We start from the raw sequence: 72,089 nt of genomic DNA on the forward strand, positions 1-72,089 counted from the left end.
TGCTAGTAACTATGGGCCTATATCTTTGTTGAGTATGCTAAGTAAAGTTCTCGAAAGTATCATTAACAAACATGCGTTCAACCTTAATACCCAACACTATGTTATAACCTGTTCGCAATATGGATTTGTATAAGATTCGTCTGTCAATCAGCTGTCTTGTGTTTAACATTCATTCTGTCAAGTGCTAAACAAAGGCAATAACATCATGGCTCATTTTGTGACATGTCCAAAGCCTTTTGACAGAGTCCAGCACCATGGCCTGCTATTCAAATTAATAAAATATGGTATTTCAGGTGGCCTACATGGTTAGATAATTATTTATCTGACCGACCACAGTGTGTGATGCAAAACATTCATTCTCCAAACTCTTGAATACGCAAATATAGTATGGATAATATTTCGGTTGTAGAGCGGGAACGGATTCAGTTGAAATCAGCGTGTATCATATCTGGAGCAAGTCGGCTTTTATCATTTGATAGCAGTTCTTTGGGTTTACCTATAAGATAAATATTATTTGTTTTATTGTTATGTTTCCTCAAGTTATTGCATACTTTGATAATATTTACCTTCTTTTTTATCTAGGATTGTTGGAATAAGAGTGAGGTTTGCTATTTTTCTATGAGCTTGTCTCTGTAGCTTTTTGCAACAATATTGTGCACTTTAACTGGTTAAAATTCCCAGTAAATTTACATTTTACTGACCGTTACAAGGCGGTACCTAAAAATCCTCGATAGACATACCTAGTTTTTAATATATAGTATGTATGCAATGTGCTGTTTGTGGAGTTTTGCGCTGTTCTTCCATGGTTCTTGTTTGTGATTTTAGCGTTTACCCAGTTCCATTAAACCGGTTTTATTTGATGCTGATGTAGCATCTTGTTCAATTTATTAAGATATAATAATTGAATTGAAAAAAGGTGTTCTTTACCTTTGATATGCATTTCAAATAAATATTCCAAGCAAGTTTTAAACTACCAAATAAAGGATGCTCTTATTTTTCTCCTTTTACAAAGAGAACAGTTTTGTTCTTATTTCATAACTAAGTATATTAGTTTTATTTGATTTTACAAGGGATTTTATACAATATTTATGCAAAAAGACACAGAAACAAGCTCAGCAGCAAAAAGTTTAAACATTAACCCGGTTTAGTGGCACTGGGCAAACTCCAAAGACATAGAACACAAAATCACAAACAAGAAACACAGAACAGCACAAAACTCTACAAACAGCACAGTGCATACATACAATACGATATATATATATATATTATATATAAATAATTGGTATGTTTATCAAGAATTGTTAGGTAACGCCTTGGAACGGTCAGTAAAATGTAAATTTACTGGGGGTTTAAACCAGTTTATGTGCACAAACCTCACTCTTATCCCAACAATCCTTAATAAATGTTAAAACGCAAAAGGTAAATCTTATCAAAGTATGCATTAAAACTATCCGGCAATTTAATGGTAAAGATTCATCTAGGGCAGATACAATTTCTTTTATACTCTTTATTGAAGATGCACTAATACTCTAAAATAAGATTTACCACAAATAATATGATTATTAAAATATACCAAAAAGGATAAATACCTGTCCAAAACTAGGGTTCTTATGAAAGATAAAGAGTTTAATTTAAAAGAAATAAGCACAGTATTTTACCTTATGAGACTATAGTACATCACAGTAAATCTTTTAGCATTCACAAATTATTTTTTCAGCTCTTAATCTGGACTCTCACAGATAAATCATTTTTACAAATTGTAAAAACGTTATGTCTGTGAGAGTGTAGCTTTATATATACTACTGCAATCTTGTTATATTTAATAAGTGATTTCCATAAATGCATACAAGTAAGTTATTAAAGGTTTATCAATCAGAAGTTATGTTTGTTATACGCGTGTATTCATTGATTTTGAATAAGAGTGTCCCTTAAAAGTTTTGAACAATCTCACAATTCCAGAATATATTATTCTAGGTTTTCTCTTCAGACAAACAGAATTTACATAATCTATCATTAACAATAAACATCTGAACTAAAGTTAGTTTGAAACTAAATCCTATGTTTATTTATTGTTTGAAGCCATTATATATGTGTTCTTTTGTAATTCTATATACCATTCAATATAGCTTTTTCCAACTTACATCCTGCAAACAGTGTTCCATTTAGCCTGACAAGTTGGAGTATTGTTATTTTTATTAAATCATTATAAACGTTTTTACTTTCTTTGATTTCAAGCCAAGTATTCTTACCACAACATGACATTGATGGGTTTTGAGTTTTATCATTAATACAAAAAGTAATTTAACATGTTGTTTAAGTATTTCTTAATAACTCCTATTAAACCTTCAAACAATATGAAAAATATATTTGTCTCTTTATAGCTCTCTAAGTATCTGTTGGTTACAAATGTGTCTGCATCGCATTTAATGAACAATTAATGACAAATTTTCTGGTTCCTATTTTATGGTTCATAGGCGCCTAAAATATGGCAAGAAAAGGAAGGTCTCTTTCACGTGAGTACCGTAGGCAAACTGCACGCCCATCGTAGCTATTGTCTGTTAGGTTTAATTTGATACAGTGTCAGGTAGAAAAGTTTACACACTTTTTTCTCTTTTAGGGGAATTTTGTCATCAATATGTAGTACTGTCGAACCACGTTGGCTCGAACTCGCTTGGCTCAAACTACATGTAAAGGTCCGGTAACTTTAACCTCAATGTAAGCATTTCCGCTTGGCTCGAATTGCTTGAGGATCGAGGTATTCTGGCCTGTCCCTGTGAGTTGAGCCAACGAGGTTCAACTGTATATATCTATAAGATAAAATATTTCTGCTGTAACTGTTTTTTTGCAGCGACAAGTATAATGTTTCCCTATAACATCGGATCGGATGTAAGTTGATATGTTTAGAAATGGTAATGTGATAGTACTATGCTATATTTTATGTGCATGGATATTCTTGTCATTTTAAAAGCGTTTATAATGACAGTGTGCGGATGTTACACTCGGTATAAAAATAATATAATGTTAGTATTATGGAAATAAATAACGTATTTTGCCCAGATTATTGCCGCAGCATAGATATTTTTGGTTTGTTGTTTATTTTATCTTTCTTTATTTTTAATGTTTATTTAAAGTTATATTCGTTGAGTTTCTTAGTCAGTTAAATTCTGAATCAGCAAAGCATATTAGGTTATAACCTAAACTAATAAAACACACAAGCAAATATTTTACTGGTTTATCACCACAAGGACACAAATCATGTATAAGTATTACTGTCCATTATCTTAATATTGATTACCAAAACATTACAAGCGCATGTGTTGCCATTTCAAAAGTGGCACATATATTTTCTTTCTTTGAAATGTTACTCAAAATTTCAAATATAACAAACGACAACTTGCTTTATCTTTAGAGGCCACATTTCTAGCTAATAGTGTTGAACGATGGTCAAATTTATCTTTATAAACTGGTCGGATTTCAAATTACATTTTATATCAGGACACTACGAAATATATACCAATTGTATTTTGGATGAAAACTAACAATGATTAAGGTCGTTATGCCCAGTAGGCAAACAATAAATAATAAACCTGTTTAAAGGCACAATTCAAGGACCTATACGACAATGAAGTAGAGACACAAACATGTACATACGAAATATATTCGTCAAAATAGCTTTATCGAAAAAGATTGGATTACCGCAACCAAATGGTCAGGGAACAGGGTTTTCTTGTTAACGAGACTATCGGGGGCTACGGACATGTTTTCGACGTGGAAAAATAGCGACAAATAGTGAAAATGAATAACGCGGCGTCAGGAAGTTATAATACAGCTGAAACAAAACGATTAGTCAAGGAGTTTTACACTATAAACGATGTGGCAGCACGTTTGTCTACAAGTTGCATAGACTAATTACGGAAGAATAAACCGGGTCAGCCTTCCACCATAGGGGCTAGAAAAAAGAAAAAAAGATTAACAGCGATATAACAACGTTATTAAAACCATTTGAATTCTAGTTACAGCTAAAGATTCATCTTCAAATTTTCAGTAAATGATGTGAAGATGGGACATTTTTTTTCAATTATTTTATTTTTCCAAGTTTGTTGCTAGTATATTGTTCAAGTATGTTTCATTGATAACATAATGATATTTTTACCTGAGTCAGATACACATAACTGTGTTGTCAGAAATATAGATGTAGCGTTTAATAATTCATGGGGAGTTTCCAGAGTAGAGTGCATTCCATTTTATATTTGAATATATTTTATATGAACTTTAGATAACATGAAGCAAACATTCATAAGGATAATGAATAACGATGTTTGATTTTATTGTATTAAGTTTTATTTTTGATAATGTAAACATCAATTAAAAAGGGTAATAAAATTCTAGCTTATCCTTCGATAGTTTTATACATAAAACAATGGAACATACATGGACAAGCCAAATAGGCATACATTCATAAATAAACCCTGTTTAGGAACACATTGCAAGGGCTTAAACGACAATGAGCTATGTTCCCTAACATACAAACACCAAACCTACTTGTTTAAATAAATTAAATAAATACGCTCGTCCTTTTATAGATTTTAGAGTTTATTTAAGAATACAATAGGCAATGTGCCCATGCGTACACAATCAATAAAATAAATACGTTAATTTTTATAGCATAGTCAACGGTCATTCAATCTTCCAATCATAAGTTACAAATTGGTTTAACAATCTCAGTGCCAAAGAACAACATAAACACAGCGAGAGGAATAACTAAATATTATCCGTATTAACTATAGTATGCATTTCTCAACTCGAAAGCTTTTATAACAAACATGGATAATTTCTATATATAGTATTTTGAGAAGTGAATAATTATATGACTTAAAGCATATTAGGTCTTGCATAATAATATTTATCAATGTAAGCTTTTCTTATACCAGTATACAATTTACATTCAACAACAAAATGATATTCACCCAGTGAATCACATAAATGACATTTTCTTTCTGAATAAGATATAGCAGGTGGTTAATGCCATCTACCAGCCTCTACCTATAATCTGTGTCCAGACATCCTTAATCTTGACAATGCAAGTTTATACTTATAAAAGTTAACATCCTTTTAAACTGTTGTTATTTTGAAGTCTGCAAATAGCACATAGGTTGTAGCTCTGGTAGACTATGATAATTCTGAGCTCCAACTTTGAATAAAAATATCAGTAACTCTTTACCTAAAACCTTCAAAAATAAAGATATATCTCCAACTCCTTTGTTTAACCATACATCATTGAATCCAAGCCTCTGTAATAATTCTCTTAACATAGAAATCCAATCTACTTCTAAATACATTTTATCATATACAATTTTAACATATTTGATGGTTTGAATATTTATTTTAAGCCAATGTCTAATCACATTTACAAAACGTTTACTAAACAATGAAGTCCTACTTAGTTCACCATAAACTAAACTATGTTCGGTTTGTTTTCTAACTCCTAATATTTCTTAACAAAAAAATAAATGTAACATTTCTATTTGTTGACAATTAAAAAGACCCCACACTTCAGAGCCGTAACTTAAAACTGGATACATAAGTTTATCGAAAATATCTCATCTATGTTTCACAGATCCAAGATTTACAATTCCAAGATATGTAAACTTGTCAACAATTTCTAATTCCTGGCCTTTAAACCAACTTTAAATTCCTCCTTTAATATACCGCCTTTCCTAATTATCATGACCTTTGTCTTTTGTGAGTTATCACTTCCACCTATCACAAAATCTCTCTAGTAATAAAAGACCTTCTTGTAAACCAATCTCTGAGTCTGACAAAAAACAATATCATCAGCATAAATAATATAAATAGTTTAAACACATCTAAATCTATACCCTGATGGTTAATTAGTCATGAAATACTCTTCTTTATCATTTAGATACATGGAAAATAAAAATGGAGATAAGGATTCTCCTTGACGAACACCTAACAAACATGAAACTATCACTTAAAACATTGTCATATTTTACTTAAGACTTAACATTCCTGTACATTGAACGTTTAATATCTAACATTTTACCTCTTACACCAAGTTAATAAGTTTGTACCATATATTATTCCGTACAACATAATCGAATGCCTTGGTAAAGTCCACAAATGCAGTAAATAACTTCTTATTTGTATTTGTGAAAAAAGTTTATAATACCATATCAAACAAAAACATTATCGATAGTTCCCGTATTTTCTCTAAAGCCAGCCTGAGCCTCAATATAAACTTGATTTTCAGCCCAATCAGTAAGTACATCGTTCAAAACTTTAGTAAATATCTTTCCAAGGGTACTGAATTATGTAATACCTCTATAATTACTTGCAACATTAACATCTCCTTTTTAATAAAGGCATGATGAACCCTTCAGACCACTTTTCAGAGAAATAACCAGTGTCAAATAATTTGTTAAACAATCTACATAAAGCTGTACTAAATGCATCATTGTTTGATCCAAACTTGAAAAATTCATTAATAAAACAGTCAGGGCCACCTGATTTACCATTATTTAATTTAGTAAAGCCTTACTGATAGCCTCAATAGTAAAAGGTACAGTAAGTACCTCAAACATAACATTTAATTCTCCTTTAAATATCTTTCATTGAAACACAATATGTCTTCATCAGGTTGAAAAAAACACTGATTCAGGATTATTTATAGATCTGAAATATTCTAAAACATCACCAGATGTAAGGGAACATGAGTTGTTTACAATATATCCTTTAAGCAACTTTCAATACCATTTTGCATTATTCATTTTAGCATTTTATAGTTTACATGTGTGTGACTTGTCAAATACAAACTTCTTTTTTCTAACCTCATTCTAATATTGACGAGCGATTTCATATTGGAATTCAATCGATTTGAGACCGATTCCAGTGTTATTGCAGATACCTACCGAAGACATCCTTACAGCTAGAACACATTATCCTATAACAGGACTTGATTGCACAGCTGATATCTCGTGTGTGACATACCAGGAATGAAGAGAAAATTATGCGTTTGGTAAGCTTGATGTGTTTTTTTTCTCAGTATGTATTTTATCACTTGTTTTGTTTTGTGACAATTTAATAGTACAAAACAAACGTCGAAGACAATATATATGCAAAAAGCTACAGAAACATGCTCAGTAGCAAAAGTTTAAACATAAACCCGGTTTAGTGGCAATAGGCAACGCCAAAGACAACACAAATTCACAAACAAGTTTGATCAATGTTGAGGTATCGTCTTGGAACGGTCAATGAACGCACACATACTTTCACTTCAATATTAAACTAGTTGTATGTCCAAAACCTCATACTTGTCCTAACATTAATCAATATTTTTAAATAATAATATATTACACCTTTTTCCTACACATACACTCGGACAAATTTAATCAGAAACACCTCTTACGTCAAAGCTGAGTCATATCGCTAATCTGCCTTTTTGTTTTGGGAAAAAGAATGAAAACTAAAGGCAATATAAATTCCTATTTTTTACTTTTAACCGCAAGATATTTGACCCTTAAATTTTGCTACCTACATTAACAATTTCATTCATTTCAAAGTCGATACAAATCTTTTGTTTTCATTTGTACTTAGTATATTATCATGCTCCGTTAAACGTGAGGTTATATTTACCGACCTTTTTAAAAATAATTGTGACGACAATCAAAACCATTCTTAAAATTGTTCTTATGCTTTCGTTATTTAGACTCGCGGTTCTTCGTATTCAAATGACCACTTTCCTTAAGAATCACAAAAATAGTTGCCTAGCAATTCGCAAACCATAACTCAAAAATAACTGACACATTCCAGAAGTGAAATTATTTGATTATTTCTTTGACACATTGCTTTGAACTAAAATATTATCGACACTAACACTACCAATTCCGTGTATAAAGGCACGCATAGTAATGACCCTCTCATGTGTTTGTTTCAGGTGTCTGGTTGTCGCAGTGATTGTATCTATTTACATGTTGGCACAGCAGGTTAATATAACCATGAGCACTGCGATATATTTTTCCAGTCAGCTTGAAGAGGTTCGGCACATAGGTTTCCTAAAGGTACACAAAGCTGCTAGTTCCACAATGCAAAACATTTTTTTTCGGTTCGGCTTAAAGCGTAACTTAACGTTTGTGTTTACAAATCATCCGAATTATTTCTCGAGAACGGTGTCACAGCACCTTCCTCTGAAAATGCCAAGGTTCAGGCGACCATGACATCCTGTGTACACATGGCATTTTTAACATACAGACCTATGGAAGCGTACTTCCGAAGGATGCGACGTACATTGCAATTGTGCGAGAACCGCTCGAACAATTTGTGTCTTCTATCAACTATTATTCTCAGCCATCCTCGCAGCTCCCATACATATCGGCAATCCCTGGAAATAAACTAACTGCACTCATACGTAATCCAAAATTCGACAAAGGATTTTTTTCATACACTAAAACAGTATGGCAAGAGACTTTGGAATATCTATTTCAACCAATCAGGAAACAATTGCTGCAAAGTTGACAGAGCTTAATAGCATTTTCAAATTGGTTTTGTTGGTTGAATATTTTGAAGAATCTTTGATACTTTTGAAACGGTATTTTAAATGGAAGCATGTGGATATATTGTTTATATCAAACAATGTTCACAGCAAGGAAGGCTGGTCAAAAAAAGACCTTACTCCAGATGATATTGCGAAATTTAAGCATCGAAATTGGCTTGACTATTATGTGTATGACCATTTTTATGAAGAATTTTGGCGCAAGTTCCGGTTTGAGTTACTCGATATTCATATGGAGGTGCTCTATTTCAAGCGCGTCCTGGAACGTCTTGCGTCCTTCTGTCGTGCGGGGAACGAAAGCGTTGAGAGAAGTCTAGAGGTCGAAACAAGTACCTGGGACGCGGGCTTTAGGGTGAACCGTGAAGAATGCGACCTGATGTTAAAAAATGAGCTTGATTTTATATCAGTATTGCGACAAAAACAGGGAAGTGAGCTCTAAGAAGTTGAAAATTGCCATGTAATTAATTGTAAGATAATAGGTCCATACGTATATTATATAAGAGGGACTGAATAATAAACAGTTCATCTTTGTATTATTTTTCAAAATTATATTTTACAGGTTTTCATTAATATTTTACATTGTCATGGTGTCGCAAAATATTATGACAATCTGTAAAAAGAGACGTTCAACATTGTTGTGTTTGAACAATAATGGAAGGAATGTCAGTGGGAACCAGTAGAGTGATTGTTACAAAATACTCCGTGCTTTTACATTACAAGCTGATACTTACGCGCAAGAATTAGATTCAGTGTGTGTTTTCATGCCTGCGCATGGGTGTGCTTATGTAATAGTATATGTGTGTGCGTGAGCATAATTGTTTAGTATGGATATTTATCCTAACAAAATAAATAGAACTGAATTTCTAAGATAAGAATTTAGAACTGTGTGCTAATACAGATTATATGTGAAAAAATAAATGAGATAAAAAAAACATTTGACTACAGAATGTAATTCCACTGTCGTTGACGTATGCACTTGAATTTGAACAATGTAATAAATATTTTATTTTTGTCTTGGTCACGACAAAAAAATTAACACCTATTCGTGAAACATCAAAAATGTCACGAAATTTGATTTTACATCTTCTAGGTCACACACTACCAAATATAGCATTGGTTTAATATGCTAAGTTGACAATCAAAGTTTTGAAAAAAATATAAAATATGTTGTTCATAGGTTAAGAATAAACGGTATGTACAACCACGAACATGGAAGATGAAATATACAAACATATTACAATAGTAAAGAAATGTCACAAAATTGGATTGATTTTGTTTCCAGGTAGACAGCAATTGTCATCCCGTGTGTACAAAGTTAAATTGGCAAATCATAGTTAAAGTGTAAAGCCATCATAAGAACTGATGAATAAACAATATAATAATATAATATAGTAAAAATGTTTCAAAGCAATACATACTTAAATATACAGGATATTTTACTGGCCAAGGTAAAGTACATACGTGAATGTTTATTAATTGGAATGTGCAAAAATTATTTGTTAACTTCCAAATATTTAGCTTAAAATTGTGAAGAAAATTAATCAGGTCTTTTTTAACATCAAGAATCAAAACATGTTACAAAATTACTTATTGTTCGTGCAAGATAAAAACATGACTTATTTTTTATATCAAATAATATTATAAATCTTGTGAGGAAATGTGAAACAGATATTTGTTACAAATCAGATCATTCAATAATTGCTTTAGAATTATGTTTTTCTTTAACCAAACATGGTAAAGGACTATGGAAATTTATTAACTCACTTTTATTAGACATTGAATATTTAGAATGTATAAAAAAAGATTGATGATGTTATTTTACAATATTGTAATCCTGTATACGATAGTGAGTTTGTGGTAGAAATGGATAGATCAGAAATACAGTTTGTAATTAATGATGAATTATTTTAGAAACTTTGCTCATGGAAATTAGAGGTAAAACTATATCTTTTGCCAGTTACAAGTCTAAAAAAGAAATAAACAAGACGAAATATTGCTAAATGATATTTTAAAATTGCAAAGTAATATAACAGAAGATACAGTTAATAATTTTAGAGACTGAGTTAAATGAATTAAGAAGCAGTAAGCTTAAAGCCTTTGTTATTATATCTAGAGCAGACTGGAAAGAAAATGGTGAGAAGGCTACCTCATATTTTTGCAACTTAGAAAAGAAAACTATTGCTGATAAACATTTACCATTTATTGAAAGAGACGATGGCACTTTTATATATGAACAAGATGAAATTTTGAAAATCTTACAAATTCTATCAACATCTTTACAGTGAAAGGGAATCTGTTGATTTTGATCTACAAGAAGAACTAGATAATTGTGTTTATAATGTATTAAACAAACATCAGATAAGCTCCCTACAGGGCCTTCTAACATATGATGAAGTATCATGTACGTTAAAACATATGGGAAATGATCAATGTCCAGGATGTGATAGATTCACAGTAAATTTCTACAAATGTTTTGGAAAAATATTGGCAATTTTGTTGTTTAAATAAATCATGCCTTTAAGTGTAATTCGTTTTCTAGAAATATAAAATTGGGTAAGATTATATGTATACCAAAGGAGAATAAACCTAAACAATTCTTGAAAAATTGGAGACCTATTACTTTGCTAAACGTCATTTACAAGATAGCTTCAGGTAGCATAGCGAATAGATTGAAAAGTGTATTAGATGTTTTAGTTTCTAAAGACCAAACTGGAAATTTTGAAAAGGCGTTTAATTCTATATGTTACACAATGGCCCTCGCCAATCTGCTAAGGTCATTACTCGTTTCCTTAGCTACTAAGTGGTCAAAATGCCATAGCGTTATTTTCATTTGAGCTTCATTACCGTTACCGGCAGGTGTCAATTAGGTATCCTAAGAATATATGGAACGGTTAATCTCTTTATCATTTGTTAATAACGACCCTAAGGCTTGATTAATAATTATCAAATGATCTGCTTTCTGATAAACTCATATATTACTTGGTACCATCGAAGATCAATCAGCAAGGGCCAAGGTCAACCGCTAATGGCTAATTTAAATACTGTCCAGAGATGAGCTTAATTACCTTGTTTACTAAAATCCTATCAAAGGGGTTTGGTCTAGTCCATTTTGACGTCACCAGATATATTGATTGACAGGCTCCTTTTTGTTGCGATAGCCAGTAAGATACTTTGAGTATGGTCACGTGAGGTCAAATGTACCACCTGATATCGTTAAACTATGAAGGAAAATTAGGAAACACTTCTGAATGGTCATCTGCAATTTAGGTCAATTGAGAAATATAAAAACACTTATCCGGAGCTTAAGGGATAGTTTTTGGAGTTTGGAGTCTGCTTCTCGTTAGGATAGTCGAGAATGTAACTGGGTTTAAATCTTCAGGTCTAAGGACCGAGATCAGGCAGTCTGCCAGCTTAAGATCTCAGAGTCAGCTTTGCTCTTCTTTAATAGATCAAATTAATTGGAACTAAGAAACAAATAATTGCTAACAATAAAACGTGTATCATCGGACGTGGTTGTTTTGACTTTATAACTATACGATAGAACGGCTTAGTGTAAAGGACGCGGTTTAATCATGAGGGTGCTACATATATCGTTTAATTTTATTGAGAAAACCTTAGCATTATTTAAGTTTGGTGATACATTTAAAGGTAGATCAGAATATTTTTATATAATACTGAGGTAGCTGTTCAATTAAATGGATACTTGTCAGATTTTTTTTAAGATAGGTAGAGGATGAAGACAGGGAGATCCAATTTCTCCATACTTATTTCTTTTATGTGCAGAAATCCTTCCTATTAAAAAAAGACATTGTAAAGATATAAAAGGTGTATGTGTCGATGGGGAGGAATATAGGATTTCACAATTTGTGGATGATACATCTGTATTACTAGATGGTACAGAGAACACAGTAAAAACTGTCATAGAGCAGTTATATAGATTTTCACAATTATCAGGTTTAAAGGTACATTTTGATAAAACGAAGTCAGTTTGGATTGGAACACTAAAATATTCTTGCCAGATCGATTAAAACAAAATTCAAATTGTCATGGGGTGATACTAGATTTAAACTATTTGGTGTACATTTTGATGTAGATCTTTATAAAATGTGTGAAATAAACTTTGATGAGAAACTGTTGAAAGTGAAGAATAGCATTCGGTATTGGAAAAGAATAAAATTAACACCTATAGGCAAACTACTGTCGTAAAGTCAATTGTATTACCACTGTTTTTTTATCAGCTTACCTTATCCATCAAATGATTTTATGAAACAACTCAACGATTTATTCTCTGAGTTTGTATGGGATGAACCTAAAATGCAAAGCACAGTGTTTGTGAAAGATTTTACAGAAGGTGGTATAAATATAATAGATGTTGTGAGTTATATGTATAGCTTGAAAATAAAATGGCTTAAAAACTATATAGTACATACTGAAAGTAAATGTTTTAAAGTAATGGCTAGTTTATTTGATGTGGTAAAGATGTTTAATTGTGGTAAAATGTTTTTTTTAAATATTTGCCAAAAATTGTCAAATAATTTTTGGAAATATGTAATAAAGCATAAATGCTTTATATAGATAAAATATGTATGGGCAAAGTAAAGCAGTTTTTGCATATTCCTTTATTCTATAACCATAACTTTAAAAAGGGAAATTATGTTTTTATACCTGCCTTATATAATAAGGGGTTACACTATTTAAAAGACTTATTCGATTTAATTGGTAAAATGTATAATCTTAGTGCTTAAGAATGGATTGTTGGCAAACAAATAAACTTATTACATTACAATGGGCTTAAATCTGCAATATATCATATATAAAACAAAAGAACATTGTGTTAGGAGACATTGATATTGCTCTTTGTATTAACCCATGATTTAATTGTTATTTATAACATGACCTAAATAGATTTCTTTACAACACGTTTATTAAAACAATGATATACCAACTAGTCAACAAAAGTGGGTGTTGTTATATTAAAATATCAATATAAAATGGAAAGTTACATATAGCTATGTATTCTATTGCTCAAGAGACACATATATACAATGGTTACAGACAACAATAATTCACAGAATACTACCAACAAAATCGTTGCTTTATAAAATGAAATTAGTCGATGATAAGCTATGTTCTTTTGTGAACGCTGTGAAGAAACTCTTTTTCATCTTTTTTGGATTGTAATAAGATACAGCCTTTGCTACAACACATTTTACAAAAAGTGTTTTCCATTGACCCAAATACTGTCATACATAGCATGTTTGTTTTGTTAAGGTCTGGAAATAATAATTTCAGGTTTGACTTATTGTTCCTAGAATTTAAGAAATTCACATTTTTATGTAAAAGAAAAAAATAGTTCCAACAATGCCAGGGTTTATAAATAGCCTAAGACTGGCTCTGAATATTTATAATAGCACAAATTATCGGAAAGGAAAAAAAAGTTTAGACAGTTGAAGAACGTTTTCTATTATAACTTCTTTTTCAATAAAATTATACTAAAATAACAGTTAAATATAAAGCATTGACGTTGACATACGTTGACAATATCTGATATACTTGCATGTTTATTTATTTCCTTGGTTTTTTATCTTTCCGTTTTTTCCCTTATTTTATTGTTGTACAATGTTATTTATAATGAAACAGTACAATACGTGTGTATGAATGTTACTTTTCATGGTCTGTGTATGTTGTTGTATCTACTGTTTGAATAAAAGAAACTATCCCTGATAAAAACAGGATTTTTTTTTTCGTTCTAAAATGGTTATGCTGTCTGGCATTCCCAAAAAATATTATAATTTGTCTCAGTATTTGACAAAATGCGCACAATAATGCGAATAATTGTGTGGTGATAGATGTGTTTTATTGTATGGGGAATGCTGTATATTTTAAACAAAACTAGTAATATTTATTTACATGTTAGATTGCCATAACTATTTAAATAAAGCAATAATAGCTACATATCCAGTATTCCTTTAACACTTAACAGAACCTCAATATTTCGTATACCATGACACTAAACAGTCAAAACAAATCTTAATATCAAATTCTTTCGTGTCTTGGTCAAGATTATCAGTCCATCGTACGTTAGAAGTTAAGTTTCCACATCAAAAAAGTGAAAATATGACACTTAATCGATATTTGCTTTTAATAGGTCAAAACAAATGTTTTCGTTCATATGTCAAGAATACAAATGGTAAAACGTGCGCAGTAAGTACATTTGCTACTCATGGTGTGTTAAACCATAAACTTACTTGGCATTTTACTGAATGGCGTGATGTGTTACAAGAAATCAAAGAATGTCGAGAAAATGGATGATTTTGTTTCTACGTCTAAAACAATGATCACGTGTGTCCTACGTCAAATTTACATAATACAGGAAATGTGTAAAACCATCTACATCAACGATGACTAATCTACATACCTATATAGTATTAACGAAAGCGCTGCCTTTCTTGTTAGTGATTTTTTTTTTATTATGTTCTATGTCTTTGGCGTTTACCCTGTGCCATAAAACGGGGATTATTTTTAAACTTTTCGCTACTGAGCTTGTTTCTGTAGTTCTCATATTAATATTGAAGGATCTTTTGCGGATGTTTAGTTATAGTTTATTAATAAGATCAAGGGTGACGTACAAGGAGTGAAGGCAAACATTTGTCGTTATGCAAATTATGGAAGTTTTTACCTTATTTAATTTAAAAGCTGTTCTGCTGCACTAGATAGTTTATTTAATATTTGAACAAACATGTACATTAATATTGTATACGTCAATATATATATATATATATATATATATATATATATATATATATATATATATATATATATATATATATATATATATATATATATATATATATATGACTCAATTATGCACAAGGTTTACATACTACTATATTTGAATGTAACATACAGGACGCAGCTGGCTTACGATTGTTTTTTTACGACCTTGAGCATTCTAGATATCGATACCAATCATCTGCTGAGATTGAAAGTTTATAAAAATAACTGCATTCGTCTTGTTCTGTACAGTCTTAAGTTTATGAAAGCGACCTCACTCCCTGTTTCTTAAATTTTATTTTTGGTTTCAGGAATGGATTACATTCAACCCCACCTACCAATAGATCTTTGTATTGTCTGTCAGAATTACACAGACCGTAATTACACATTTATTTCCTCCATAATGATAGAGCAAATCTAGTAGTTTATAAATAAACACCAAACACGTTACATCATGACAGGATGCAAGTAAACAACATTCACATTTATATAATTAAATTTCGATAACACATATTGAAATAACATGTTTAACTAAGCCAGACCTGTGTATATTTCATAGTGCTTCAATAATAGTTATCAAAGTATATGAGTACACATAAAGAACACTTTAAAGAACAGTACAACATACACATACAAATGCTTGAAGACATTACTCACATTGCATGCGTTTCCTAGAAACGAAAACAAAATATCTAGATACATTTGCTTCATTGCTAAAATATTTGTGTTACAGATTTACAGAAAGCAATTATATAAAAACTTGTTAGTGTTAAACATGTTATTGCAATGCACGGCATTTAAATAAAGACTTTCGATGGAAAGAAGCATTCCCGTCCAACGCGGAAAATGTGGAAAATCGCAAACAAATAATATAATACACACTATTTCATTTTTATCGTATCTGTAGAAGGACGAAATTGGTCCACACATGAAGTATGTTAATTCGGCAGTCAGTGCGTAAAACCACATACGTAACACTCTTACACAGTCTGTATTTATGTGCAAAATATATTTAAAATAATCACAACAATTGTTGTATATAACAATAGGAAAATATTATGTCACATTTAAAGAGTCAACTACAAGAATCTTTAATGAAGCGTCTAACACGTGTTAACATATCACAAAAAGGTTCCAAAGACAAAAGACAAAGAGTTTACACGTACCTAGAAAGTTTTATTTGTACACATATAATGTGTAACATCACATCATTCGATGACAAATGGCCAATGTCCTTTTGCCTTCTTTGTGTTCATGTATAAGGAAAGATTTAAAGTTGACTCTGGTGTACTAAGTTAATTCATCGTATGTAAAAACCAAGAAAGAGGTCTTAATTGTTGCTCAAACATTGTAAAACGCAAACACAAACAAGTCGAGTTAAGTTGGTTAGCAATATATCGTATGCAAAAATCTAGAAAGGCATTTTTTGCAGAAGCTTAAAGTTTGCAAAGGGTTTCGACAAAAAAGGAAATATCAGGACATAATTCGTTGAAAAGGGGTATTTTAGAACATCAGAAACATATCGAATTCTGTCAACAACATAGATGTTATATGTTTGTTAAAAAAGTCATCATTTGTAAAAAAAAGTTTACTGGGCAAGTATATCTTGCAATGCGACAATATTCGGTGACGAAAGGGTTTTTATTGCAGCAGCTTATAATGTGAAAACAATAACAAATATAATGAAATTGTAACAATAATCTGCTAGAGGACCTTAAAGTTCAAAGAGCTTCTCTAATAAAATTTAAAATAAATAAGTATAAACGTGTTAACATATCACAAAAAGGTTCCAAAGACAAAAGACAAAGAGTTTACACGTACCTAGTAAGTTTTATTTGTACACATATAATGTGTAACATCACATCATTCGATGACAAATGGCCAATGTCCTTTTGCTTTCTTTGTGTTCATGTATAAGGAAAGATTTAAAGTTGACTCTGGTGTACTAAGTTAATTCATAGTATGTAAAAACCAAGAAAGAGGTCTTAATAGTTGCTCGAACATTGTGAAACGCAATCACAAACAAGTCGAGTTAAGTTGGTTAGCAATATATCGTATGCAAAAATCAAGAAAGGCATTTTTGCAGAAGCTTAAAGTTTGCAAAGGGTTTCGACAAAAAAGGAAATATCAGGACATAATTCGTTGAAAAGGGGTATTTTAGAACATCAGAAACATATCAAATTCTGTCAACAACATAGATGTTATATGTTTGTTAAAAAAGTCATCATTTGTAAAAAAAAGTTTACTGGGCAAGTATATCTTGCAATGCAACAATATTCGGTGACGAAAGGGTTTTTATTGCAGCAGCTTATAATGTGAAAACAATAACAAATATAATGAAATTGTAACAATAATCTGCTAGAGGACCTTAAAGTTCAAAGAGCTTCTCTAATAAAATTTAAAATAAATAAGTATAAACGGCCAGCTAAATTCATCTTTTGTATATATAAAAAATTAGACGGTAGAGTATTTGCACTGCGGAAAATGGTTGAATATACGGGAAAGAACGGTCCCGTACATCTTGAATATACGGGCGTGTTCGGACCCCTGCACCCAACGTGTACGGGACCCGTACATGAATACGTATACGGAACACCACGTGTACGGACTTTCGTATAACCATCCACATACCCGTAGATATACGAAAGTTATAAAAGTATAAGCAATTTTTTTATTTCTTTCACGTATTTTTGAAGAAATACATATTTTTAGCATATCATTTTTTTGGCAAAAATATATGTATGAATGTACGGAGCCCATACACTCGCATGTACGGGATGGATATACGGACCCCGTACGTGCAACGTGTACATGATGAATATACGGACCCCGTATATGCAACGTATACGGGATGAATTAACAGACCCCGTACATGCAACTTGTACGGAATGAATATACGTACCCTGTACACGCAACGTGTACGTGATGAATATACGGAGCCCGTACACGCAACGTGTACGGGATGAATATATGGACCCCGTACATGCAACGTGTACGGGATGAATATACGGACTCCGTACACGCAACATGTACGGGATGGATATAGGACTACGTACACGCATCGTGTACGGGATGGATATACGGACTCGTACACGCAACATGTACGGGATAAATATACGGAGCTCGTACACGCCACGTGTACGGGATGGATATACAAACACCGTACACGTAACGTGCACGGGATGGATATACGGACCAGTACACGCAACATGTACGGGATTGGAATATGGACACCGTACACGGATGAATGTACGGTCCTCATACGGTATGGACCTAGGTAAGGTTTGACCGTGTTAGACACGGATGATAAGAAAAAAACAAATACATGCTGTTTTATAAAAAAACATTATTTATAGACATAGACAAAACTACTATTTATATAAATTCACAAGATTTAAAAATAGCATAGTTGAATAATCAAGTTTAAATGTCATTCTAGATCTGCCTTAACATAATCATTTTATTGTGGCATTTGCTCAAACAAAATGTGGTATGATTAAAATTCCACTGTCTTGTCAACAACAATTTATACAGGCTGTTAAAACAAACATCAAGAAATCATTACACAACTAATATAAGTTCTATTTCGCGATTTCTTAGCTTCAGGCATTAGGTCAAATTGCGCACGGACATCAGGTCATTAAAAAAAGAAATAATACAGACATAACAAGCTTATGGCGTACAGACATTTGAACCCCATGATAGAAAAACTATTAGAATATGTGACACAACCTATAAATGTCTAGACTTGCTAAAGATGCACTCTCAAAGCATTGAAAACTGTAATCTTTGGCAGTTTTCAGCAATTTACTGTAATCTTTGTGCTTGAATTGAAGGAATTTATACACAAGTTACCTAAATCTGAGACAAAAATATTTTATGTCAAAACGGTCAATCTGAGAGAGTGCAGCTCTAAACAATTCAACCAGTCCATTCCGAGATGTGATGATAATACATAAACATAAATTGTGCTGTACATGATATTCCTATGAAATATTGTCGATGTATGCCAACTAATATTTAATCAAAGTAATTTCAATACATAGCTTGTATTAATTCATAAAGGCATACATATGTATTATTTTGTTTCTCCTCAAAATTGTACCAGCGAGCCAAAAATTGTCTAATGTCAAAATGTCAAACCTTTTAGATTGCCATCTTTTTTTCTGATGTGCACTTATTCTATTTAAACATTATTTAAAGCTCGCAATGTTGTACCTTAATTAAAATGGCAAACCCAGATTTCATAAGAATTAAAGTTTATCCGGTTGTTCAATGGTTCACGTTCAAATTTTTAATTCCAATGCACGGTTCACAGACATAATAACTAACTAATAATCGAAGTCCCATCAAAAAAAAAATAACAATTAGTCGACTATCGTAAATTGAAATTATTATAGTCGCATAAATATGCATAGCAAAAACGAAAAATTGATGTTGTATGGCTGAAAGCGTTAAGATAAATAGCATTTTCGGCAGATTTCCAAATAGTTGAGATCATTATTGTGAGTTATCTTAATGACTGAAGTGAAGACTTTAATGCCAAATTTAGCTGAATCTGAGACAAAACTTAAATAAGTAAAAAGTGTAAAACTTAAGAGAGTGCAACTTTAAAGATTGTGTATCTTTATTGCCACTCCCTCATACCAATGGATGGGTTAGGGTCAACTATCAATGAAAATAAAGTTAATAATGGGTAACAAACTATGAAAAGTAAGCTAACAATTAGAGCCGTTTAAGATAAATTAAGGAATAGAAAAAAATCTGGTTTGCTGCTTCTTAAATGTTTATCTAATTGCTAAACTGTTGTTTTTTAACCACGAAGATAAACAATAAGTTTCAATTCAGAACTTTCAATATCATGCAAACTTAAAATTAATATTTATTGTTCTTGATTTTAATAAGTTTTCAGTCTAATTTCTTTAAAACAGATGCCTCTTATTTCAGAGCGGATTTTATCAGCATTCTTCAAAACAGTTGTCACAATTGTTTAAATATAATAGTTAGTGAGATAAGGAAGCTGGTTATTTATATATGTACTTATTTTTCATTATTTCAATTTATATTTAATTCGGTCATAAAATTTCCCACAGTCTGTCGAATTAATTGATAAGTTTTTGAATATGTGTTTTAGTTGTAATTCGTATAGTTTTATGACCCACTTGCCATGTGGTTTTTCAAAGCAAATGATCATGTCACTAATTGACATAACACGGGCTGTCAGTCAAACTTGCCGGCCAATACCCGACTGACCAATCAGCGTCCAAATAAGGTATGGCTTATCAGTTGCCCTTTGCTATCCGCCATGACCTCCGACAATCTGCACTTCAGTAGTATAAAACGTTTTCTTCTATATATTTATTACAAGTGTGTTCTTTATGATTGAGATCAAGGTTAAACGAATAAGGAGAGCCAAAACACTGACATTAACAAAATTACGTTGAGGTTGATTTCCTCTGCATTTCTTTAACATACATAATAATAACTGTGTATTAAAACTACACTCACAGATTGACCGTATTGACAACGTTTTTGTCTTGGAATGAACCAATTTTGCGTAAATATCTGGATTTCAGTGATATAAGACTGCTGACAAATGATCAGTTCTTCATATTTAGGTTTGAAAATTGATGTTTAATGGCTGAAAGCTTTACAATAACACTAAGTCTTTAAAAATTCTAAATATTTCGGCAGTTTTCAAAATAGTTACGATCTGTTATACTGTAAGTTATCTTTTATGATTGAATGAAATGAAGGCATTGATGCCAAATTCAGCATATGAGACAAAACTTAAAAAATGTTAAAATTGTCAATCTTTGAAATGCATCTTTAAAGAGCATTTTTATTTCAACTCCCTCATACCAATAGGAGGATTAGGGTAAACTGCTTTCAATGAAAAGGAGGTTCATAATAGGAATCAAACTTTGAAGAAAGTAAGCTAACAATAAGAGCCATTTTCAATAAAATCAAGATAAAAACAAATTTGGTGTCTTCAAAATTAGAACTTTTAAAAAACTTGAAATTAATAAATATTTTTGTTGTGTTTATTTAGTAATCGGTCTCTTTTGACGCCTTATCTTAGATATGATCTTATTTTATCAGCATTTAAAAAGCAGATGTCACAGATAATATAAAACTGTTTGAATACCATTATGACTGGATAAACATGCTGGATATTTATTTACATTTTTATTCATTTTATTCATTTATTAATATTTATCTATCATTATTTAATTCATGCATAATATGATAATATTATTTTCAGCAGTTTGTCGATGAAATTTATTAATAATTTTAATAATTTGTGTTTTGTAGATTTGTGACCCACTGGCCATGTGACCCACTGGCCATGTGGTTATGAAAACAAATGATCGCAGTAATTGGAAGGGCCATAAAAGTACCCGAGAAAAAGACAGTGATGACACTTCTTAAATATATTAGGTGTCAACTTTCAATATAAAAACAAAATATATTAGTTATGCATCCCACTTTTTCGGCACCCATAAATTGAAACAGTCGTCTGTGGACTTATCTGAAAAATGTATTAGTTAATTCCTACGATTTACTAAAAGCGATATAGATTTATGTGTTTAAGTCCTAACGTTAAGGAGTGAACCCCTCCCCTCATAACCTATATGCCCCATTGGTATATTAATCATATACGGGGAAACTGAACATTCCCAAACACTAAGCGTGTACGGGAAACACATCATGTCCGTGTTACAATTTTGTACGGGTAATGTTACTTATATATTTCCGAACATTTATAATATACGGGATTTGTACCCGCCAGTATATTCATCATGTAAGGGAAACTAAACATTCCCGGGCCCTAGCCGTGAATTTATCTTCCCGGCATTGACGAATTCAATTATTTTGTATCATATAGATGTCATTATAATTTTTCAACGGCTGTTAAAACACATAAAAGCGTAAATATTTCTATAAAACGCGACTCCTGTTACTCTGCGGAACACGGAATAACGAATAATTCAATGGTATATGTAATAAATGTTGATCATATCATATATGCTGTCAAAAGTAACACCAATCAGCATTGTCAAATTTTATTTTTCATAATTTATTCTATCATTAAGATGTCGCTTTATTTTCATCAAAGACTGTTACATTTTGCTACAAAACGTGACTCTTACTTGCGGCTTGGTAAGAGGGCTGACCTAGCCTACTGCACCCTCTGCATCGACAGAAACGCCGTGAGGGCATAGGGACACGACGGCGGCGAGGTTTCCATCCTGTCATGGAAAATCAATGGTTGAACTGATTGCAAAAAGAGCATTACTGATATAGCTGATTTGAAACCACATAACTAAGAACATATGTCGACGTCAAAAAATGCTTTTGATGAAAATTTTCAATGTAACCGATGTAACCAGTTGTATTGGTACCGATAACCCGATATTTGAGATAGAAAAAAAGCAACCTTTTTTAAAACTTTTCGAAAACTTTGCTGTAACTCATTTTAACTATTGTAACCAAATAACTAAGGTCAGGTGTCCACCTGAAAACTCGTTTTTTGATGAAATTTTCGATGTAACCGGTTGTAACCAATAACCGCGAAACCCAATATTTCAGATAGAAAAAAACAACACTTTTTCAAACTTTTCAAAAACTTTGTTGTAACTCATCGATGTAATTGCGTAACCCGATATTTGGGATAGAAAACACAAACAATTTTTCCAATTTTTCAAACACTTTGCTTTAACTCACTGTAACTGATGTAACCGCATAACTCTGATAAGATATCGACCTGAAAACTCGATTTTTGATGAAAATTTTCGATTTAACCGATGTTGTAACCACTGTAACCGATAACGCGATATTTGAGATAGAAAAAACACTTTCTCAAACTTTTCTAAAACTTTGATGTAACACATTGTAACTATTGTAACCGCATAACTTTGATAATATGTCGACCTGAAAACTCGATATTTGATGTTGAACTTTGAATGTGTTCGATGTAACGGATGTAAGCAGTTGTAGCCAATGTAACCGCGTAACCGGCTATTTGAGATAGAAAAAAAAACTTTTACAAACTTTTCAAAAACTTTGCTGTAACTCATTGTACCTATTGTAACCGAATAACTCTGATCATATGTCGATCTGAAAACTCAATTTTTGATGTTGAACTTTAAATTTGTTCGATGTAACCGATGTAACCGCGTAACCCGCTATTTGAGATAGAAAAAAAAAACACTTTCTCAAACTTTTCTAAAACTTTGCTGTAAACCATTGTAGCTATTGTAACCGCATAAATCTGATCATATGTCGACCTGAAAACTAGTTTTTCTGTTGTTGAACTTTGACTTTGTTTTCATTGTATATACTATGTTCTGTTTATTTGCCTATAGCCAATGTTTAATAATAACTTGCAAAGGGTTACAAAATTCGCAGCTCTCATTTTATGGGCCGATTTATGGCGCTAATAGGATTACTGACCTTGATTTCTTTAAGAATTGAATATTATTTTCTGCGTTTCATTGATGTATTAGGTGGATTTTTTCCGATACTTCATATATCAATGAAACGCAGAAAACTAATGTTCAATACCTATAATAACAACTGTCTTTCATCTCACCGATAAAAGATCATTTTTATTTTGCTATTATCCAACAATCGCAATTCATCACTCGATAAGTCCAAGTAACATGTAGCCTTCCCAATCGTATTAATACTGCCGACTCCTCATTTTTTTACTGTTTCTTAACGGATTAACAGCACTTTTCATGTACGATATTTAGGTTTAGACGACTTGTTTACACCCTGAAATGTATCTTCCATTATTCATTGCCTAAGACAATATTTTTACCATTAAACCTACTGCCTTGTTGTTTATATTCATGAATGGTTGGAATGGGCTGTGGTTAGGCCTTATGTGCGGCTGGCAATTGGCAGCCAGCTAACAGTTGGCAGCCAGCTGGCAGCCTGTTAACAGCTAACAGTTGGCATCCAGCTGGCAATTGACAGCCAGCTAACAGTTGGCAGCCACTTTAAACTTAGCCATGAAGAGCCTAGCTCGACCTTTGGCAGCCGCCTTGTGTACGGCTGCCAGCTGGCAATTGACAGCCAGCTAACAGTTGGTAGCCAGCTGGCAGCCTGTTAACAGCTAACAGTTGGCATCCAGCTGGCAATTGACAGCCAGCTAACAGTTGGCAGCCACTTTATAGTTAGCCATGAAGAGCCTAGCTCGACCTTTGGCAGCCGCCTTGTGTACGGCTGCCAGCTGGCAATTGGCAGCCAGCTAACAGTTGGCAGCCAGCTGGCAGCCTGTTAACAGCTAACAGTTGGCATCCAGCTGGCAATTGACAGCCAGCTAACAGTTGGCAGCCACTTTAAACTTAGCCATGAAGAGCCTAGCTCGACCTTTGGCAGCCGCCTTGTGTACGGCTGCCAGCTGGCAATCGACAGCCAGCTAACAGTTGGTAGCCAGCTGGCAGCCTGTTAACAGCTAACAGTTGGCATCCAGCTGGCAATTGACAGCCAGCTAACAGTTGGCAGCCACTTTATACTTAGCCATGAAGAGCCTAGCTCGACCTTTGGCAGCCGCCTTGTGTACGGCTGCCAGCTGGCAATTGGCAGCCAGCTAACAGTTGGAAGCCAGCTGGCAGCCTGTTAACAGCTAACAGTTGGCATCCAGCTGGCAATTGACAGCCAGCTAACAGTTGGCAGCCACTTTAAACTTAGCCATGAAGAGCCTAGCTCGACCTTTGGCAGCCGCCTTGTGTACGGCTGCCAGCTGGCAATTGACAGCCAGCTTACAGTTGGTAGCCAGCTGGCAGCCTGTTAACAGCTAACAGTTGGCATCCAGCTGGCAATTGACAGCCAGCTAACAGTTGGCAGCCACTTTATACTTAGCCATGAAGAGCCTAGCTCGACCTTTGGCAGCCGCCTTGTGTACGGCTGCCAGCTGGCAATTGACAGCCAGCTAACAGTTGGTAGCCAGCTGGCAGCCTGTTAACAGCTAACAGTTGGCAGCCAGCTGGCAATTGACAGCCAGCTAACAGTTGGCAGCCACTTTATACTTAGCCATGAAGAGCCTAGCTCGACCTTTGGCAGCCGCCTTGTGTACGGCTGCCAGCTGGCAATTGACAGCCAGCTAACAGTTGGTAGCCAGCTGGCAGCCTGTTAACAGCTAACAGTTGGCAGCCAGCTGGCAATTGACAGCCAGCTAACAGTTGGCAGCCACTTTATACTTAGCCATGAAGAGCCTAGTTCGACCTTTGGCAGCCGCCTTGTGTACGGCTGCCAGCTGGCAATTGGCAGCCAGCTAACAGTTGGCAGCCAGCTGGCAGGCCTGTTAACAGCTAACAGTTGGCAGCCAGCTGGCAATTGACAGCCAGCTAACAGTTGGCAGCCAGGCAATTTATTTTAAAAGCAAAATACACCTAGGGTTAGGCTAGGGTTACGGACATAGATTTTATAAAAAAAAAAAAGTGCATCCAGCGTACATTCCAAAATCATCGTAGGACATTAGTGAACATATTTGTATAGTATACTTAACTCATGTTTGGCAAAACACTTAAAAAAAAAAAAAAAAAAAAAAAAAAAAAAAAACGATTTTTTTTTTAACATGATTGCCTCCTGTGGTTTATTCTGTCTGTCTGTCTGTCTGTCTGTCTGTCTGTCTGTCTGTCTGTCTGTCTGTCTGTCTGTCTGTCTGTCTGTCTGTCTGTCAGGCTGTCTGTCAGGCTGTCTGCAAAGATGTGATAGGACATGGCTCAGTGTTTGTCAATTTGCTCTACAATGGCATTTGATGAATAGCGGCATTTGTTCAATGGTGGCCTTTGCGAAACAGGGGCAATTTGCTTAACGGTGGCCTTGGCGAAACAGGGGCATTCTGCTCAATGGTGGCCTTTGCGAAACAGGGGCAATTTGCTTGATGAGGACGCTATAGGGCTGTAGTTAGGCCTTATGTACGGCTGACAATTGACAGCCAGCTAACAGTTGGCAGCCAGCTGGCAGCCTGTTAACAGCTAACAGTTGGCAGCCAGCTGGCAATTGACAGCCAGCTAACAGTTGGCAGCCACTTTATACTTAGCCATGAAGAGCCTAGCCCGACCTTTGGCAGCCGCCTTGTGTACGGCTGCCAGCTGGCAATTGACAGCCAGCTAACAGTTGGCAGCCAGCTGGCAGCCTGTTAACAGCTAACAGTTGGCAGCCAGCTGGCAATTGACAGCCAGCTAACAGTTGGCAGCCACTTTATGCTTAGCCATGAAGAGCCTAGCTCGACCTTTGGCAGCCGCCTTGTGTACGGCTGCCAGCTGGCAATTGGCAGCCAGCTAACAGTTGGCAGCCAGCTGGCGGCCTGTTAACAGCTAACAGTTGGCAGCCAGCTGGCAATTGACAGCCAGCTAACAGTTGGCAGCCAGGCAATTTATTTTAAAAGCAAAATACACCTAGGGTTAGGCTAGGGTTACGGACATAGATTTTATAAAAAAAAAAAAGTGCATCCAGCGTACATTCCAAAATCATCGTAGGACATTAGTGAACATATTTGTATAGTATACTTAACTCATGTTTGGCAAAACACTTAAAAAAAAAAAAAAAAAAAAAAAAAAAAAAAACGATTTTTTTTTTAACATGATTGCCTCCTGTGGTTTATTCTGTCTGTCTGTCTGTCTGTCTGTCTGTCTGTCTGTCTGTCTGTCTGTCTGTCTGTCTGTCTGTCTGTCTGTCTGTCTGTCTGTCTGTCAGGCTGTCTGTCAGGCTGTCTGCAAAGATGTGATAGGACATGGCTCAGTGTTTGTCAATTTGCTCTACAATGGCATTTGATGAATAGCGGCATTTGTTCAATGGTGGCCTTTGCGAAACAGGGGCAATTTGCTTAACGGTGGCCTTGGCGAAACAGGGGCATTCTGCTCAATGGTGGCCTTTGCGAAACAGGGGCAATTTGCTTGATGAGGACGCTATAGGGCTGTAGTTAGGCCTTATGTACGGCTGACAATTGACAGCCAGCTAACAGTTGGCAGCCAGCTGGCAGCCTGTTAACAGCTAACAGTTGGCAGCCAGCTGGCAATTGACAGCCAGCTAACAGTTGGCAGCCACTTTATACTTAGCCATGAAGAGCCTAGCCCGACCTTTGGCAGCCGCCTTGTGTACGGCTGCCAGCTGGCAATTGACAGCCAGCTAACAGTTGGCAGCCAGCTGGCAGCCTGTTAACAGCTAACAGTTGGCAGCCAGCTAACAGTTGGCAGCCACTTTATGCTTAGCCATGAAGAGCCTAGCCCGACCTTTGGCAGCCGCCTTGTGTACGGCTGCCAGCTGGCAATTGACAGCCAGCTAACAGTTGGCAGCCAGCTGGCAGCCTGTTAACAGCTAACAGTTGGCAGCCAGCTGGAAATTGACAGCCAGCTAACAGTTGGCAGCCACTTTATACTTAGCCATGAAGAGCCTAGCTCGACCTTTGGCAGCCGCCTTGTGTACGGCTGCCAGCTGGCAATTGACAGCCAGCTAACAGTTGGAAGCCAGCTGGCAGCCTGTTAACAGCTAACAGTTGGCAGCCAGCTGGCAATTGACAGCCAGCTAACAGTTGGCAGGCAGGCAATTTATTTTAAAAGCAAAATACACCTAGGGTTAGGCTAGGGTTACGGACATAGATTTTATAAAAAAAAAAAGTGCATCCAGCGTTAGGGTTAGGGTTAGGGTTAGGGTTAGGGTTAGGGTTAGGGTTAGGGTTAGGGTTAGGGTTAGGGTTAGGGTTAGGGCTGTGGTTAGGCCTTATGTACGGCTGACAATTGACAGCCAGCTAACAGTTGGCAGCCAGCTGGCAGCATGTTAACAGCTAACAGTTGGCATCCAGCTGGAAATTGACAGCCAGCTAACAGTTGGCAGCCACTTTATACTTAGCCATGAAGAGCCTAGCTCGACCTTTGGCAGCCGCCTTGTGTACGGCTGCCAGCTGGCAATTGACAGCCAGCTAACAGTTGGCAGCCAGCTGGCAGCCTGTTAACAGCTAACAGTTGGCATCCAGCTGGAAATTGACAGCCAGCTAACAGTTGGCAGCCACTTTATACTTAGCCATGAAGAGCCTAGCTCGACCTTTGGCAGCCGCCTTGTGTACGGCTGCCAGCTGGCAATTGACAGCCAGCTAACAGTTGGCAGCCAGCTGGCAGCCTGTTAACAGCTAACAGTTGGCATCCAGCTGGAAATTGACAGCCAGCTAACAGTTGGCAGCCACTTTATACTTAGCCATGAAGAGCCTAGCTCGACCTTTGGCAGCCGCCTTGTGTACGGCTGCCAGCTGGCAATTGACAGCCAGCTAACAGTTGGAAGCCAGCTGGCAGCCTGTTAACAGCTAACAGTTGGCAGCCAGCTGGCAATTGACAGCCAGCTAACAGTTGGCAGGCAGGCAATTTATTTTAAAAGCAAAATACACCTAGGGTTAGGCTAGGGTTACGGACATAGATTTTAAAAAAAAAAAAGTGCATCCAGCGTTAGGGTTAGGGTTAGGGTTAGGGTTAGGGTTAGGGTTAGGGTTAGGGTTAGGGTTAGGGTTAGGGTTAGGGTTAGGGTTAGGGTTAGGGTTAGGGTTAGGGTTAGGGTTTTGCACGGGAATATGCAGTCCGAAACGGGAATATGCAGTCCGAAACGGGAAAATGCAGATTTAGGCACTTTACAGTTGGCAACCAGCTGCCAATTGGCAGCCAGTTTACAGTTGGCATCCAGCTGACAATTGGCAGCTGGCAATTGGCAGCCAGTTGACAGTATACAGCCGCTATGGCAGCCGCCTTGTGAACGTCTGCCAGCTGGCAATTGGCAGCCAGCTAACAGTTGGCAACCAGCTGTTAACAGCTAACAGTTGGCAGCCAGCTGGCAATTGGCAGCCGGCTGACAATTGGCAGCTGGCAATTGGCAGCCAGTTGACAGTATACAGCCGCTTTGGCAGCCGCCTTGTGAACGGCTGCCAGCTGGCAATTGGCAGCCAGCTAACAGTTGGCAACCAGCTGTTAACAGCTAACAGTTGGCAGCCAGCTGGCAATTGACAGCCGGCTGACAATTGGCAGCTGGCAATTGGCAGCCAGTTGACAGTATACAGCCGCTTTGGCAGCCGCCTTGTGAACGGCTGCCAGCTGGCAATTGGCAGCCAGCTAACAGTTGGCAACCAGCTGTTAACAGCTAACAGTTGGCAGCCAGCTGGCAATTGGCAGCCGGCTGACAATTGGCAGCTGGCAATTGGCAGCCAGTTGACCGTATACAGCCGCTTTGGCAGCCGCCTTGTGAACGGCTGCCAGCTGGCAATTGGCAGCCAGCTAACAGTTGGCAACCAGCTGTTAACAGCTAACAGTTGGCAGCCAGCTGGCAATTGGCAGCCGGCTGACAATTGGCAGCTGGCAATTGGCAGCCAGTTGACAGTATACAGCCGCTTTGGCAGCCGCCTTGTGAACGGCTGCCAGCTGGCAATTGGCAGCCAGCTAACAGTTGGCAACCAGCTGTTAACAGCTAACAGTTGGCAGCCAGCTGGCAATTGACAGCCAGCTAACAGTTGGCAGCCACTTTAAACTTAGCCATGAAGAGCCTAGCTCGACCTTTGGCAGCCGCCTTGTGTACGGCTGCAAGCTGGCAATTGGCAGCCAGCTAACAGTTGGCAGCCAGCTGGCAGCCTGTTAACAGCTAACAGTTGGCAGCCAGCTGGCAATTGACAGCCAGCTAACAGTTGGCAGCCACTTTATGCTTAGCCATGAAGAGCCTAGCCCGACCTTTGGCAGCCGCCTTGTGTACGGCTGCCAGCTGGCAATTGGCAGCCAGCTAACAGTTGGCAGCCAGCTGGCAGCCTGTTAACAGCTAACAGTTGGCAGCCAGTTGGCAATTGACAGCCAGCTAACAGTTGGCAGCAGGCAATTTATTTTAAAAGCAAAATACACCTAGGGTTAGGCTAGGGTTACGGACATAGATTTTATAAAAAAAAAAAAGTGCATCCAGCGTACATTCCAAAATCATCGTAGGACATTAGTGAACATATTTGTATAGTATACTTAACTCATGTTTGGCAAAACACTTAAAAAAAAAAAAAAAAAAAAAAAAAAAAAAAAACGATTTTTTTTTTAAACATGCTTGCCTCCTGTGGTTTATTCTGTCTGTCTGTCTGTCTGTCTGTCTGTCTGTCTGTCTGTCTGTCTGTCTGTCTGTCTGTCTGTCTGTCTGTCTGTCTGTCTGTCTGTCAGGCTGTCTGTCAGGCTGTCTGCAAAGCTGTGATAGGACATGGCTCAGTGTTTGTCAATTTGCTCTACAATGGCATTTGATGAATAGCGGCATTTGTTCAATGGTGGCCTTTGCGAAACAGGGGCAATTTGCTTAACGGTGGCCTTGGCGAAACAGGGGCATTCTGCTCAATGGTGGCCTTTGCGAAACAGGGGCAATTTGCTTGATGAGGACGCTATAGGGCTGTAGTTAGGCCTTATGTACGGCTGACAATTGGCAGACAGCTAACAGTTGGCAGCCAGCTGGCAGCCTGTTAACAGCTAACAGTTGGCATCCAGCTGGCAATTGACAGCCAGCTAACAGTTGGCAGCCACTTTATAACTTAGCCATGAAGAGCCTAGCTCCGACCTTTGGCAGCCGCCTTGTGTACGGCTGCCAGCTGGCAATTGACAGCCAGCTAAGAGTTGGCAGCCAGCTGGCAGCCTGTTAACAGCTAACAGTTGGCATCCAGCTGGCAATTGACAGCCAGCTAACAGTTGGCAGCCACTTTAAACTTAGCCATGAAGAGCCTAGCTCGACCTTTGGCAGCCGCCTTGTGTACGGCTGCCAGCTGGCAATTGGCAGCCAGCTAACAGTTGGCAGCCAGCTGGCAGCCTGTTAACAGCTAACAGTTGGCATCCAGCTGGCAATTGACAGCCAGCTAACAGTTGGCAGCCACTTTAAACTTAGCCATGAAGAGCCTAGCTCGACCTTTGGCAGCCGCCTTGTGTACGGCTGCCAGCTGGCAATTGGCAGCCAGCTAACAGTTGGCAGCCAGCTGGCAGCCTGTTAACAGCTAACAGTTGGCAGCCAGCTGGCAATTGACAGCCAGCTAACAGTTGGCAGGCAGGCAATTTATTTTAAAAGCAAAATACACCTAGGGTTAGGCTAGGGTTACGGACATAGATTTTATAAAAAAAAAAAAGTGCATCCAGCGTACATTCCAAAATCATCGTAGGACATTAGTGAACATATTTGTATAGTATACTTAACTCATGTTTGGCAAAACACTTAAAAAAAAAAAAAAAAAAAAAAAAAAAAAAAACGATTTTTTTTTAACATGATTGCCTCCTGTGGTTTATTCTGTCTGTCTGTCTGTCTGTCTGTCTGTCTGTCTGTCTGTCTGTCTGTCTGTCTGTCTGTCTGTCTGTCTGTCTGTCTGTCTGTCTGTCTGTCTGTCAGGCTGTCTGTCAGGCTGTCTGCAAAGATGTGATAGGACATGGCTCAGTGTTTGTCAATTTGCTCTACAATGGCATTTGATGAATAGCGGCATTTGTTCAATGGTGGCCTTTGCGAAACAGGGGCAATTTGCTTAACGGTGGCCTTGGCGAAACAGGGGCATTCTGCTCAATGGTGGCCTTTGCGAAACAGGGGCAATCTGCTTGATGAGGACGCTAGAGGGTTAGGGTTAGGGTTAGGGTTAGGGTTAGGGTTAGGGTTAGGGTTAGGGTTAGGGTTAGGGCTGTGGTTAGGCCTTATGTACGGCTGACAATTGACAGCCAGCTAACAGTTGGCAGCCAGCTGGCAGCCTGTTAACAGCTAACAGTTGGCATCCAGCTGGAAATTGACAGCCAGCTAACAGTTGGCAGCCACTTTATACTTAGCCATGAAGAGCCTAGCTCGACCTTTGGCAGCCGCCTTGTGTACGGCTGCCAGCTGGCAATTGACAGCCAGCTAACAGTTGGCAGCCAGCTGGCAGCCTGTTAACAGCTAACAGTTGGCATCCAGCTGGAAATTGACAGCCAGCTAACAGTTGGCAGCCACTTTATACTTAGCCATGAAGAGCCTAGCTCGACCTTTGGCAGCCGCCTTGTGTACGGCTGCCAGCTGGCAATTGACAGCCAGCTAACAGTTGGAAGCCAGCTGGCAGCCTGTTAACAGCTAACAGTTGGCAGCCAGCTGGCAATTGACAGCCAGCTAACAGTTGGCAGGCAGGCAATTTATTTTAAAAGCAAAATACACCTAGGGTTAGGCCAGGGTTACGGACATAGATTTTATAAAAAAAAAAAGTGCATCCAGCGTTAGGGTTAGGGTTAGGGTTAGGGTTAGGGTTAGGGTTAGGGTTAGGGTTAGGGTTAGGGTTAGGGTTAGGGTTAGGGTTTTGCACGGGAATATGCAGTCCGAAACGGGAATATGCAGTCCGAAACGGGGGAAAATGCAGATTTAGGCACTTTACAGTTGCCAACCAGCTGCCAATTGGCAGCCAGTTTACAGTTGGCATCCAGCTGACAATTTGCAGCTGGCAATTGGCAGCCAGTTGACAGTATACAGCCGCTATGGCAGCCGCCTTGTGAACGTCTGCCAGCTGGCAATTGGCAGCCAGCTAACAGTTGGCAACCAGCTGTTAACAGCTAACAGTTGGCAGCCAGCTGGCAATTGGCAGCCGGCTGACAATTGGCAGCTGGCAATTGGCAGCCAGTTGACAGTATACAGCCGCTTTGGCAGCCGCCTTGTGAACGGCTGCCAGCTGGCAATTGGCAGCCAGCTAACAGTTGGCAACCAGCTGTTAACAGCTAACAGTTGGCAGCCAGCTGGCAATTGACAGCCGGCTGACAATTGGCAGCTGGCAATTGGCAGCCAGTTGACAGTATACAGCCGCTTTGGCAGCCGCCTTGTGAACGGCTGCCAGCTGGCAATTGGCAGCCAGCTAACAGTTGGCAACCAGCTGTTAACAGCTAACAGTTGGCAGCCAGCTGGCAATTGGCAGCCGGCTGACAATTGGCAGCTGGCAATTGGCAGCCAGTTGACAGTATACAGCCGCTTTGGCAGCCGCCTTGTGAACGGCTGCCAGCTGGCAATTGGCAGCCAGCTAACAGTTGGCAACCAGCTGTTAACAGCTAACAGTTGGCAGCCAGCTGGCAATTGGCAGCCGGCTGACAATTGGCAGCCAGCTAACAGTTGGCAGGCAGGCAATTTATTTTAAAAGCAAAATACACCTAGGGTTAGGCCAGGGTTACGGACATAGATTTTATAAAAAAAAAAAAGTGCATCCAGCGTACATTCCAAAATCATCGTAGGACATTAGTGAACATATTTGTATAGTATACTTAACTCATGTTTGGCAAAACACTTAAAAAAAAAAAAAAAAAAAAAAAAAAAAAAAAAACGATTTTTTTTTTTAACATGCTTGCCTCCTGTGGTTTATTCTGTCTGTCTGTCTGTCTGTCTGTCTGTCTGTCTGTCTGTCTGTCTGTCTGTCTATCTGTCTGTCTGTCTGTCTGTCTGTCTGTCTGTCTGTCAGGCTGTCTGCAAAGCTGTGATAGGACATGGCTCAGTGTTTGTCAATTTGCTCTACAATGGCATTTGATGAATAGCGGCATTGTTCAATGGTGGCCTTTGCGAAACAGGGGCAATTTGCTTAACGGTGGCCTTGGCGAAACAGGGGCATTCTGCTCAATGGTGGCCTTTGCGAAACAGGGGCAATTTGCTTGATGAGGACGCTATAGGGTTAGGGTTAGGGTTAGGGTTAGGGTTAGGGTTAGGGCTGTGGTTAGGCCTTATGTGCGGCTGACAGTTGACAGCCAGCTAACAGTTGGCAGCCAGCTGGCAGCCTGTTAACAGCTAACAGTTGGCATCCAGCTGGCAATTGACAGCCAGCTAACAGTTGGCAGCCACTTTAAACTTAGCCATGAAGAGCCTAGCTCGACCTTTGGCAGCCGCCTTGTGTACGGCTGCCAGCTGGCAATTGACAGCCAGCTAAGAGTTGGCAGCCAGCTGGCAGCCTGTTAACAGCTAACAGTTGGCATCCAGCTGGCAATTGACAGCCAGCTAACAGTTGGCAGCCACTTTAAACTTAGCCATGAAGAGCCTAGCTCGACCTTTGGCAGCCGCCTTGTGTACGGCTGCCAGCTGGCAATTGGCAGCCAGCTAACAGTTGGCAGCCAGCTGGCAGCCTGTTAACAGCTAACAGTTGGCATCCAGCTGGCAATTGACAGCCAGCTAACAGTTGGCAGCCACTTTAAACTTAGCCATGAAGAGCCTAGCTCGACCTTTGGCAGCCGCCTTGTGTACGGCTGCCAGCTGGCAATTGGCAGCCAGCTAACAGTTGGCAGCCAGCTGGCAGCCTGTTAACAGCTAACAGTTGGCATCCAGCTGGCAATTGACAGCCAGCTAACAGTTGGCAGGCAGGCAATTTATTTTAAAAGCAAAATACACCTAGGGTTAGGCTAGGGTTACGGACATAGATTTTATAAAAAAAAAAAAGTGCATCCAGCGTACATTCCAAAATCATCGTAGGACATTAGTGAACATATTTGTATAGTATACTTAACTCATGTTTGGCAAAACACTTAAAAAAAAAAAAAAAAAAAAAAAAAAAAAACGATTTTTTTTTAACATGATTGCCTCCTGTGGTTTATTCTGTCTGTCTGTCTGTCTGTCTGTCTGTCTGTCTGTTTCTGTCTGTCTGTCTGTCTGTCTGTCTGTCTGTCTGTCTGTCTGTCTGTCAGGCTGTCTGTCAGGCTGTCTGCAAAGCTGTGATAGGACATGGCTCAGTGTTTGTCAATTTGCTCTACAATGGCATTTGATGAATAGCGGCATTTGTTCAATGGTGGCCTTTGCGAAACAGGGGCAATTTGCTTAACGGTGGCCTTGGCGAAACAGGGGCATTCTGCTCAATGGTGGCCTTTGCGAAACAGGGGCAATCTGCTTGATGAGGACGCTAGAGGGTTAGGGTTAGGGTTAGGGTTAGGGTTAGGGTTAGGGTTAGGGTTAGGGTTAGGGTTAGGGCTGTGGTTAGGCCTTATGTACGGCTGACAATTGACAGCCAGCTAACAGTTGGCAGCCAGCTGGCAGCCTGTTAACAGCTAACAGTTGGCATCCAGCTGGAAATTGACAGCCAGCTAACAGTTGGCAGCCACTTTATACTTAGCCATGAAGAGCCTAGCTCGACCTTTGGCAGCCGCCTTGTGTACGGCTGCCAGCTGGCAATTGACAGCCAGCTAACAGTTGGCAGCCAGCTGGCAGCCTGTTAACAGCTAACAGTTGGCATCCAGCTGGAAATTGACAGCCAGCTAACAGTTGGCAGCCACTTTATACTTAGCCATGAAGAGCCTAGCTCGACCTTTGGCAGCCGCCTTGTGTACGGCTGCCAGCTGGCAATTGACAGCCAGCTAACAGTTGGAAGCCAGCTGGCAGCCTGTTAACAGCTAACAGTTGGCAGCCAGCTGGCAATTGACAGCCAGCTAACAGTTGGCAGGCAGGCAATTTATTTTAAAAGCAAAATACACCTAGGGTTAGGCCAGGGTTACGGACATAGATTTTATAAAAAAAAAAGTGCATCCAGCGTTAGGGTTAGGGTTAGGGTTAGGGTTAGGGTTAGGGTTAGGGTTAGGGTTAGGGTTAGGGTTAGGGTTAGGGTTAGGGTTTGCACGGGAATATGCAGTCCGAAACGGGAATATGCAGTCCGAAACGGGAAAATGCAGATTTAGGCACTTTACAGTTGGCAACCAGCTGCCAATTGGCAGCCAGTTTACAGTTGGCATCCAGCTGACAATTGGCAGCTGGCAATTGGCAGCCAGTTGACAGTATACAGCCGCTATGGCAGCCGCCTTGTGAACGTCTGCCAGCTGGCAATTGGCAGCCAGCTAACAGTTGGCAACCAGCTGTTAACAGCTAACAGTTGGCAGCCAGCTGGCAATTGGCAGCCGGCTGACAATTGGCAGCTGGCAATTGGCAGCCAGTTGACAGTATACAGCCGCTTTGGCAGCCGCCTTGTGAACGGCTGCCAGCTGGCAATTGGCAGCCAGCTAACAGTTGGCAACCAGCTGTTAACAGCTAACAGTTGGCAGCCAGCTGGCAATTGGCAGCCGGCTGACAATTGGCAGCTGGCAATTGGCAGCCAGTTGACAGTATACAGCCGCTTTGGCAGCCGCCTGTGAACGGCTGCCAGCTGGCAATTGGCAGCCAGCTAACAGTTGGCAACCAGCTGTTAACAGCTAACAGTTGGCAGCCAGCTGGCAATTGGCAGCCGGCTGACAATTGGCAGCTGGCAATTGGCAGCCAGTTGACCGTATACAGCCGCTTTGGCAGCCGCCTTGTGAACGGCTGCCAGCTGGCAATTGGCAGCCAGCTAACAGTTGGCAACCAGCTGTTAACAGCTAACAGTTGGCAGCCAGCTGGCAATTGGCAGCCGGCTGACAATTGGCAGCCAGCTAACAGTTGGCAGGCAGGCAATTTATTTTAAAAGCAAAATACACCTAGGGTTAGGCTAGGGTTACGGACATAGATTTTATAAAAAAAAAAAAGTGCATCCAGCGTACATTCCAAATCATCGTAGGACATTAGTGAACATATTTGTATAGTATACTTAACTCATGTTTGGCAAAACACTTAAAAAAAAAAAAAAAAAAAAAAAAAAAAAAAAAACGATTTTTTTTTTTAACATGCTTGCCTCCTGTGGTTTATTCTGTCTGTCTGTCTGTCTGTCTGTCTGTCTGTCTGTCTGTCTGTCTGTCTGTCTATCTGTCTGTCTGTCTGTCTGTCTGTCTGTCTGTCTGTCAGGCTGTCTGCAAAGCTGTGATAGGACATGGCTCAGTGTTTGTCAATTTGCTCTACAATGGCATTTGATGAATAGCGGCATTTGTTCAATGGTGGCCTTTGCGAAACAGGGGCAATTTGCTTAACGGTGGCCTTGGCGAAACAGGGGCATTCTGCTCAATGGTGGCCTTTGCGAAACAGGGGCAATTTGCTTGATGAGGACGCTATAGGGTTAGGGTTAGGGTTAGGGTTAGGGTTAGGGTTAGGGCTGTGGTTAGGCCTTATGTGCGGCTGACAGTTGACAGCCAGCTAACAGTTGGCAGCCAGCTGGCAGCCTGTTAACAGCTAACAGTTGGCATCCAGCTGGCAATTGACAGCCAGCTAACAGTTGGCAGCCACTTTAAACTTAGCCATGAAGAGCCTAGCTCGACCTTTGGCAGCCGCCTTGTGTACGGCTGCCAGCTGGCAATTGACAGCCAGCTAAGAGTTGGCAGCCAGCTGGCAGCCTGTTAACAGCTAACAGTTGGCATCCAGCTGGCAATTGACAGCCAGCTAACAGTTGGCAGCCACTTTAAACTTAGCCATGAAGAGCCTAGCTCGACCTTTGGCAGCCGCCTTGTGTACGGCTGCCAGCTGGCAATTGGCAGCCAGCTAACAGTTGGCAGCCAGCTGGCAGCCTGTTAACAGCTAACAGTTGGCATCCAGCTGGCAATTGACAGCCAGCTAACAGTTGGCAGCCACTTTAAACTTAGCCATGAAGAGCCTAGCTCGACCTTTGGCAGCCGCCTTGTGTACGGCTGCCAGCTGGCAATTGGCAGCCAGCTAACAGTTGGCAGCCAGCTGGCAGCCTGTTAACAGCTAACAGTTGGCAGCCAGCTGGCAATTGACAGCCAGCTAACAGTTGGCAGGCAGGCAATTTATTTTAAAAGCAAAATACACCTAGGGTTAGGCTAGGGTTACGGACATAGATTTTATAAAAAAAAAAAGTGCATCCAGCGTACATTCCAAAATCATCGTAGGACATTAGTGAACATATTTGTATAGTATACTTAACTCATGTTTGGCAAAACACTTAAAAAAAAAAAAAAAAAAAAAAAAAAAAAACGATTTTTTTTAACATGATTGCCTCCTGTGGTTATTCTGTCTGTCTGTCTGTCTGTCTGTCTGTCTGTCTGTCTGTCTGTCTGTCTGTCTGTCTGTCTGTCTGTCTGTCTGTCTGTCTGTCTGTCAGGCTGTCTGTCAGGCTGTCTGCAAAGCTGTGATAGGACATGGCTCAGTGTTTGTCAATTTGCTCTACAATGGCATTTGATGAATAGCGGCATTTGTTCAATGGTGGCCTTTGCGAAACAGGGGCAATTTGCTTAACGGTGGCCTTGGCGAAACAGGGGCATTCTGCTCAATGGTGGCCTTTGCGAAACAGGGGCAATCTGCTTGATGAGGACGCTAGAGGGTTAGGGTTAGGGTTAGGGTTAGGGTTAGGGTTAGGGTTAGGGTTAGGGTTAGGGTTAGGGCTGTGGTTAGGCCTTATGTACGGCTGACAATTGACAGCCAGCTAACAGTTGGCAGCCAGCTGGCAGCCTGTTAACAGCTAACAGTTGGCATCCAGCTGGAAATTGACAGCCAGCTAACAGTTGGCAGCCACTTTATACTTAGCCATGAAGAGCCTAGCTCGACCTTTGGCAGCCGCCTTGTGTACGGCTGCCAGCTGGCAATTGACAGCCAGCTAACAGTTGGCAGCCAGCTGGCAGCCTGTTAACAGCTAACAGTTGGCATCCAGCTGGAAATTGACAGCCAGCTAACAGTTGGCAGCCACTTTATACTTAGCCATGAAGAGCCTAGCTCGACCTTTGGCAGCCGCCTTGTGTACGGCTGCCAGCTGGCAATTGACAGCCAGCTAACAGTTGGAAGCCAGCTGGCAGCCTGTTAACAGCTAACAGTTGGCAGCCAGCTGGCAATTGACAGCCAGCTAACAGTTGGCAGGCAGGCAATTTATTTTAAAAGCAAAATACACCTAGGGTTAGGCCAGGGTTACGGACATAGATTTTATAAAAAAAAAAAGTGCATCCAGCGTTAGGGTTAGGGTTAGGGTTAGGGTTAGGGTTAGGGTTAGGGTTAGGGTTAGGGTTAGGGTTAGGGTTAGGGTTAGGGTTTTGCACGGGAATATGCAGTCCGAAACGGGAATATGCAGTCCCAAACGGGAAAATGCAGATTTAGGCACTTTACAGTTGGCAACCAGCTGCCAATTGGCAGCCATTTTACAGTTGGCATCCAGCTGACAATTGGCAGCTGGCAATTGGCAGCCAGTTGACAGTATACAGCCGCTATGGCAGCCGCCTTGTGAACGTCTGCCAGCTGGCAATTGGCAGCCAGCTAACAGTTGGCAACCAGCTGTTAACAGCTAACAGTTGGCAGCCAGCTGGCAATTGGCAGCCGGCTGCCAATTGCCAGCTGCCAGTTGTCAGCCAGTTGACAGTATACAGCCGCTTTGGCAGCCGCCTTGTGAACGGCTGCCAGCTGGCAATTGGCAGCCAGCTAACAGTTGGCAACCAGCTGTTAACAGCTAACAGTTGGCAGCCAGCTGGCAATTGGCAGCCGGCTGACAATGGCAGCTGGCAATTGGCAGCCAGTTGACAGTATACAGCCGCTTTGGCAGCCGCCTTGTGAACGGCTGCCAGCTGGCAATTGGCAGCCAGCTAACAGTTGGCAACCAGCTGTTAACAGCTAACAGTTGGCAGCCAGCTGGCAATTGGCAGCCGGCTGACAATTGGCAGCTGGCAATTGGCAGCCAGTTGACCGTATACAGCCGCTTTGGCAGCCGCCTTGTGAACGGCTGCCAGCTGGCAATTGGCAGCCAGCTAACAGTTGGCAACCAGCTGTTAACAGCTAACAGTTGGCAGCCAGCTGGCAATTGGCAGCCGGCTGACAATTGGCAGCTGGCAATTGGCAGCCAGTTGACAGTATACAGCCGCTTTGGCAGCCGCCTTGCGAACGGCTGCCAGCTTTCAATTGGCAGCCAGCTAACAGTTGGCAACCAGCTGTTAACAGCTAACAGTTGGCAGCCAGCTGGCAATTGACAGCCAGCTAACAGTTGGCAGCCACTTTAAACTTAGCCATGAAGAGCCTAGCTCGACCTTTGGCAGCCGCCTTGTGTACGGCTGCAAGCTGGCAATTGGCAGCCAGCTAACAGTTGGCAGCCAGCTGGCAGCCTGTTAACAGCTAACAGTTGGCAGCCAGCTGGCAATTGACAGCCAGCTAACAGTTGGCAGCCACTTTAAACTTAGCCATGAAGAGCCTAGCTCGACCTTTGGCAGCCGCCTTGTGTACGGCTGCCAGCTGGCAATTGGCAGTCAGCTAACAGTTGGAAGCCAGCTGGCAGCCTGTTAACAGCTAACAGTTGGCAGCCAGCTGGCAATTGACAGCCAGCTAACAGTTGGCAGGCAGGCAATTTATTTTAAAAGCAAAATACACCTAGGGTTAGGCTAGGGTTACGGACATAGATTTTATAAAAAAAAAAAGTGCATCCAGCGTACATTCCAAAATCATCGTAGGACATTAGTGAACATATTTGTATAGTATACTTAACTCATGTTTGGCAAAACACTTAAAAAAAAAAAAAAAAAAAAAAAAAAAAAAAAAAACGATTTTTTTTTTAACATGCTTGCCTCCTGTGGTTTATTCTGTCTGTCTGTCTGTCTGTCTGTCTGTCTGTCTGTCTGTCTGTCTGTCTGTCTGTCTGTCTGTCTGTCTGTCTGTCTGTCTGTCTGTCTGTCAGGCTGTCTGCAAAGCTGTGATAGGACATGGCTCAGTGTTTGTCAATTTGCTCTACAATGGCATTTGATGAATAGCGGCATTTGTTCAATGGTGGCCTTTGCGAAACAGGGGCAATTTGCTTAACGGTGGCCCTTGGCGAAACAGGGGCATTCTGCTCAATGGTGGCCTTTGCGAAACAGGGGCAATTTGCTTGATGAGGACGCTATAGGGTTAGGGTTAGGGTTAGGGTTAGGGTTAGGGATAGGGCTGTGGTTAGGCCTTATGTGCGGCTGACAGTTGACAGCCAGCTAACAGTTGGCAGCCAGCTGGCAGCCTGTTAACAGCTAACAGTTGGCATCCAGCTGGCAATTGACAGCCAGCTAACAGTTGGCAGCCACTTTAAACTTAGCCATGAAGAGCCTAGCTCGACCTTTGGCAGCCGCCTTGTGTACGGCTGCCAGCTGGCAATTGACAGCCAGCTAAGAGTTGGCAGCCAGCTGGCAGCCTGTTAACAGCTAACAGTTGGCATCCAGCTGGCAATTGACAGCCAGCTAACAGTTGGCAGCCACTTTAAACTTAGCCATGAAGAGCCTAGCTCGACCTTTGGCAGCCGCCTTGTGTACGGCTGCCAGCTGGCAATTGGCAGCCAGCTAACAGTTGGCAGCCAGCTGGCAGCCTGTTAACAGCTAACAGTTGGCATCCAGCTGGCAATTGACAGCCAGCTAACAGTTGGCAGCCACTTTAAACTTAGCCATGAAGAGCCTAGCTCGACCTTTGGCAGCCGCCTTGTGTACGGCTGCCAGCTGGCAATTGGCAGCCAGCTAACAGTTGGCAGCCAGCTGGCAGCCTGTTAACAGCTAACAGTTGGCAGCCAGCTGGCAATTGACAGCCAGCTAACAGTTGGCAGCCAGGCAATTTATTTTAAAAGCAAAATACACCTAGGGTTAGGCTAGGGTTACGGACATAGATTTATAAAAAAAAAAAAGTGCATCCAGCGTACATTCCAAAATCATCGTAGGACATTAGTGAACATATTTGTATAGTATACTTAACTCATGTTTGGCAAAACACTTAAAAAAAAAAAAAAAAAAAAAAAAAAAAACGATTTTTTTTTAACATGATTGCCTCCTGTGGTTTATTCTGTCTGTCTGTCTGTCTGTCTGTCTGTCTGTCTGTCTGTCTGTCTGTCTGTCTGTCTGTCTGTCTGTGTCTGTCTGTCTGTCTGTCTGTCTGTCAGGCTGTCTGTCAGGCTGTCTTAAAAGCTGTGATAGGACATGGCTCAGTGTTTGTCAATTTGCTCTACAATGGCATTTGATGAATAGCGGCATTTGTTCAATGGTGGCCTTTGCGAAACAGGGGCAATTTGCTTAACGGTGGCCTTGGCGAAACAGGGGCATTCTGCTCAATGGTGGCCTTTGCGAAACAGGGGCAATCTGCTTGATGAGGACGCTAGAGGGTTAGGGTTAGGGTTAGGGTTAGGGTTAGGGTTAGGGTTAGGGTTAGGGTTAGGGTTAGGGCTGTGGTTAGGCCTTATGTACGGCTGACAATTGACAGCCAGCTAACAGTTGGCAGCCAGCTGGCAGCCTGTTAACAGCTAACAGTTGGCAGCCAGCTGGCAATTGACAGCCAGCTAACAGTTGGCAGCCAGGCAATTTATTTTAAAAGCAAAATACACCTAGGGTTAGGCTAGGGTTACGGACATAGATTTTATAAAAAAAAAAAGTGCATCCAGCGTACATTCCAAAATCATCGTAGGACATTAGTGAACATATTTGTATAGTATACTTAACTCATGTTTGGCAAAACACTTAAAAAAAAAAAAAAAAAAAAAAAAAAAAAAACGATTTTTTTTTAACATGATTGCCTCCTGTGGTTTATTCTGTCTGTCTGTCTGTCTGTCTGTCTGTCTGTCTGTCTGTCTGTCTGTCTGTCTGTCTGTCTGTCTGTCTGTCTGTCTGTCTGTCTGTCTGTCAGGCTGTCTGTCAGGCTGTCTTAAAAGCTGTGATAGGACATGGCTCAGTGTTTGTCAATTTGCTCTACAATGGCATTTGATGAATAGCGGCATTTGTTCAATGGTGGCCTTTGCGAAACAGGGGCAATTTGCTTAACGGTGGCCTTGGCGAAACAGGGGCATTCTGCTCAATGGTGGCCTTTGCGAAACAGGGGCAATCTGCTTGATGAGGACGCTAGAGGGTTAGGGTTAGGGTTAGGGTTAGGGTTAGGGTTAGGGTTAGGGTTAGGGTTAGGGTTAGGGCTGTGGTTAGGCCTTATGTACGGCTGACAATTGACAGCCAGCTAACAGTTGGCAGCCAGCTGGCAGCCTGTTAACAGCTAACAGTTGGCATCCAGCTGGAAATTGACAGCCAGCTAACAGTTGGCAGCCACTTTATACTTAGCCATGAAGAGCCTAGCTCGACCTTTGGCAGCCGCCTTGTGTACGGCTGCCAGCGACAGTTGACAGCCAGCTAACAGTTGGCAGCCAGCTGGCAGCCTGTTAACAGCTAACAGTTGGCAGCCAGCTGGCAATTGACAGCCAGCTAACAGTTGGCAGCCACTTTATACTTAGCCATGAAGAGCCTAGCTCGACCTTTGGCAGCCGCCTTGTGTACGGCTGCCAGCTGGCAATTGACAGCCAGCTAACAGTTGGAAGCCAGCTGGCAGCCTGTTAACAGCTAACAGTTGGCAGCCAGCTGGCAATTGACAGCCAGCTAACAGTTGGCAGGCAGGCAATTTATTTTAAAAGCAAAATACACCTAGGGTTAGGCCAGGGTTACGGACATAGATTTTATAAAAAAAAAAAGTGCATCCAGCGTTAGGGTTAGGGTTAGGGTTAGGGTTAGGGTTAGGGTTAGGGTTAGGGTTAGGGTTAGGGTTAGGGTTAGGGTTAGGGTTAGGGTTAGGGTTAGGGTTTTGCACGGGAATATGCAGTCCGAAACGGGAATATGCAGTCCGAAACGGGAAAATGCAGATTTAGGCACTTTACAGTTGGCAACCAGCTGCCAATTGGCAGCCAGTTTACAGTTGGCATCCAGCTGACAATTGGCAGCTGGCAATTGGCAGCCAGTTGACAGTATACAGCCGCTATGGCAGCCGCCTTGTGAACGTCTGCCAGCTGGCAATTGGCAGCCAGCTAACAGTTGGCAACCAGCTGTTAACAGCTAACAGTTGGCAGCCAGCTGGCAATTGGCAGCCGATATATATATATTCTGACGTATACAATATTAATGTACATGTTTGTTCAAATATTAAATAAACTATCTAGTGCAGCAGAACAGCTTTTTAAATTAAATAAGGTAAAAACTTCCATAATTTGCATAACGACAAATGTTTGCCTTCACTCCTTGTACGTCACCCTTGATCTTATTAATAAACTATAACTAAACATCCGCAAAAGATCCTTCAATATTAATATGAGAACTACAGAAACAAGCTCAGTAGCGAAAAGTTTAAAAATAATCCCCGTTTTATGGCACAGGGTAAACGCCAAAGACATAGAACATAATTCAAAAAAACAATCACTAACAAGAAAGGCAGCGCTTTCGTTAATACTATATAGGTATGTAGATTAGTCATCGTTGATGTAGATGGTTTTACACATTTCCTGTATTATGTAAATTTGACGTAGGACACACGTGATCATTGTTTTAGACGTAGAAACAAAATCCATCCATTTTCTCGACATTCTTTGATTTCTTGTAACACATCACGCCATTCAGTAAAATGCCAAGTAAGTTTATGGTTTAACACACCATGAGTAGCAAATGTACTTACTGCGCACGTTTTACCATTTGTATTCTTGACATATGAACGAAAACATTTGTTTTGACCTATTAAAAGCAAATATCCGATTAAGTGTCATATTTTCACTTTTTTGATGTGGAAACTTAACTTCTAACGTACGAATGGACTGATAATCTTGACCAAGACACGAAAGAATTTGATATTAAGATTTGTTTTGACTGTTTAGTGTCATGGTATACGAAATATTGAGGTTCTGTTAAGTGTTAAAGGAATACATGGATATGTAGCTATTATTGCTTTATTTAAGATAGTTATGGCAATCTAACATGTAAATAAATATTACTAGTTTTGTTTAAAATATACAGCATTCCCCATACAATAAAGACACATCTATCACCACACAATTATTCGCATTATTGTGCGCATTTTGTCAAATACTGAGACAAATTATAATATTTTTTGGGAAAGCCAGACAGCATAACCATTTTAGAACGAACTAAAAAAAATCCTGTTTTTATCAGGGATAGTTTCTTTTATTCAAACAGTAGATACAACAACATACACAGACCATGAAAAGTAACATTCATACACACGTATTGTACTGTTTCATTATAAATAACATTGTACAACAATAAAATAAGGGAAAAAACGGAAAGATAAAAAACCAAGGAAAGAAATAAACATGCAATTATATCAGATATTGTCAACGTATGTCAACGTCAATGCTTTATATTTAACTGTTATTTTAGTATAATTTTATTGAAAAAGAAGTTATAATAGAAAACGTTCTACAACTGTCTTATAACTTTTTTTTCCTTTCTGATAATTTTGTGCTATTATAAATATTCAGAGCCAGTCTTAGGCTATTTATAAACCCTGGCATTGTTGGAACTATTTTTTTCTTTTACATAAAAATGTGAATTTCTTAAATTCTAGGAACAATAAGTCAAACCTGAAATTATTATTTCCAGACCTTAACAAAACAAACATGCTATGTATGACAGTATTTGGGTCAATGGAAAACACTTTTTGTAAAATGTGTTGTAGCTAAGGCTGTATCTTATTACAATCCAAAAAAAGACGAAAAAGAGTTTCTTCACAGCGTTCACCAAAAGAACCTAGCTTATCATCGACTAATTTCATTTTATAAAGCAACGATTTTGTTGGTAGTATTCTGTGAATTATTCTTGTCTGTAACCATTGTATATATGTGTCTCTTGCGCAATAGAATACATAGCTATATGTAACTTTCCATTTTATATTGATATTTTAATATAACAACACCCACTTTTGTTGACTAGTTGGTATATCATTGTTTTAATAAACGTGTTGTAAAGAAATCTATTTAGGTCATGTTATAAATAACAATTAAATCATGGGTTAATACAAAGAGCAATATCAATGTCTCCTAACACAATGTTCTTTTGTTTTATATATGAATATATTGCAGATTTAAGCCCATTGTAATGTAATAAGTTTATTTGTTTGCCAACAATCCATTCTTAAGCACTAAGATTATACATTTTACCAATTAAATCGAATAAGTCTTTTAAATAGTGTAACCCCTTATTATATAAGGCAGGTATAAAAACATAATTTCCCTTTTTAAAGTTATGGTTATAGAATAAAGGAATATGCAAAAACTGCTATACTTTGCCCATACATATTTTATCTATATAAAGCATTTATGCTTTATTACATATTTCCAAAAATTATTTGACAATTTTTGGCAAATATTTAAAAAAACATTTTACCACAATTAAACATCTTTACCACATCAAATAAACTAGCCATTACTTTAAAACATTTACTTTCAGTATGTACTATATAGTTTTTAAGCCATTTTATTTTCAAGCTATACATATAACTCACAACATCTATTATATTTATACCACCTTCTGTAAAATCTTTCACAAACACTGTGCTTTGCATTTTAGGTTCATCCCATACAAACTCAGAGAATAAATCGTTGAGTTGTTTCATAAAATCATTTGATGGATAAGGTAAGCTGATAAAAAACAGTGGTAATACAATTGACTTTACGACAGCTAGTTTGCCTATAGGTGTTAATTTTATTCTTTTCCAATACCGAATGCTATTCTTCACTTTCAACAGTTTCTCATCAAAGTTTATTTCACACATTTTATAAAGATCTACATCAAAATGTACACCAAATAGTTTAAATCTAGTATCACCCCATGACAATTTGAATTTTGTTTTAATCGATCTGGAAGAATATTTTAGTGTTCCAATCCAAACTAACTTCGTTTTATCAAAATGTACCTTTAAACCTGATAATTGTGAAAATCTATATAACTGCTCTATGACAGTTTTTACTGTGTTCTCTGTACCATCTAGTAATACAGATGTATCATCCAGAAATTGTGAAATCCTATATTCCTCCCCATCAACACATACACCTTTTATATCTTTACAATGTCTTTTTTTTAATAGGAAGGATTTCTGCACATAAAAGAAATAAGTATGGAGAAATTGGATCTCCCTGTCTTCATCCTCTACCTATCTTAAAAAAATCTGACAAGTATCCATTTAATTGAACAGCCACCTCAGTATTATATAAAAATATTCTGATCTACCTTTAAATGTTTCACCAAACTTAAATTATGCTAAGGTTTTCTCAATAAAATTAAACGATATATGTAGCACCCTCACGATTAAACCGCGTCCTTTACACTAAGCCGTTCTATCGTATAGTTATAAAGTCAAAACAACCACGTCCGATGATACACGTTTTATTGTTAGCAATTATTTGTTTCTTAGTTCCAATTAATTTGATCTATTAAAGAAGAGCAAAGCTGACTCTGAGATCTTAAGCTGGCAGACTGCCTGATCTCGGTCCTTAGCCCTGAAGATTTAAACCCAGTTACATTCTCGACTATCCTAACGAGAAGCAGACTCCAAACTCCAAAAACTATCCCTTAAGCTCCGGATAAGTGTTTTTATATTTCTCAATTGACCTAAATTGCAGATGACCATTCAGAAGTGTTTACTAATTTTCCTTCATAGTTTAACAATATCAGGTGGTACATTTGACCTCACGTGACCATACTCAAAGTATCTTACTGGCTATCGCAACAAAAAGGAGCCTGTCAATCAATATATCTGGTGACGTCAAAATGGACTAGACCAAACCCCTTTGATAGGATTTTAGTAAACAAGGTAATTAAGCACATCTCTGGACAGTATTTAAATTAGCCATTAGCGGTTGACCTTGGCCCTTGCTGATTGATCTTCGATGGTACCAAGTAATATATGAGTTTATCAGAAAGCAGATCATTTGATAATTATTAAACAAGCCTTAGGGTCGTTATTAACAAATGATAAAGAGATTAACCGTTCCATATATTCTTAGGATACCTAATTGACACCTGCCGGTAACGGTAATGAAGCTCAAATGAAAATAACGCTATGGCATTTTGACCACTTAGTAGCTAAGGAAACGAGTAATGACCTTAGCAGATTGGCGAGGGCCATTGTGTTACATATAGAATTAAACGCCTTTTCAAAATTTCCAGTTTGGTCTTTAGAAACTAAAACATCTAATACACTTTTCAATCTATTCGCTATGCTACCTGAAGCTATCTTGTAAATGACGTTTAGCAAAGTAATAGGTCTCCAATTTTTCAAGAATTGTTTAGGTTTATTCTCCTTTGGTATACACATAATCTTACCCAATTTTATATTTCTAGAAAACGAATTACACTTAAAGGCATGATTTATTTAAACAACAAAATTGCCAATATTTTTCCAAAACATTTTGTAGAAATTTACTGTGAATCTATCACATCCTGGTCATTGATCATTTCCCATATGTTTTAACGTACATGATACTTCATCATATGTTAGAAGGCCCTGTAGGGAGCTTATCTGATGTTTGTTTAATACATTATAAACACAATTATCTAGTTCTTCTTGCAGATCAAAATCAACAGATTCCCTTTCACTGTAAAGATGTTGATAGAATTTGTAAGATTTTTCAAAATTTCATCTTGTTCATATATAAAAGTGCCATCGTCTCTTTCAATAAATGGTAAATGTTTATCAGCAATAGTTTTCTTTTCTAAGTTGCAAAAATATGAGGTAGCCTTCTCACCATTTTCTTTCCAGTCTGCTCTAGATATAATAACAAAGGCTTTAAGCTTACTGCTTCTTAATTCATTTAACTCAGTCTCTAAAATTATTAACTGTATCTTCTGTTATATTACTTTGTAATTTTAAAATATCATTTAGCAATATTTCGTCTTGTTTATTTCTTTTTTAGACTTGTAACTGGCAAAAGATATAGTTTTACCTCTAATTTCCATGAGCAAAGTTTCTAAAAATAATTCATCATTAATTACAAACTGTATTTCTGATCTATCCATTTCTACCACAAACTCACTATCGTATACAGGATTACAATATTGTAAAATAACATCATCAATCTTTTTTTATACATTCTAAATATTCAATGTCTAATAAAAGTGAGTTAATAAATTTCCATAGTCCTTTACCATGTTTGGTTAAAGAAAAACATAATTCTAAAGCAATTATTGAATGATCTGATTTGTAACAAATATCTGTTTCACATTTCCTCACAAGATTTATAATATTATTTGATATAAAAAATAAGTCATGTTTTTTATCTTGCCACGAACAATAAGTAATTTTGTAACATGTTTTGATTCTTGATGTTAAAAAAGACCTGATTAATTTTCTTCACAATTTTAAGCTAAATATTTGGAAGTTAACAATTAATTTTTGCACATTCCAATTAATAAACATTCACGTATGTACTTTACCTTGGCCAGTAAAATATCCTGTATATTTAAGTATGTATTGCTTTGAAACATTTCTTACTATATTATATTATTATATTGTTTATTCATCAGTTCTTATGATGGCTTTACACTTTAACTATGATTTGCCAATTTAACTTTGTACACACGGGATGACAATTGCTGTCTACCTGGAAACAAAATCAATCCAATTTTGTGACATTTCTTTACTATTGTAATATGTTTGTATATTTCATCTTCCATGTTCGTGGTTGTACATACCGTTTATTCTTAACCTATGAACAACATATTTTATATTTTTTTCAAAACTTTGATTGTCAACTTAGCATATTAAACCAATGCTATATTTGGTAGTGTGTGACCTAGAAGATGTAAAATCAAGTTTCGTGACATTTTTGATGTTTCACGAATAGGTGTTAATTTTTTTGTCGTGACCAAGACAAAAATAAAATATTTATTACATTGTTCAAATTCAAGTGCATACGTCAACGACAGTGGAATTACATTCTGTAGTCAAATGTTTTTTTTTATCTCATTTATTTTTTCACATATAATCTGTATTAGCACACAGTTCTAAATTCTTATCTTAAAAATTCAGTTCTATTTATTTTGTTAGGATAAATATCCATACTAAACAATTATGCTCACGCACACACATATACTATTACATAAGCACACCCATGCGCAGGCATGAAAACACACACTGAATCTAATTCTTGCGCGTATGTATCAGCTTGTAATGTAAAAGCACGGAGTATTTTGTAACAATCACTCTACTGGTTCCCACTGACATTCCTTCCATTATTGTTCAAACACAACAATGTTGAACGTCTCTTTTTACAGATTGTCATAATATTTTGCGACACCATGACAATGTAAAATATTAATGAAAACCTGTAAAATATAATTTTGAAAAATAATACAAAGATGAACTGTTTATTATTCAGTCCCTCTTATATAATATACGTATGGACCTATTATCTTACAATTAATTACATGGCAATTTTCAACTTCTTAGAGCTCACTTCCCTGTTTTTGTCGCAATACTGATATAAAATCAAGCTCATTTTTTAACATCAGGTCGCATTCTTCACGGTTCACCCTAAAGCCCGCGTCCCAGGTACTTGTTTCGACCTCTAGACTTCTCTCAACGCGTTCGTTCCCCGCACGACAGAAGGACGCAAGACGTTCCAGGACGCGCTTGAAATAGAGCACCTCCATATGAATATCGAGTAACTCAAACCGGAACTTGCGCCAAAATTCTTCATAAAAATGGTCATACACATAATAGTCAAGCCAATTTCGATGCTTAAATTTCGCAATATCATCTGGAGTAAGGTCTTTTTTTGACCAGCCTTCCTTGCTGTGAACATTGTTTGATATAAACAATATATCCACATGCTTCCATTTAAAATACCGTTTCAAAAGTATCAAAGATTCTTCAAAATATTCAACCAACAAAACCAATTTGAAAATGCTATTAAGCTCTGTCAACTTTGCAGAAATTGTTTCCTGATTGGTTGAACTAGATATTCCAAAGTCTCTTGCCATACTGTTGTTAGTGTATGAAAAAAATCCTTTGTCGAATTTTGGATTACGTATGAGTGCAGTTAGTTTATTTCCAGGGATTGCCGATATGTATGGGAGCTGCGAGGATGGCTGAGAATAATAGTTGATAGAAGACACAAATTGTTCGAGCGGTTCTCGCACAATTGCAATGTACGTCGCATCCTTCGGAAGTACGCTTCCATAGGTCTGTATGTTAAAAATGCCATGTGTACACAGGATGTCATGGTCGCCTCGGAACCTTGGCATTTTCAGAGGAAGGTGCTGTGACACCGTTCTCGAGAAATAATTCGGATGATTTGTAAACACAAACGTTAAGTTACGCTTTAAGCCGAACCGAAAAAAAATGTTTTGCATTGTGGAACTAGCAGCTTTGTGTACCTTTAGGAAACCTATGTGCCGAACCTCTTCAAGCTGACTGGAAAAATATATCGCAGTGCTCATGGTTATATTAACCTGCTGTGCCAACATGTAAATAGATACAATCACTGCGACAACCAGACACCTGAAACAAACACATGAGAGGGTCATTACTATGCGTGCCTTTATACACGGAATTGGTAGTGTTAGTGTCGATAATATTTTAGTTCAAAGCAATGTGTCAAAGAAATAATCAAATAATTTCACTTCTGGAATGTGTCAGTTATTTTTGAGTTATGGTTTGCGAATTGCTAGGCAACTATTTTTGTGATTCTTAAGGAAAGTGGTCATTTGAATACGAAGAACCGCGAGTCTAAATAACGAAAGCATAAGAACAATTTTAAGAATGGTTTTGATTGTCGTCACAATTATTTTTAAAAAGGTCGGTAAAATATAACCTCACGTTTAAACGGAGCATGATAATATACTAAGTACAAATGAAAACAAAAGATTTGTATCGACTTTGAAATGAATGAAATTTGTTAATGTAGGTAGCAAAATTTAAGGGTAAAATATCTTGCGGTTAAAAGTAAAAAATAGGGATTTATATATGCCTTTAGTTTTCATTCTTTTTCCCAAAACAAAAAAGCAGATTAGCGATATGACTCAGCTTTGATGTAAGAGGTGTTTCTGATTAAATTTGTCCGAGTGTATGTGTAGGAAAAAGGTGTAATATATTATTTATTTAAAAATATTGATTAATGTTACGACAAGTATGAGGTTTTGGACATACAACTAGTTTAATATTGAAGTGAAAGTATGTGTGCGTTCATTGACCGTTCCAAGGCGATACCTCAACATTGATAAACTTGTTTGTGAATTTGTGTTGTCTTTGGCGTTGCCTATTGCCACTAAACCGGGTTTATGTTTAATCCTTTTGCTACTGAGCATGTTTCTGTAGCTTTTTGCATATATATTGTCTTCGACGTTTGTTTTGTACTATTAAATTGTCACAAAACAAAACAAGTGATAAAATACATACTGAGAAAAAAAACACATCAAGCTTACCAAACGCATAATTTTCTCTTCATTCCTGGTATGTCACACACGAGATATCAGCTGTGCAATCAAGTCCTGTTATAGGATAATGTGTTCTAGCTGTAAGGATGTCTTCGTTAGGTATCTGCAATAACACTGGAATCGGTCTCAAATCGATTGAATTCCAATATGAAATCGCTCGTCAATATTAGAATGAGGTTAGAAAAAAGAAGTTTGTATTTGACAAGTCACACACATGTAAACTATAAAATGCTAAAATGAATAATGCAAAATGGTATTGAAAGTTGCTTAAAGGATATATTGTAAACAACTCATGTTCCCTTACATCTGGTGATGTTTTAGAATATTTCAGATCTATAAATAATCCTGAATCAGTGTTTTTTTTCAACCTAATGAAGACATATTGTGTTTCAATGAAAGATATTTAAAGGAGAATTAAATGTTATGTTTGAGGTACTTACTGTACCTTTTACTATTGAGGCTATCAGTAAGGCTTTACTAAATTAAATAATGGTAAATCAGGTGGCCCTGACTGTTTTATTAATGAATTTTTCAAGTTTGGATCAAACAATGATGCATTTAGTACAGCTTTATGTAGATTGTTTAACAAATTATTTGACACTGGTTATTTCTCTGAATAGTGGTCTGAAGGGTTCATCATGCCTTTATATAAAAAGGAGATGTTAATGTTGCAAGTAATTATAGAGGTATTACATAATTCAGTACCCTTGGAAAGATATTTACTAAAGTTTTGAATGATGTACTTACTGATTGGGCTGAAAAGTATCAAGTTTATATTGAGGCTCAGGCTGGCTTTAGAGAAAATACGGGAACTATCGATAATGTTTTTTTGTTTGACATGGTATTATAAACTTTTTTCACAAATACAAATAAGAAGTTATTTACTGCATTTGTGGACTTTACCAAGGCATTCGATTATGTTGTACGGAATAATATATGGTACAAACTTATTAGACTTGGTGTAAGAGGTAAAATGTTAGATATTAAACGTTCGATGTACAGGAATGTTAAGTCTTAAGTAAAATATGACAATGTTTTAAGTGATAGTTTAACATGTTTGTTAGGTGTTCGTCAAGGAAAATCCTTATCTCCATTTTTATTTTCCATGTATCTAAATGATAAAGAAGAGTATTTCATGACTAATTAACCATCAGGGTATAGATTTAGATGTGTTTAAACTATTTATATTATTTATGCTGATGATATTGTTTTTTGTCAGAATCAGAGATTGGTTTACAAGAAGGTCTTTCATTACTAGAGAGATTTTGTGATAGGTGGGAGTTAAGTGATAACTCACAAAAGACAAAGGTAATGATAATTAGGAAAGGCGGTATATTAAAGGAGGAATTTAAAATGTTGGTTTAAAGGCCAGGAATTAGAAATTGTTGACAAGTTTACATATCTTGGAATTGTAAATCTTGGATTTGTGAAACATAGATGAGATATTTTCGATAAACTTATGTATCCAGTTTTAATTTACGGCTCTGAAGTGTGGGGTCTTTTTAATTGTCAACAAATAGAAATGTTACATTTATTTTTTTGTTAAGAAATATTAGGAGTTAGAAAACAAACCAAACATACTTTAGTTTATGGTGAACTAAATAGGACTTCATTGTTTAGCAAACGTTTTGTAAATGTGATTAGACATTGGCTTAAAATAAATATTCAAACCATCAAATATGTCAAAATTGTATATGATAAAATGTATTTAGAAGCAGATTGGATTTCTATGTTAAGAGAATTATTTCAGAGGCTTGGATTCAATGATGTATGGTTAAACAAAGGAGTTGGAGATATATCTTTATTTTTGAAGGTTTTTAGGTAAAGAGTTACTGATATTTTTATTCAAAGTTGGAGCTCAGAATTATCATAGTCTACCAGAGCCACAACCTATGTGCTATTTGCAGACTTCAAAATAACAACAGTTTTAACGGATGTTAACTTTTATAAGTATAAACTTGCATTGTCAAGATTAAGGATGTCTGGACACAGATTATAGGTAGAGGCTGGTAGATGGCATTAACCACCTGCTATATCTTATTCAGAAAGAAAATGTCATTTATGTGATTCACTGGGTGAATATCATTTTGTTGTTGAATGTAAATTGTATACTGGTATAAGAAAAGCTTACATTGATAAATATTATTATGCAAGACCTAATATGCTTTAAGTCATATAATTATTCACTTCTCAAAATACTATATATAGAAAATTATCCATGTTTGTTATAAAAGCTTTCGAGTTGAGAAATGCATACTATAGTTAATACGGATAATATTTAGTTATTCCTCTCGCTGTGTTTATGTTGTTCTTTGGCACTGAGATTGTTAAACCAATTTGTAACTTATGATTGGAAGATTGAATGACCGTTGACTATGCTATAAAAATTAACGTATTTATTTTATTGATTGTGTACGCATGGGCATATTGCCTATTGTATTCTTAAATAAACTCTAAACTCTATAAAATGACGAGCGTATTTATTTAATTTATTTAAACAAGTAGGTTTGGTGTTTGTATGTTAGGGAACATAGCTCATTGTCGTTTAAGCCTTTGCAATGTGTTCCTAAACAGGGTTTATTTATGAATGTATGCCTATTTGGCTTGTCCATGTATGTTCCATTGTTTTATGTATAAAACTATCGAAGGATAAGCTAGAATTTTATTACTCTTTTTAATTGATGTTTACATTATCAAAAATAAAACTTAATATAATAAAATCAAACATCGTTATTCATTATCCTTATGAATGTTTGCTTCATGTTATCTAAAGTTCATATAAAATATATTCAAATATAAAATGGAATGCACTCTACTCTGGAAACTCCCCATGAATTATTAAACGCTACATCTATATTTCTGGCAACACAGTTATGTGTATCTGACTCAGGTAAAAATATCATTATGTTATCAATGAAACATACTTGAACAGTATACTAGCAACAAACTTGGAAAAATAAAATAATTGAAAAAAAATGTCCCATCTTCACATCATTTACTGAAAATTTGAAGATGAATCTTTAGCTGTAACTAGAATTCAAATGGTTTTAATAACGTTGTTATATCGCTGTTAATTTTTATTTCTTTTTTCTAGCCCCTATGGTGGAAGGCTGACCCGGTTTATTCTTCCGTAATTAGTCTATGCAACTTGTAGACAAACGTGCTGCAACATCGTTTATAGTGTAAAACTCCTTGACCAATCGTTTTGTTTCAGCTGCATTATAACTTCCTGACGCCGCGTTATTCATTTTCACTATTTGTCGCTATTTTTCCACGTCGAAAACATGTCCGTAGCCCCCGATAGTCTCGTTAACAAGAAAACCCTGTTCCCTGATCATTTGGTTGCGGTAATCCAATCTTTTTCGATAAAGCTATTTTGACGAATATATTTCGTGTGTACATGTTTGTGTCTCTACTTCATTGTCGTATAGGTCCTTGAATTGTGCCTTTAAACAGGGTTTATTATTTATTGTTTGCCTACTGGGCATAACGACCTTAATCATTGTTAGTTTTCATCCAAAATACAATTGGTATATATTTCGTAGTGTCCTGATATAAAATGTAATTTGAAATCCGACCAGTTTATAAAGATAAATTTGACCATCGTTTAACACTATTAGCTAGAAATGTGGCCTCTTAAGATAAAGCAAGTTGTCGTTTGTTATATTTGAAATTTTGAGTAACATTTCAAAGCAAGAAAATATATGTGCCACTTATGAAATGGCAACACATGCGCTTGTAATGTTTTGGTAATCAATATTAAGATAAAGGACAGAAACACTTATACATGATTTGTGTCCTTGTGGTGATAAACCAGTAAAATATTTGCTTGTGTGTTTTATTAGTTTAGGTTATAACCTAATATGCTTTGCTGATTCAGAATTTAACTGACTAAGAAACTCAACGAATATAACTTTAAATAAACATTAAAAATAAAGAAAGATAAAATAAACAACAAACCAAAAATATCTATGCTGCGGCAATAATCTGGGCAAAATACGTTATTTATTTCCATAATACTAACATTATATTATTTTTATACCGAGTGTAACATCCGCACACTGTCACTATAAACGCTTTTAAAATGACAAGAATATCCATGCACATAAAATATAGCATAGTTCTATCACATTACGATTTCTAAACATATCAACTTACATCCGATCCGATGTTATAAGGAAACATTATACTTGTCACTGCAAAAAAACAGTTACAGCAGAAATATTTTATCTTATAGATATATACAGTTAAACCTCGTTGGCTCAACTCACAGGGACAGGCCAGAATACCTCCATCCTCAAGCAATTCGAGCCAAGCGGAAATGCTTACATTGAGGTTAAAGTTACCGGACCTTTACATGTAGTTTGAGCCAAGCGAGTTCGAGCCAACGTGGTTCGACAGTACTACATATTGATGACAAAATTCCCCTAAAAGAGAAATAAAGTGTGTAAACTTTTCTACCTGACACTGTAACAAATTAAACCTAACAGACAATAGCTACGATGGGCGTACAGTTTGCCTACGGTACTCACGTGAAAGAGACCTTCCTTTTCTTGCCATATTTTAGGCGCCTATGAACCATAAAATAGGAACCAGAAAATTTGTCATTAATTGTTCATTAAATGCGATGCAGACACATTTGTAACCAACAGATACTTAGAGAGCTATAAAGGGACAAATATATTTTTCATATTGTTTGAAGGTTTAATAAGAGTTATTAAGAAATACTTAAACAACATGTTAAATTACTTTTTGTATTAATGATAAAACTCAAAACCCATCAATGTCATGTTATGGTTAGGATACTTGGCTTGAAATCAAAGAAAGTAAAAACGTTTATAATGATTTAATAAAAATAACAATACTCCAACTTGTCAGGCTTAATGGAACACTGTTTGCAGGATGTAAGATGGAAAAAGCTATATTGAATGGTATATAGAATTACAAAAGAACACATATATAATGGCTTCAAACAATAAATAAACATAGGATTTAGTTTCAAACTAACTTTAGTTTAGATGTTTATTGTTAATGATAGATTATGTAAATTCTGTTTGTCTGAAGAGAAAACCTAGAATAATATATTCTGGAATTGTGAGATTGTTCAAAACTTTTAAGGGACACTCTTATTCAAAATCAATGAATACACGCGTATAACAAACATAACTTCTGATTGATAAACCTTTAATAACTTACTTGTATGCATTTATGGAAATCACTTATTAAATATAACAAGATTGCAGTAGTATTTATAAAGCTACACTCTCACAGACTTAACGTTTTTACAATTTGTAAAAATGATTTATCTGTGAGAGTCCAGATTAAGAGCTGAAAAAAATAATTTGTGAATGCTAAAAGATTTACTGTGATGTACTATAGTCTCATAAGGTAAAATACTGTGCTTATTTCTTTTAAATTAAACTCTTTATCTTTCATAAGAACCCTAGTTTTGGACAGGTATTTATCCTTTTTGGTATATTTTAACAATCATATTATTTGTGGTAAATCTTATTTTAGAGTATTAGTGCATCTTCAATAAACAGTGTAAAAGAAATTGTATCTGCCCTAGATGAATCTTTACCATTAAATTGCCGGATAGTTTTAATGCATACTTTGATAAGATTTACCTTTTGCGTTTTAACATTTATTAAGGATTGTTGGGATAAGAGTGAGGTTTGTGCACATAAACTGGTTTAAACCCCCAGTAAATTTACATTTTACTGACCGTTCCAAGGCGTTACCTAACAATTCTTGATAAACATACCAATTATTTTTATATATATATATTGTATGTATGCACTGTGCTGTTTGTAGAGTTTTGTGCTGTTCTGTGTTTCTTGTTTGTGATTTTGTGTTATATGTCTTTGGAGTTTGCCCAGTGCCACTAAACCGGGTTTATGTTTAAACCTTTTGCTGCTGAGCTTGTTTCTGTGTCTTTTTGCATAAATATTGTATAAAATCCCTTGTAAAAATCAAATAAAACTAATATACTTAGTTATGAAATAAGAACAAAACTGTTCTCTTTGTAAAAGGAGAAAAATAAGACCATCCTTTATTTGGTAGTTTAAAACTTGCTTGGAATATTTATTTGAAATGCATATCAAAGGTAAAGAACACCTTTTTTTCAATTCAATTATTATATCTAAATAAATTGAACAAGATGCTACATCAGCATCAAATAAAACCGGTTTAATGGAACTGGGTAAACGCTAAAATCACAAACAAGAACCATGGAAGAACAGCGCAAAACTCCACAAACAGCACATTGCATACATATTATATATTAAATACTAGGTATGTCTATCGAGGATTTTTAGGTACCGCCTTGTAACGGTCAGTAAAATGTAAATTTACTGGGAATTTTAACCAGTTAATGTGCACAATATTGTTGCAAAAAGCTACAGAGACAAGCTCATAGAAAAATAGCAAACCTCACAAACTATTCCAACAATCCTAGATAAAAAAAAGAAGGTAAATATTATCAAAGTATGCAATAACTTGAGGAAACATAACAATAAAACAAATAATATTTAACTTATAGGTAAACCCAAAGAACTGCTATCAAATGATAAAAGCCGACTTGCTCCAGATATGATACACGCTGATTTCAACTGAATCCGTTCCCGCTCTACAACCGAAATATTATCCATACTATATTTGCGTATTCAAGAGTTTTGAGAATGAATGTTTTGCATCACACACTGTGGTCGGTCAGATAAATAATTATCTAACCATGTAGGCCACCTGAAATACCATATTTTATTAATTTGAATAGCAGGCCATGGTGCTGGACTCTGTCAAAAGGCTTTGGACATGTCACAAAATGAGCCATGATGTTATTGCCTTTGTTTAGCACTTGACAGAATGAATGGTAAACACAAGACAGCTGATTGACAGACGAATCTTATACAAATCCATATTGCGAACAGGTTATAAGATAGTGTTGGGTATTAAGGTTGAACGCATGTTTGTTAATGATACTTTCGAGAACTTTACTTTGCATACTCAACAAAGATATAGGCCCATAGTTACTAGCACCATGAGGGTCCTTCAATAAAAACGTGCAAGCTTTTCACTGTCTTTAGGCTACCTCCAGATGTGTTGAGAATGTTTGCATTATGTAGAGAGTCTTCGTATGGGTTAGGGTAAGGGTTTGGTTGATTGAATGCAAAGGCATGTTGATTGTGATGCAGTGCTAAAATGCTTTTCAGTTTCAGAAGTCAGCAGATTGATTTGAAGGGTCCCGAAGCGTCGTTGCTAATTTGATTAATTGTTTTGCTGATCTGTTTAGTGTGTTTGTTTTGTTTCCTAGAAGATAATAAGTGAACTTTGATAGAACGTTATTTGTGTTTTGTTACATTTTTTTTATCAATTTGATTTACGATTCCACTGTTTAACCCTTCATGTTAAGAGGTTCGAAGTGTTACATTCTTGGTTTAAACACTATTTATTTCGATATAATATTTACAAATTGTTTAGTTTTAAAAATTTGAGCACAAAACAATAGTGTACACAGAATTGAGAAAAAGCCTTGAGGCGTATACTATGTCTCTCTTCGTAAGTTATTCACGCTGCTAGGCTGGTGCGCAAGTTGCATTGACTCGAATAAATATAATCTTATAGTCGTATGGTGTAAACTATGATATGTAGAAACAAGTTGTTCTAGTTTGTAATCAATTAGTTAGAAGGAAGAAAGGATAAAGGTTGAAGAAAAGGAAGGTGTAATAAGGAAGGTGGTACAGAGACTGGTCAGATCTGGAAATAAGTTGTGGACGTGGTCAAAAATAAGTTTGTTCGTTTGATATGAAGCTTCCTTCGATCCAAAGAGTACTAGTGGAAGTTACAAATGACCAACGGTGGATAACTGACCAATGAGATGATTTCTTTGGACGTTATAGAGTGGACAGGTGCAGAAAAAGTGATAAGTGTTCTCAATTTCACCGCATTGACAATTAGGACTGTTGACAATATGTTTTGAGAATATATGCTCATTAAGGTTGCTACAGTGCATACACAACCTTGCGTGATTGACACAAGATTTGCGGTCACCTTCGTAGTAGAAGTCAGGAACCTGTTTTATGTTCTTATTAAGTTTGTGTTTGAAATAGGGCACGTATGGCGATGAACGAATTTCTTCCGGGAGTGCGTTTCATTCGGATATAGTTGATGGCAGAAATGAACTCGTCAACAACTGTGATTTGCATGAAATGTTTCGAAGGTTAGCTGCATTTCGAAGGTTATACGAAGTAGTATCTCCAACTCTTGTTGGACTTAGAGTAGTAAGATATGCTGGCGGAAGAGAGTGAAACATCTTGAAAAATAGGATAAGTTTATGTTTAAGTCGTCTTTTATTGAGTGGTTCGATTCCAGTTACTACATAAAGATTTGTCAAAGATACTAAACGAGTTGCACCGGATATAATTCTGACTTTTTCTAAGTCGTCCTCGTCAGCTTGCGTCAGATTATTCCAGACAACATCGGCATATTCCTAAGGCCTAATGAATGTGAAATAAAGAACCTCAAGCGATTTACGATCAATAACGTATTTGAATGATCGCATGAAGTGAATTCGCTGCAAGGACTTCTGTTTGACGGATTGAATATGATTGTGCCAGGAGCAGGTGCTATGAAGTGTGACGCCCAAGTGTTTATGCGTTGTAACTTCATATATTTCAGTAATATTTATGAATACTGAGGGGTGCACATGCACATTAGACTTTCTAGTGAAAAGTAGCGATTTGGTTTTTGCAGGATTAAATGTAAAAAGCCATCTCTCAGCCCACATATGAATTTTGTCTAGGTCATAAGTAAGCTGCTGTGCAGCAATTACGGGGTCTTCGACAATTATATAAAAGGTTGTATCATCTGCGAAGAGTCGTATATGTGATTGAATATCACCAACAATGTCGTTAATGTAGATAAGAAAGAGCAGAGGCCTAAGAATTGAGACTTGAGGAACTCCAGCTGATATTGTAACTGTATCAGACATAGAACCAGAAAGAACAACACATTGTTTACGTTCACTGAGATAATCACAAAGCAATAACAATAAAGAACCGGTAATGCCACTTTCAAGAAGTTTAAGGATAAGACCATCATGCCGTACTCGATCAAAGGCTTCCGAAATATCACAAAATACTGCTCTTTCTTCATTTCCTTCATCTAGGGCGAGGCAAAACGAATGATAGATCGATACGAGCTGGTTAACAGTGGAGTCTTTAGGAACAAAACCAGATTGAAATGATGATAGTCGTTTTGACGGAAGTAATTAAACATGTACTTATGCAAAATACTTTCAAGAACCTTACTGACAACACTTAAAAGTGAAAAAGGTCAATAATTTTCAACATTTTGAGGGTCAGACCTCTTATAAATAGCACAAACATGAGCCCACTTCCACTTACATGGTACTTTACCGACACGAAGTGAGGTATTAAAAAGATCACGGAGTGGGTAAGAATTTTAAACACAATATTTCGGTAGCAAAAACAGTTTGTACGGAGGGAGTTTACAGCTTTCAAACTCAAACTAAGGGATCAATATTCACAAACGTTTAAAAAGTATTTATATGTCGCATTGTGTTTTGTATCTTTCAATAAAACAATCTTTTCAACCTGTTAATAGTATCTGTGTTAGTTATTGACACATATTAAGAACTATGTGGTATTGTACAGCGTAATGTAACGTATCAATAAGTTAGTAGTTTAACAATGGCATGCGTTTCCCACCAGTAATCACAGTAACAGTGTGTTCATTAAAGTGTGATCTTATCGCCTATTGATAAATCGAATTCACTTGACGCTTTGCTTACATACTGTTTGGTTCACGCAATAAATATATATTCTATATATATATATATATATTACAGGTATATTATTCACATAAGGTTTTTGTCATATTTATCGATTGTTTTGTATTTGTCTTTTATTTTGCTACTTGTATTCACTAAGTTGCTAATTGTACATGTTAATTCCGTCGACAGATGCTTGCTAATTCACTTGACGCTTTGCTTACATACTGTTTGGTTCACGCAATGAATATATATTCTATATATATATTACAGTCCTTCCCGTTGATAGAACCCGTAACGCCCATCCGGTGACATTTGGCGCCCAACATTTGTGAATTAACGGAAAAGGCAAGGAGCTGAAGTCTATTTGATTGGACCAGCTATATACGCAGTGCCGTTGTTGAACCCTGTTACATGGGACCAGTTACGTGTGGTACCGGTAGTTGACCAGTACTGTCTGCTTGAATCCATAGTGAGCTAGCTGGACATATATATAAGTGCACTTGTGAGATTTGGATACTGTGTTAAGGCCGTTTCCCGGGAACATATATATTTTGGCCAGTGAGTACTCCCCGCAGTCTTGGACTCCAGAACCAGGATTGTCGCTTAGGATTGCGTAGGAGGATAACTCGCTACACAGACTTTACATGTATTTGTACATGTGTGTGCCTTTTTGTAAGGACACATTCTGATCAGTTTTTCCAAATGATCAGTAACTGTTTTTGTGTGTGTTTTTTGTGTTAATTGGCTATTATTCTGTCGACGGATTGGTGAGTGTTTATTTAATGCTATTGTAAGGGTATAAACTGTCCGCTAGATTGGATGATTACTGGCTGCTTTAGTAAAGGGGGGAAAGGATTAAGGGATCAAAATTGATACAGTTATATCGGACAGGTGTATAATTTTCGATAGTCACTGATTGTAATACTTATGTTCGCAATTTTGTAAATATTTATGATGTAATTACAACCCTAATATTAGTGTATATCACCATCAGTTTTTATACCATAAAATTTATTCTCCTTTTATGGGCCTTAAAAACGTATATATTATACATCACTACAAAATGTTGGAATGAAATGCATGCCTGGTGCTGGGTATATATACTAACAATCTTATATCTAGTATATGTAAAGGAGACTTACGAGTCATTAGTATAATTATACAAGAAGCCAATTATATACGATGCCAATAGCATTTAAGATAGGTTGATACAAATTTATATTCGAGCGAAACATCAGAACAAAAGGATCCTTTCGCGCCGAGTAGAAATTCCGCGAGTCGCTTATAAATCGAGTCGCATGCCATAGAACGAACGGGCGCTTGGCGCAGTTGATAAGGCGGCCGACTGCTAATCCAACGATCACGGTTCAAATTCCCGTTTCTGCATGATACTATTATCTGTGACAGAAAATGTTATCTTGAGAATTTCATTTTTAGTTTAGTAGTTATGGAAATCGTTCTTTGAAAAGTAAAATTACGTTGTTAGTTAAAAAAATAAAATAATTGGAGTAGACAAACGTACATGGAAGTTGTGTTGTGAAGGGGGATTACTGGTTTAGTATAAGTGGAGCTTAGTTATCTAGGGGAAGTAAGCAGGTTTCTGACTGGTTAAATAAGTGAAGATTGTATATATAAGGGAAATAACTTAATGGATTGTTGAATTCATAATTATTTGTTTGAATTAGTGACAGTCGTGTCACAAAGGGAAGTAATAATAGTAAGAACAGTTAGTATGCTGGTCAATTTAAAACAATAATGTAATGGTTGATAAATAAACTTTATTGTGAGAAACAAGATTGAAAATTGTTTGCTTGTGAGTGTAAATTGTGATATTTGAGCTTGATACTGCTGTATTTATTTTTTAATTTATGGTTGTTGTTATTATAAAAAGTTTAACTTTTTCTGATTACTTGTGTTTCATGTGTCTTATGACATATTGTGTTGTTGTTTTTTTAAACTGAATTTTGAATCATGGCAGAGGGTGGTATACCTTAGAGGTTACGTGATAGCACACTTGCCCAAAGAATAGATAGAATGGCTAGGTTAGAAAGTGACCCTAGAGCAAGTAGTGCCAGAAGTAAATTGATCACTGAGAGGGTGAATGTTGATGAAGGACAGCCAAAGTATGAGCCAACTGTGCGTGCGTACCCATTTGACAGTGGTAGATATGATGAAATAAAGCCATTTGACATCTCTTAAGAAACTCAGCTTTTAAAGGGAAAACTTGAAGAATTAAGAAATAGTACTAGATTAGGCCAGGATGATATTGATGATACGGAAAGAAAGTCAACATATTGTGACAAGATAAGAAGTGATTTGGTGAGATTTGAAGAAGAAGTGATTCCAAAGGTGTCTGAATATGACCTTAGTTATAAAAGCCCTGACATTAAGAAGGAGACAGAAATTGATCAACGTAACAAGTTAACTTTTGATTATCGCATCCAGATACTTGAACAGGGACTTAAAGAAAACGATTTAGAGATAAGAAGCTTGCATGAGTTACTGAGAGAAAAGGATGTTGAAACAGAAAGAGTAGTGAATTTACTAGAAAGTTCGAGAGGGAGAGAAAAGTACCTGGTTGTAATGGAGGAAAAAATGACGAGATATTTTGAAATGATTGAAGGGAGATTGAATGAACGCGAACGGAGAATCGCTATGAAAGAAAGAATGAATAGTGATAAAAATAGAAAGATGGAGCAGACTGAACAAAAAATGAAAGAGCTTGAAATTCTAAAAGAGAGTTTGAATGAAGACAAGCAGGCCTGTGGGATGACTGCAAAGTATGATCCTAACACAGCGATCAAGTTCAACTTTACCCCATTCTCTGGTACGGAACCTGTTCCGAAGAATGAAGCTTCATTTGACGAGTACAAGCTTGAAATTGAAAGTATAATGTCGTTATACTCTGAACAGGTATTAGTTCAAAGAATTAGGAAATCATAAAAAGGTAATGCCAAAAGAACTATGCTGCAATTAGAACCAAACGCCACCCTTAACGACATCTTAAGGAAATTAGAGAACTCTTTTGCAAATATTGCTAGCAAGGATTCCTTTCTTTCTAGATTTTTCATGGCATAACAGAAAAGCGATGGACACCCTGTAGAATGGGGAATTCGTCTTGAAGAAATGCTGAGACAGATAGCAAAAAAATCTAAGTTAGATTCAGATGAGAGGGAAGAGATAGTAAAGAAAATATTTTGGAGAGGACTTCATAATGATGACCTGCGGAATGCTACAAGAGTACACTTTGAAAGTGGCATGTCCTATGAATAATTAAGGAACAAGTTCAGGGAGGAGGAATATGAAATGCAGATCGGGCCAGAAAGAAGTGAAGGTACAACAACAAGTTGCGGAAACTGATGAATCGAGGCTGATGCTAGATAAACTGATGGCAAAGCTGACAGATCTTGATCACAAGTTTGAAGAGTTGAAGAAAGACAATGAGAAGATGAAAACAGCGCAGAGTGGCCAAAGTGAACATAGAGATGGTAATTACCCACGCAACTATAGGGGCGATTACTCTCCGAGAGGTGGTCGAGGAAGAGGCAATAACTCGGGAGTCAAGAAGCAGGGGGAGTCAGAGAATACACAAAATGAAGCTTTAAACCAGTAGATGTCTGGGTTGCTGGGCAAACACCAGGCATGATTATTATAGCCCTAAAAGGAAAGTTTCTCTCTTTGATAGGTTGGTACGTCATAGCAATGAATCTGAGATCGTGATAGATGGCAAAGCTACTAATGCATTGATAGACTCTGGTTCTATGGTAACAACTATAAGTGAGCAATTTGATTTGGATATGGAGCTAAAACCGGAGTTACACAAACTTGAAGAGTTTCATTTAAATATTTGTGGAGCTGGTGGTACCAATGCGCCTTATTGTGGTTACATAGAAGTCGACGTTTCAATATCGCGAATTTCGAATGAAATTTACACAGTCCCGGTACTTGTTGTCACAACAACGGACTATAATCTAAATGTTCCAGCTATATTAAGAACAAATGTTCTGCGATGCCTTTCTAAAAGTGACTCCAATGATCTTCCTGACGAATGGAGAAATGCTGTGATGGTAATACACAGTGGTCGAGTTGGTGTAGTAAGTCCACTAATCTTAGGCCAGTTGAATTACAGCCATATGAGACAAAAATATTGTCTTGATTTGTAAGGAATACTTGCGATGTTACCTCTGCCGTTACCGAAGGTACTAGTGGAGCTTCTAGTAGATAAGGCATTTGTCCAAGGGTAGTAAGTTTAGACAAACATGGTGTCACTACTAGAGTACCAGTTAGAGTTTTTAACATGTCGGCAAAGGCAATGTCAATTCAACCAAAGAGCGTATTGTGCGAATTACAGAATGTTAAAGTTATAAGATCAGTGGATTCACCTCAAGAACTGTATCCCAAAAAGGAGCACGAATTGGACTCGGGCTTAGCAAAACAAAAGTTCATTGAAAATATCAAAGTCGATAAAAACATTCCTACAATACACTGGTTGCCTAAGATGCATAAAAATCCGTATAAATCACGATTTATTGTTAATTCTATTTCTTGCTCTACTAAACAAGTTTCAATTTTACTTACATCCTGCTTAACTGCTATAAAGTTTCATGTGAAAAAATACTGTAGTAAAGTTTATGAGAATTCTGGAGTTAATCTCTTTTGGTCTATCAATAATTCTTTAGATTTAGTTAATGATTTTGAAAATAGACGGTATAAAGTCTCAGTACTTAATACTTATGACTTTTCAACGCTCTTTACATCTATTCCACAATCTTTAGTTACAAACAAATTGACTCCTCTTATCGAAAAAACTTTTGCGAGGAAGAAAACTATTTACATGGCAGTTAATGTTAAAAAGGCTTTTTTTACTAATGATCGCTCAGATAAACATATCTATTGGACATACACAGATGTCATTGAAGTTTTAAATTTTGTAATCAATAATTCTTTTCTTAAATTTGGTAAATGTTTATATAAGCAAACTATTGGAATTCCAATGGGAGCCAATTATGCACCTTTACTTGCAGACCTCTTTTTATACTGCTATGAAAGTGAATATATGTTAAAATTATTTAAGTCTGGAGATCTAGCTCTTGTTGATAAATTCAATAGCACGTTTAGTATTGATGATATTCTAAGTTTAGATAATCCTGTGTTTACAGATAACATTCATTCGATATACCCTTCACAATTGCAACTTAATACATCTAATACATCCGTTTTAAAAGCATCCTATTTAGATTTGCAACTAGAAGTAAAGGAAGATATATTGAGCATCAATCTTTATGATAAACGTGATGATTTTAATTTTAAAATAATTAATTACCCTTCTTTAGATGGTGATGTTCCTATTTCACCATCATATGGTGTTTTTTATTGCACAGTTAATACGATTTGCTAGAATATGTACAGATGTAAAAAAATTCAGCTCTCGCAGTAAACTTATGACGCAAAAACTTCTACAACAGGGTTTCCGATATTTTAAATTAAGGAAAACTTTCTCAAAATTTGTTAATGGTCATTATAATCTCATATCAAAGTACACTTGTAGTCTTAAATCGCTCATTTCTGATAGTATTGCTCATCCCGATTTTTATGGTGATGTTTTAAAGAAAATTCGTAAAATTAAAATGTTTCCAGCAGGTAGTTGGGCAGATAGACTTAATGAATTACTTGGATTTTATTTAAACCGTGGATATAAAGGCAATATTTTGAAGAGCACTTGCCTTCTTGTTTTTGAAGATGAATACCTGAAACAAAATATTGGGTTGAATATAGCAACCTTTCATAACTAAACTTTCAGTGCTTTGATTTTTATGAAGAATTTGCTAATTCATGTGATCTTTAAAACCGATTTTGGCGGACACGTGTTGACTGACTCCGAGTGTTCTGGCTGACTTAAATTTCTTCAAATATTTTACATTTTTAAATCATTTGGAAGGAGAGAATAACATATACTAGTCGCTTTTATTTTTAATAATGTTTTTCTTTATTTGTTCCCAGTTTTAGTACAATGATGCTTTTTTTTAACCTCTATGATCACACAGTTTTAAACCTTTTAAGGCAGACTGTGTGTGTTGTTTTTGGTTTCTAACGATGACTGCATCGTATCTTTGAAAAGTTTTTGCATTAGGTGCTCTGAATTGTTTCCCTCCGTCTGTAGATAGAGTTGGGATCTTTAATCATTGAAGTACTTGGGGTTTACCTTTTCGTTTATTATTATTATTTGTTTTATTGATAAGTTTCCTCAAGTTAATGCATACTCTGATAAGATTTATCTTTTGCGTTTTATCATTATTAAGAATTGTTGGGATAAGAGTGAGGTTTGTGCACATAAACTGGTTTAAACCCCCAGTAAATTTACATTTTACTGACCGTTCCAAGGCGGTACCTTACAATTCTTGATAAACATACCAATTATATATATATAGTATTGATGCACTGTGCTGTTTGTGGAGTTGTGTGCTGTTCTATGTTTCTTGTTTGTGAATTTGTGTTCTACGTCTTTGGCGTTGCCCATTGCCACTAAACAGGGTTTATGTTTAAACTTTTTGCTATTGAGCATGTTTCTGTAGCTGTTTGCATATATATTGAGCCCCCTTAGCGTTGAAAACAAATACGCACTGGAAGATTGTTCTTGGAAATGGAGAAACGTTTTTTCTCAAGGGCCACTTGATATAGGGAATACTGACCTCGTCAAACATAAGATTGTCCTTGACAACCCAGATCCTTTTAAAGAACCATACAGACGGGTTCCCCCTGGTAGTATTGACGAAGTAAGAGAACACCTGCAGGAGATGATTGACATGGGAGCTATAAGACCACCCCACAGCCCTTTTAGCTCGAACGTCGTTATAGAAAGAAAGAAGGATGGGTCAATACGTTTCTGTATTGACTACAGAAAACTCAGCTCTCGCACGCATAAGGATGCTTATCCTCTACCACGTATTGATGATACTCTCCATCTCCTTGCGGGCGCAAAGTACTTTAGTAAACTCGATCTAAAGAGTGGTTACTGGCAAGTTGAGAAGAGTGAGTCAGACAAGGAAAAGAAGGCGTTCCAGGTTGGTTCTCTAGGGTTCTTTGAGGCAAATCGTATGCCATTCGGGCTCTTTAACGCCCAAGCTACCTTCCAGAGATTGATGGAAAGATGCATGGGAAAGTTTAATTTGAAGGAGTGTTTGATATATCTTGACGATATAATAATATTTTCTTCAAGTTTTCACGAACATCTTGAACGGTTGGGATCAGTTTTTGAAAGGTTGTAAAGGCATAATCTTAAGTTAAAACCATCAAAATGTGAATTTCTCTTAGATGAGGTTACTTACCTTGGTCATGTAGTGTCGAAGTCTGGTATATAGACTGATCCCGCTAAGACAGAGGCAATGAAGAAGTGGCTGATTCCTACGAATGTGAAAGAGGTGAGAAGTTTTCTCGGTTTCGCCGGCTATTACCGGAAGTTCATCCAGAATTTTGTCAGTATTGCTCGACCCCTGAATGACCTCTTGGTTGGTTTATCAGATGAAAAATATATGCGTTACCTGGGGCGAGAAACAGCAGCACGCCTTCGATATGATCATTGATAACCTGTCTTCGGAGCCCGTGCTTGCTTATGCTGACCACTCGAAGCCATTTCGCTTGAACACTGATGCATCTTTTAGTGGTCTTGGAGCTGTGCTCTACCAGGAGCTGGACGGCTGTGATCGAGTTGTTGCCTATGCATCACGAAGTCCCCCGGAGAGGAACTACCATGCAAGTAAACTGGAAGTTCTTGCTCTAAAATGAGCAATAACTGAGAAGTTCCATGATTACTTGTATGGAGTTCAATTCGAGGTCCACACAGACAACAATCCGCTCACGTATGTGCAGTCCACAGCAATATATATGCAAAAAGCTACAAAAACATGCTCAGTAGCAAACAGATTAAACATAAACCCGGTTTAGTGGCAATGGGCAAACGCCCAAGACATAGAACACAAATTCACAAACAAGACATATAGAACAGCACACAACTCTACAAACAGCACAGTACATTAAATACTATATATATATATATATAAATAATTGGTATGTTTATCAAGAATTGTTAGGTACCGCCTTGGAACGGTCAGTAAAATGTAAACAAAACTCGACGCATGTGGGCAACGCTGCTTTGGCTAGTTTCGACTTTTCCATTAAAACAGACCAGGAAAGATGAATATCGATGCCGACAGTCTATCACGACAGACGCCCACCGTACAGAATGAACAAGTTGGCGACACGACACCACAGGTTGCAACAGTACTGAAGACTGAAGACTGGTGTAAGAGTCAGGAATCGGACCCAGTGCTCTCCAAAGTTCGACATATATTTACCTTAGCACCACACACCGCTGAAGTAAAGGCAGGACTAGAGCCGGAGGTATGCAAGTACTTGAACAGTAAGGAAAAAATAATCCTTAGAGATGGTGTTTTATATCATAAGGCAAAAATTCGAGGAGAATGTGTCAATCAGATTGCTCTTCCCAAATCTGCCCGTGAACACGTTTTTAGGGCACTACGGCGTAAGACTACTGCCACTACTGCAACTGGATTAGTCAACATCAGCTCTTCGGCGCCTATGGAGTTGGTGTGTATAGACTACCTGTAGCTGGAAATGTCGAAGGGCGGTTTTTGAAAATGGTTTGGTCATAACCGACCACTTCACGCGTTACGCACAGGCCATACCAACGAAAAATCAAACGGCCAACACTACTGCGAGGGTTTTATTTGAAAAGTGTTTCGTCCACTACGGGTTTCCAGAAAAATTTCATAGTGACCGTGGTCAAACATTCCTCTCTAAAGTCATCACTCGCTTGTGTCGTATTGCAGGAGTTCGAAGGACTAGGACCACTCCATATCATCCACAAGGAAACGGACAGTGTGAACGCTTCAACCAAACGCTTTTGAAAATGCTTGGAACATTACCCATGGAGAGAATGGCGAACTGGAAAGAAGCTGTTCTAAGCCTTGTTCACGCATACAACGCCACTTTACATGAGTCAACGGGATACTCTCCGTATCAACTTATGTTTGGTCGCCGTCCAAGATAAGCCATCGACGCAGTTCTAGGACTAGAACGCCAACACATTACAGGTGCATCTCCATCTGAGTATCTTCGAAAACTGGAGAAGAATTTAGAAGTTTCATATAAAATAGCAGACAACACGGCGGCTCGAAGTGCAGCAAAAGCGAAGAAGTATTATGATCGGCGAGTAAAAGAACACAACATCTGTGAAACCGATCGTGTATTTATTAAAAATGTTGGTCTGAAGGGCAAACATAAGCTGGCTGACTTGTGGAGTGAACAGGTCTACGTAGTTGAAGATCAGCCAGATTCGAACATTCCTGTGTTCCGGGTTCGAAGAGAGGACGGCGTGGGATAAAAACATTACACAGAAATCTGTTACTTCCTGTCCCACATTTACCCTTGATTCGTGCTTTCAAAAGCGGAAGCGCAGATAGGTTGTCAGAGGATACAGGGAATGAAAGAACATCTGTTTAATCGGAGCTTGCTACTCATTCTTCAGATGATACGAGCACTGCGAGCATCGGGTTTTATCGACCACCACATTTGCGCAAACCGGACGAGCCTGGTTCCTCTCGCGCCGTGTTGGTAGAAGGCGGCTCCCGCCATCTTGGCAAAGATCAGCACATTATGTCATGCCTTAGTGGTGCTCTAATTAATATTGGCTGGGTATTTTTTATGTGATATTAGATACTGTAATGATTGATCTATTTAACCAATGATGTATTGAATTATCAAATGCTATGCTTATCGTATTGGACAATTTATAGTTGCAAATTAAGTATGTTATTCGCGCAGGTTGAGTTGTAATGAAAGTTATACTATTTTGTGAGTGAAAATACAGACCGGTGTATTACCTTTTGTTTTGTTTTAAACTGGTAGATTCACTTACAGTAGAGTAAGTTTGGTAGTTTGATTTTGCATCAACCTGTCGTTATATTGA

The 72,089-nt window shown here is 37.5% G+C and overlaps 1 protein-coding gene and 1 long non-coding RNA gene across 6 annotated transcripts; one reads left to right on the top strand and one right to left on the bottom strand.

Moving 5' to 3' along the window:
* Window positions 1-2,929: 2,929 nt before the first annotated feature.
* On the top strand, window positions 2,930-9,515 carry LOC128232614 (uncharacterized). The gene is made up of 3 exons (XR_008260554.1): window positions 2,930-3,084; window positions 6,922-7,036; window positions 7,955-9,515. It is a non-coding gene; the product is annotated as an uncharacterized LOC128232614 (long non-coding RNA).
* A 40,243-nt stretch (window positions 9,516-49,758) lies between these two features.
* Window positions 49,759-56,435, bottom strand: LOC128230381 (galactosylceramide sulfotransferase-like). 5 transcript variants are annotated; one of them, XR_008260207.1, is made up of 4 exons: window positions 56,272-56,429; window positions 52,300-52,414; window positions 51,253-51,376; window positions 49,759-50,505 (listed from the first exon to the last, which is right to left on the bottom strand). XR_008260207.1 is itself a non-coding variant. In XM_052942598.1 (3 exons), the coding sequence occupies exons 2-3, from the start codon at window positions 52,320-52,322 to the stop codon at window positions 50,320-50,322; spliced, it is 1,080 nt and encodes a 359-aa protein (XP_052798558.1). In that variant the 5' UTR covers window positions 52,323-52,414; window positions 56,354-56,435; the 3' UTR covers window positions 49,764-50,319. The 5 variants fall into 5 exon arrangements, 4 of the variants coding, with proteins under 4 accessions (XP_052798558.1, XP_052798557.1, XP_052798555.1 ...); XM_052942598.1 differs by having other exon boundaries at window positions 49,764-51,376; window positions 56,354-56,435; XM_052942597.1 differs by having other exon boundaries at window positions 49,764-51,376; window positions 56,336-56,432.
* Window positions 56,436-72,089: the final 15,654 nt, after the last annotated feature.

The sequence above is a fragment of the Mya arenaria genome, chromosome 4, assembly GCF_026914265.1.
Source record: "Mya arenaria isolate MELC-2E11 chromosome 4, ASM2691426v1".
In the NCBI taxonomy this organism is placed as follows: domain Eukaryota; kingdom Metazoa; phylum Mollusca; class Bivalvia; order Myida; family Myidae; genus Mya; species Mya arenaria.

Coding starts and splice junctions, on each gene's coding strand:
- LOC128230381 (XM_052942598.1), bottom strand. CDS start 52,322: ATGAAGAGAAAATTATGCGTTTG. Junction 51,377..52,299: donor AAGAGAAAATTATGCGTTTG/GTAAGCTTGATG, acceptor TGTTTGTTTCAG/GTGTCTGGTTGTCGCAGTGA.